This window comes from Mercenaria mercenaria, chromosome 6 (genome assembly GCF_021730395.1).
Source record: "Mercenaria mercenaria strain notata chromosome 6, MADL_Memer_1, whole genome shotgun sequence".
In the NCBI taxonomy this organism is placed as follows: domain Eukaryota; kingdom Metazoa; phylum Mollusca; class Bivalvia; order Venerida; family Veneridae; genus Mercenaria; species Mercenaria mercenaria.
Window position 1 is genome coordinate 75,030,767 of NC_069366.1, and position 72,089 is coordinate 75,102,855.

Consider the following 72,089-nt stretch of genomic DNA (forward strand, 5'->3'; position numbering starts at 1 on the left):
AAATGCATTTAATGTTGCATGTTTGTCAAATGTTGACTGCAAGTTCAGACTCACTATTGCTAAAATGACCAAATCCTTCACAACAATGGAGACTAAAACAAGCGGTCATGCAGACTTGACAGTAACATTTTGGCATCTCTAAATTAAAAACTAGCATTTTTATAATGGTCTGAAGTATAAAGTATGTTTCCCTAAAGCTTTTCAAAGAACAAAAAAATGTGCATTTCCTTTCATCTTTATTTTCTACATCAATGTTTACATTTCAATACATAATTAATATTTTTCTAGAAACGCACCCTAAATTCAGATCTTGCATCATCTGTCAAGCTGAAGCTTTAAGGCATTTCTAACTATTCATGTCATTATGTAAACACCTACATTTATCTACAGTGAGTAATGTCATTTCATTGAAAGATTTCGAACTATTCGCAGTCTGAATAGTAGACAAATGACAGCGAAACTCTGTCAATTCTTCCATAATTTCTATTATGTAATTTTGAAAGCTGAAATTAATTAAGCAGTCAGTATGTCCAATATGTAACCATAAAAAATATATATTTAACCAGGGTGACTGAGCTGACCAGTCTTTTACCTTGACAATGGTCAATTTCAAGACTGAGAACTGAACTGACCAATCAGATTTTTTTATTTTAATACTGTTTTTCAAACTTTATTTTATAACCTAGGATCAAAGTTTTATGGGGACTCTGAGGAAGGAGATACTGAAATATTCAGTATGTTTCTAGATAAAAAGATCATATTACATAAACTAATCCTAAATAAAACACTATCACAGTTGACAGGTAAAGTTGTGTAAAATTGTATAAATAAATAAATATTCATTAAATGTACATGTACAGTAAAACCGTAATAGGACGGACATTTTAGATACAAAGTATTCAGAGAGTTCTTCAAAATGTTCACTAAAGGCATGTAAAGGCACAATTAATCCACTACATAGTCATGGCAACCTTTGAACTGATTTAACCATCAGAACTGAACATACAACAGTCTAGTCAAAAATATTACACAAAGGTTGACAAGAAAAAGTCTATAACCCCTCTTTATAATTTTCTTGAAAAACTACTATACGTTTCAAGACATCCGCCTTCCAATTTTGGTACTTAACAACTTAAAATGTCTTAGTGGGAGACAGTATAATCTGTTACATGCAGTCAGTTTTCGAAATACAGTCATCAATATGTGCCTTCAACTTTCATTTCTTTCTCCACAGAATCTAATGCAGCGAGACATTGTACTGTGAGGTTCATACTACCAATCACAGTCTCCTCGTCACCAACGTCCAAAACTGAAATTGTAAAATATTAAACTTTGTATGTATTCGAGTGCAAATATTCCTTGACTGTACATGTATTATGGAAAACAAATCTTTCAAACAAATTAATATAATTCTGTGCAAGTTCGAACGTAACTTTAAATAGAACTAGGTGAATTGGTGAAAAAAAAATCTTAGAGTTCTCACATGTATGGGAAACATCTGGGATATCATTTTTTATTAAAGTCAAAGAAATTTAAATCAGTCGGGGAAATTTTGAAAATTGGTGTAGGGGTGTGGTATTCCTTCTGGCCATCAATGGTTAGGTTTCTATAATGATTAGGATTAATTTTTTTATTTTATTTTTAGTAAAGGTATTAATGACAGAATTAATAACATCAAAATGCATTAATTTTCATTTCATAAAATGTCCAACAGTCATTATGTCTTTGCTTTAAATTCAAGCATAACTAGAAATGTGTCCATGGGACACAGATGCCCCCACTACATGACACTAAAATGACAATTTTTTCCCAGGTCAGGGGCCAGAACTCCTACAATACTGAATGAATCTGGATGCGAAACCCCAGGTGCACAACTGCACATGCTGACCAACATTCCTGTAAACTTTGGTGACTCTAGGTCAAATACTTTTGGAGCTACGCACGACACAACATTAAAATGACCAATTTTTTGCTAAGTCAGGGGCCATAACTCCTACATGACTGGATGAATCCGGACGCGAAACCCCAGGTGCACAACTACACATGCTGACCAACATGCCTGTAAAGTTTTGTGACTCTCGGTCATATACTTTTGGAGCTAGGCGCGACACAACATTAAAATGACCAATTTTTATAAAGTCAGGGGCCATAACTTCTACATGACTGAATGAATCCGGACGCAAAACCCCAGGTGCACAACTACACATGCTGACCAACATTCCTGTAAAGTTTTGTGACTCTACGTCATATACTTTCAGAGCTACGCGCGACACAACATTTAAATGACCAATTTTTACAAAGTCAGGGGCCATAACTTCTACATGACTGAATGAATCCGGATGCGAAACCCCAGGTGCACAACTACACATGCTGACCAACATTCCTGTACAGTTTTGTGACTCTATGTCAAATACTTTCAGAGCTACGCGCGACACAACATTTTCGGAAGGACGGACGGACGGACAGAAGGACGGAAGGACAAGAGCAAATCTATATGCCCCCCCCCCCAAAGTGGTGGGGGCATAAAAAAAGCATTTATTTGTGAACAATCTGAATTGTCAAGGAACACTGCCCTGGGAAATTTGTGTCTGGTATTTTGTGGTAACACTACAAAAATGAAATAGAAGGGGAAAAGGAGTAATGTCAACAATGTATGACACATGTCCTCTGAAAATGCTTCATATTCATCAAGTCAAAAACGGTATATAACTTAAGTACAAATAAAATGAAACATGAAAATCAAAGCAATATGTGCATGTGTACTTAATGTTGATGCTGTACACCAAGTTTCATTTGAATTGGATAGAAACTGCAGATGTTAAGTACACAAGAAAGACTGACATACTGACAGAGAGTTCAAACACTGTATGACTCCTGGGTCTTCAACACAAGGGGACATAAACAATTTTGTCCTATCTGATTTAAATATGTTTTGTAGTAACAGGGTATGAACATTTTGCAGGTTTGTGTTTAAAATCAGTAGTGACTAGTATATGTATACTACATGTGATCAAATTCTATGACCTAATTTAAAAAGAAATTAAAAAGGAACATACTATCAATATCTTCCTCAACAACATCTTTTCTGTTAACAAGAATGTCTCGTACATTAACGAGAGCAACACCAACGTCCTCGCAGTCACCTTCTTGATCATCCTCTGGTGGCTCACTAACCAATGTAAATCTGATCCTGTAAAATATATAACATCATTTTAAGGTAGTTGTATACCAGTATCTGACAATCAAATATTTTCCAATCACACAGAATTTAAGGTTGTTGTACTCCATCATATCAAAACCAAATATTGTCATAGAAATTTTACTTTAAACAAAAAGGTTATACTGAGAAATTCAGTAAATATAAACAAGAGCTGTCACTAATGGTGACAAATGCCCCCGCAGCGCCTTGACCTTTGACCTGGTGACCCCAAAGTCAGTAGAGGTCGTGTACTCAATAAGTACTATCAGCATGTGAAGTTTGAAGGTCCTGGGTGCAGCGGTTCGCGAGTAAAGTGCCTTCATGCAAAAAGTTAACGCTGGCCCCTGTGACCTTGACCTTTGACCTGGTGACCCCAAAGTCAGTAGGGGTCGTGTACTCAATAAGTACTATCAGCATGTGAAGTTTGAAGGTCCTAGGTGCAGTGGTGCGCGAGTAAAGTGCCTTCATGCAAAAAGTTAACATTGTGACTAACGAACGGACTGACAGTTGAAACTAATATGCCTCCCTTCGGGGGCATAAAAAGACAACAAAACGTATTTGATCTTTAACTGATTTGAAGAAGTCAGACCTTCAACATTTTTCAATATTGGCAACCTCTGGGAAAGTCTCAATTTGAAAGACAATTTCAAATGTAGAAAAGATTTGGATTAAGATAATAACTAGAATATCATTTTTTCATCATCTTGTTTTGTTTATTTGTAAAGACAAACCGAGATGGAAAATAGTTTAAGCATTTAATATAATGTTAATTTGTTTATAAAAAGTGGTTTGGAAATTCATTATAATTACCCTATCAATTAAACCTGATCATTGGTAAAGCATGAAAAAAATAAGATAAGTCAATTATGGCCAAATTAAGAATAAAATACATTTTTTCTATACAATAACACTATGTCTTTCCTGTAATTTTGAACACAAAGCCAGGATCTTGCCAACTGTCATAATTTTATCTATTAGTTATCAGAAATTTTGCATGCCAGTTTTCAAGAACACTGATTTTGCTAGATTTAGCGCATTTTGTGGTCTTGTTAGGATTAAAAAATTCATAATCCATGATGAAGTTTTGTCATTGATTATATCATTGACCTTTTACTCATGATTGGTTGATGCAATTAGAAATTAGGATGTAGAAGTTGACTGACAGCCAGATTAACTGGATGATGCATTTTTCAATTTTTTTATCAATAGTCTGTAAAGATGAAGACTTTCAAGTTGTAGGTAATATTTCAATGGCCCAAGTCACAAAAATGCAACTAATAAAATCTTCAAACAACTGAAAAGAGGCAAAGTCATTCTATTTTACAATTAACAAATTTTACACAGAAATCCATTTATTTGAACTAGCTTGTACCTTTTATATCTATTCACTAAATACCTTGGGGGAAATTGAAAAATGCATCTCCAATAAACCATCAGTGTAAGTGAAAAAAGTCAGTAATAGCATATTAAAATGTATTAACTGTATTTAGTAGACACACTTACAGATTGTGGTCACCATAACTGAAAATATGTGAATATAATCAAACTTACACTAAAATTGGTCAAAATCTGTCTGGGAGAAGATAGAACAAACTTTCCTACTCTAATTGTATGTATTTAGGTATTTCAATATTAAGTCTAAAATTTACAATGCTGCAGCAATTATGTTATATGGGCTGGTATATTCCTGTGTAAGAATAAAGGCCTCAGTCCCGAGGATATTCTAAGGTAGTGGACCCGTAATGATGCTCAGCAATTTTTGTGTAATTACTTAATATCCGAATTCTACTTTGGTTTTCTGTAGGCCGTTATTGCAGCTCAAACACACACTGGCTTTCTGTATCTGACAGAAAATCCAATATAGAGAATATGGAAACTGTTGATTATGGGTATACTACATTAATTCATGAAAATTCAGTCAAACTGGTGACATCAGTGCTATATAGAGAGATTGACAATCACTGGAAAGTGAAGTTCAATAAACACTGATCCCTCAAAGTTCCAAGGAAATGAACAAAATACTCAAGTTATCCAGTGTTTCTAGCATCCGAAACATAGAAATTATAAACAGAATGGCTGGTGACTGCATGAACTGCTTGAGTCATACTTGATGCTCAGGATTTTTGTGTTTCACTGTATTCTCACTATTTCATGGAAGTATAAAAATATTTAATATAACACTATATATCTGAAAATGAAGTCTTATCTCAAGAAAGTGAATTACACTTTCAGCAAAGTGAGGTACTATTTATGGAGATGAAGTACTATTTTATGCAAGTGAAGTACTGTTTTACAAAACTGAGTTATTGCTTTACCTTCCATCATCCGGATCAGACGGCAACAACATGCTGGCTAGATACTGCCTTCTCTGATAGTTGTTCTCAAAATCTACATGGAATGCTGAAACATACACATTTAAACATCATTACTGTTCTCCTGTAATTTCAATTTAATCAGGACATATGAAATAGTAAGGACACAAACTGGCATTGACTGCAGCGTAATGTTCCTTTCTGTAGCTGAAATCAGAAAGTTTGTCCTTGAATGACATCACGGTGTATAAGAGGCATTTTCAGGTACAGGATAATGGGTAGAACCATGATCATTCACAAGCCAGTTTTGTCACATCCCCACAAGAAATCAATCAATCAATCCCAGATGGCAAAAAAGCCTTAATTTGCTTTGTGCACTCTTCTTCAGTGGGTTACAACTATAGCTGATTTACTGTAAATCTACCACAGACAAACCTGTCATAAACCAGTGAAAAACATGACATGCTTGATAATCATATTATTTCAAATTTAAACTGGTAAAATAATCACATGAAAGAGTCCAAAGCTTCTATACAGTAAATGATTCTGAGAAGGGTCTATGCTGTGAAAAACTCCTGAACATTAAATAAATTACTCTCGGGTCCACTGCCTGGATTACCAAAGTACTGTGACCTTATTTGTAGGCTGTGATTCCAGTAGGGATTCAAACCTAAAACATACGGGTCAACTGGCTAAACACACTGCACCAGATTGCATGACCTTATATACAATCAAACCTGTATTATGCAGCCAGCCAAGGGAGTGGTACAATCTGGCTGTTTCAGGCAGGAGGCTGCTTAAGACATCTTGAAATTAGTGTGTGTGTGTTCGGGTTTAACGTCTTTTTCAACAATTTTTCAGTCATATAAACGACGGTGTCTACTTGTAGCAGTGAGCACAATGCCCATCTTTATAGTGCTGCCTCACTAGAATATCACGCCGTAAACACGTGGCATGATACCCCACCCAGTCACATTATACTGACACCGGGCTGACCAGTCCTAGCACTATCCCCTTAATGCTGAGCGCCAAGCGAGGAAGCTGCTAGTACCATTTTTTACGTCTTTGGTATGACGCGGCCAGGGATCGAACCCACGACCTCCCGCACTCCCAGCGGACGCTCTACCACTAGGCTACCAAGGCGGTGTTTCTTGAAATTAGAACACAATGTTAGTTTGGGAAGTAATCTTACTCGCTGCTTAATACAGGTGATTGTATAAGCTAGGTGACTGTTAAAGACAGGTTCAGCTATATTACAAAAACAATGTACCTTCAACAAAACCCTAGAACTTGTACATAATTTCTAGACTTACTTTTAATGAACTGTATATTATGGTAGGGTATAGACTTACTTTTACTGAAGCTGAACTGTATTATTATGGTAGGGTATACTTACTTTTACTGAAGCTGAACAGTATAATTTGGATCAAAGAGTCCATTCAACATATGTGTAAAAGAGTTCCGCTTATAGAGTTCCACTTAAGCCAGTGCTAGGGGGCATGAAAGTTGTTGCACATTTCATTACCTCTCATGAACAGACTCAATCAAACCGAGTCTGCTATTATTCTTCTTGGTTGCATTCTTTGCTTCCAAAGGGCTTTTTACAGATTTAATTATTTTTACTGAAGCTGAACTGTTTATTTTGGTAGGGTATAGACTTACTTTTACTGAAGTTGAACTATGTATTATGGTAGGGTATAGACTTACTTTTACAGAAGTTGAACTGTATACTATGGTAGGGTATAGACTTACTTTTACTGAAGTTGAACTGTATACTATGGTAGGGTATAGACTTACTCTTACTGAAGTTGAACTGTATACTATGGTAGGGTATAGACTTACTTTTACAGAAGTTGAACTGTGTATTATGGTAGGGTATAGACTTACTTTTACTGAAGTTGAACTGTATACTTTGGTATGGTATAGACTTACTTTTACAGAAGTTGAACTGTATACTATGGTAGGGTATAGACTTACTTTTACAGAAGTTGAACTGTATACTATGGTATGGTATAGACTTACTTTTACAGAAGTTGAACTGTATACTACGGTAGGGTATAGACTTACTTTTACAGAAGTTGAACTGTATACTAGGTAGGGTATAGACTTACTTTTACTGAAGTTGAACTGTTATTATGGTAGGGTATAGACTTACTCTTTAAATGAAATTAAACTGTGTATTATGGAGGGTATAGACTTACTTTTACTGAAATGAACTGTATTATGGTAGGGTATAGACTTACTTTTACTGAAGTTGAACTGTATACTATGGTAGGGTATAGACTTACTTTTACTGAAGTTAACTGTATATATGGTAGGTTTAGGATTTGCATATGAGTGAACTGTATACTATGGTAGGGTATAGACTTACTTTTACAGAAGTTGAACTGTGTATTATGGTAGGGTATAGACTTACTTTTACTGAAGTTGAACTGTATACTTTGGTATGGTATAGACTTACTTTTACAGAAGTTGAACTGTATACTTTGGTATGGTATAGACTTACTTTTACAGAAGTTGAACTGTATACTATGGTATGGTATAGACTTACTTTTACAGAAGTTGAACTGTATACTATGGTAGGGTATAGACTTACTTTTACTGAAGTTGAACTGTGTATTATGGTAGGGTATAGACTTACTCTTACTGAAGTTAAACTGTATATTATGGAAGGGTATAGACTTACTTTTAATGAAATTGAACTGTGTATTATGGTAGGGTATAGACTTACTTTTACTGAAGCTGAACTGTATATTATGGTAGGGTATAGACTTACTTTTACTGAAGTTGAACTGTATATTATGGTAGGGTAGAGACTTACTTTTACTGAAGTTAAACTGTATATTATGGTATGGTTTAGGTTTTGGCAATGAGAATGGTGTCTCAGTCTCCTGAGGGTCGATACCGAGGAACTTGTACTCGACAAACAACTGTCGTATATCCTGGTTGTTCATTACATCGGCACTTTCTTCTAGAGACACATGATTAATAGCTACTGTCACAGAGTTACCCTGTAAATACAAAATACTGTTTTTACTTTTCAGTATATTATCTAAATGTTGTAATATTTCATACTAATTTATTTTTAATACTAAAACTGTGAATAAAGTTTTAAACTTATTTGAATCATTCTTGCATACACTTCTAGTAAAAACAGTTCTAGTATTATGAGGCAGTAAACTAGTCAAGTAGGGTTCAACCTCACGAGCTCCGTCTAAACTGTACTAAACTTTATGTTGTGTAAACTTAATACTTCGATAATAATTTAGATCCACTCAGATTTTGATTTTTTTTATATTGAAAAACAACAAATGGAGTACCTGCTAACATAGGTATAAATATTGCAATACTGTAACAATATTTTTGTAAACTCTTCTAAAAACAAAGCAATTGGATCTTATATAGATATTAACTTTTTTTTTATTTACATAAAATACTTCTGTCAGAGTTTTCAAACCTTTTTATCAACTCATACTCTGCACAATATTGGCAATAAGTCTGAAATTGCCACTTCTAGCTAGCAGCTTTCCTACAAAAAGTATAATTATAAATGCTTTAAATGTGATATACCGGTTTAGACTCTGGTTTCTGTTTCCGTTTTGAAGGTCTTGGAGCCATAACAAGTCCCTCACTGTCCGATTCTATGGGCGGAGTCTCAGACTCCTCCTCTTCTGTCTCTGGCCGCGCCTCCTCTTCCCGCCATGTGCTCCGCTGGCTTGGTTCAGGTGAGATATCCTCACTTATCTCCTCTGAAAACAAACACATATTTAACATTGTTCTCCACATTATCATAGTACACAATACATAAAGTTTTATGTCAATACACAAGTAGCAGAACATACACTTTAGTTACAGGAATGCTTAAATTTCATCACACCTGAGCCCATCAGGTTTGCTTATTTGGTAGAGCACAAGATTATTAATTGAGAGATCACAAGTTCAATTTGCAAGTCACGTATAAGTTCTTAGTGATAATCCGACAGAAGACAACACTGGGTCGGAAGTCATATGTTCTCCACCACTTATTCACATAAGGAAGTTGTCAGTTACTTATGCAGAGCGAGTTAGAACTGGTCCAGAATCCAGAAACTGAGTCCAACAGCATTTCTTTAAACATAACCCCAGGAATTACATCCCTTCAACATGGGGGCTATAGAAAAGTTCTGTGGGTAGTAAAATATGAGAAATTTTACCTGTAACAGATTCCCTAGAAGCCTCATCACCAAACATTGTATCTGACTTTAGAGTGGATTTCAATGTCTCGTCCTGTAATATATCATTGCCATAATATAACAACTTTATATCTGATGTTTCCAATAGCTGACTGTGTAATTATTTAATTTTCATGACATTTCGCGGTTTGGGTCAAAATGGCTACTTCATAGAGATATGTATGAATTCATGGATTTCAACTTCTGAAGACAAAATAAATTGGAATTTTACTTGTTCATTAAGATATCTCATGAAGAAAATTAATCATAAATTCCACCAAAATTAGTCCTCCACCAATATTAATGATTTCACTGTATCTGAATTGTTGTGTTTCACAAATTATATACCCACCAATTTGTTATTCAGAAACATAACTTACCAGTGGTCTCTTCTGGTCCCTAGAACCTGAAATATCAAACAAAAACTTGTTACATTATTGTATAACACTTTACATTGTACCACACTATAGTCACTGGGTTACAAAAATAGTGTTCTAGCAAGTCCACTAATTTCATCTATTGTATATTCACACTGAATTTCTATATATTCTATGTATTACCAAATTAAATTCAACTATGAAACTATAAGTAACTTTTCTAAACATTTATATTATATCAATGAAAAAAAAACATAATGGACTTGACAGTTAAAACTAAAGATAAACAGTTGTAATAAAGTGAATCCCCTAAAAGCTATTAACTGTTATTCTACTAGAGTAAAAATTAGAAAATCTGTTTTCTTTCAGATGAAAAAATAGAACACATACTAATATTACACCACCAGAAAGTATATATACTTGCAATACCCTCAATGGAAGTATAGCTAAATGCCACTTTAATGTAAATGCAATACCCTAATTGGAAATATACCTTTATATAAAATAATAAAGTACATACAATATCCTCACTCAGTGAAAATATAGCTGCATGCCCCTTTAACATAAATAATAATAAAGTACATACAATATTCTCAGACAGTAAAAATATAGCTACCGGTACATGCCCCTTTACCACAAATAATAATAAAGTACATACAATATCCCCAGACAGTGAAAATATAGCTACATTCCCCTTTAACACAAATAATAATAAAGTACATACAATATCCTCAACGGTAACATAGTACATGCCCCTTTAACGTAACCAATAAAAAAAGTACATGCAATCCTTAGTGGAACTATAGCAACAAACCCCTTCTTTAGAAAAATAATAATGTATATGCAATATCCTAAGAGAAAATATTGCTACATAATAAATCATAAAGTAAATGCAATATCCTCACTGGAAATATGGCTACATGCCCCTTTAATACAAACATTAGAAAATTAAATAGAATATTTTTAATCAACTGCACAAGGAGGTCAAAGCTGGAACAAAGGAACACATAAGTAAAGGTGCTTGGAATTAAAGGGTAGCTAGATATTAACACAGAATAATGTCAGATGACAGCTATCATGATGAAATACATTGTAATAGAAAATATGCAGACAAAAGAGAAAAGTTTTTAAATTTGGTTATGAGTACATGCAGCTCTCTTCTAAAACATATTTTTGGTGCGAAAGAACTGAAATGTATGTACATTTAATTTAATCAAAATTAGTACATCTCAAGTCAAATGCTTCTGTATCAATATTTTTATGAAATTGGCACTATATAACGGTTATAACCTACATAAAAATGTAAAAGTAAAAAGCTCTCCTTTATGACAGATACAAGATCTGACACAGGGTATTGGTACATTTGTAACAAATAAGGGACAATAATTCAAATATTTGCAGTCTTAAGGGGATATAGCCTAAACAAACATTTTATATAAAGGATTCATTATTCCAGGCCATATACTTTTTGAGCTATGAGCATCACAGCAAAAAATCCACTATTTTGGCAATTTCAAGGGCCGTAACTATGTAATAACCACTTAAATCTCAAGAAGAATGCCAAGTGTGCAAAGTCATATCATGATAAAGACTCATGCAAGGTTTCATGAATTAACATAAAATACTTTTTGAGACAGGCACGTCAATAGGTGAAAATGTACACTTTTTACTATTTCGGGGGCCATAACTTAAGAAATAGGGAGTGGAGCCAAGCGAAAAATAGGAGGTGCACAAGTTTATATCATGGTAAGACTCATGTGAGGTTTTATCAATTTATATGAAATATTTTTTTAGATAAGGCCGTCACAAGGTGAAAATGTGCATTTTTTACTATTTCAGGGGTCATTACTCTTGAAATAGTGGGCAGAGACAGATAAAAAATAAAAGGTACACAAGTTCATATCATGATTAAGACTCGTGCAAAGTTTCATCAATCTATATCAAATACTTTTTGAGCCAGGTGCGTCACAAACTTTGGTCGGGTGGATGCATGGACAAGACCAAATCTATATGCATGCCCCCACATTCCTGAGGTGGCACAAAAATAGTATGTGAAGCTTCACATGAACGTTCCACATCTTCTGCAAGGGAGTGTAGGGTGTGTGTGTGTAGGGATGAAGTGAAGTGTGACATGATCTGTGTGTGTGTGGGGGGGGGGGGGGGGGAGGGGGTCATGGGATGTGAGTGGGTAAAGTGTGACATGAACTTGCCCCATTTTGTAGCACCCTACCATTTTAACACAAGGGTGAGAGTGGAAAGCAATGGATGGCTACAATAATCCCTCAATACATGAAGTTTACAGCACCCCTTATGGTAATAAATGTATAATACATTCATGCTGGATAAATATATTTATATCTAGTCATGCAAGGTACAGCACTGGTATGGATGCATTCATGTATTCCCATTATATATACATGCCAGCTTTACCTGACCAATGGAATGTGTTTCTCTTTCTAGGCTTGGGTTTAGGAGACTGACACACATCTAAAGCAGTTTTGACATTATATTAAATATTCAATGTCACTATAAAGCTATGAGAGTATAAGTTTCCCTGCAAAATCTTAAAAATTAAATAGGACAGAAGTATATGAGAATTATAGAACATGTATTAAAACAAAACAAATATGTTAGTAAAAGACCAACAGTTACAGTGATTTTTGAGTGGTTTGCCTTAAAGAGATAAATGTTAGTAAGGAGACAAAATGGTTTAGTTAGCACACCAAGTTGCGCAACAGTAAACCAACAGGATACCATCAGCCCTCTCATTTTTTCATAGACTGACAAGATCCTCCTACCTTTCATTCCAATTATTGCCAAATTTCCAATAGGGATAATGCAAGCATAACTTATGCCATTAGTTCATTTACAATGTATCATTTCGTGTTTTTCAAGTTTTTACTAGAAAATTAAAAGTGGGTATATTGCCAGTCTATGCTAAAATTAGCAGGATGATTTTATTGTGTAGTCACGGCAACAAAAAGACATGTTAATGAAGTCATAGTAAAGTCAGGTAATACACGGAGAGATGCTGGCATATCAAATCATAAAAATTATTACTACGAAAATAAAATTATATTCTGATTATCAGATACAATGTACCGTTATGTCTGAAAATTCCAGTATTAAACAATAGAGGAAAGTAATAATAAAATTTTACTCATATGGTAACAAGCCATCATATAATTATACACCATAAATGCAAAATAGACTAAAATGACACTAGCATCTCTTTAATGAAATGTTAGTTTTTGTAATCGCATACAAATTGTTAAACTTTTAAAACATCAATGAGGCTACCTTGTTAAATCTTTTCTTACCTTAAATTTAGTCAAAGATAATACCATAAATCTTTTAATTTTGTGGGCATGATATTTTGTGGTTCTGTCCAAAATGGCTATATCATGGATTTTGACCTTTTCATATAAAATTAATGGAATTTTTCCTTGTTTGTTGAGATTCAATTTCATTGACTGTCCACTAAAATTAGTCCTCCATAAATATGAATTCACACCCGAGTTTAGTTAAGATCTACTCACTAGCTTTTGTAGGATGCAATTTCAAATATTTGAAAAGTAAAGAAACCACCTGTCTAAGGTACAAATTTGAATTTCTTATAAGAGGACTTCCTACCTAATAAAATACTACAGAAAATTCCTGGTATACCACACATGTTTGTAGTCAATGGTGATAATTGTGTTATATTATCAACTTAATCCACATTTCTTTGGCTGCTCATTCAGCCAACTTATCAATCATGAAAGACAGTGTAATATTATTGCAGATAAAGTTGTGAAACAAGAAGACATAGGTGGGATAGGTGCTGAGTGTGAGTGTACCTCTCCGCAGTCTATCACTGGTCTTGCTGGCCTGACTACTGGCACGACTACTGGCCCGGCTGCTGGCTCGGCTCCGCACGGAGCCACGATCGGACTGAACCTCTTCCTCAATCTCTTCCACAATATCTTCACTATATAGAGGGCCAGGGGGAGCTTAAAATGTGTTACAATTCACAATAATGAGTTCCTACTGAGACGTTTGCATAAATGATCATTGACAAAAATTATCCCTGTTTAAATCTACATAAAACTAGAGATGCTTTTGAGAAAAGCGCATGTCTCCCACAACTGCCCCTATGAAAAATGTCTAGTTTCTCTAGATGGTTTAGACGAGTTGATCCAATTAGATGGTCTGGATGAGTGGATCCAATCAGTAATTCAAGGGCCATAAATCAAAAGTGCCTGGGCGGATTTGGCTAGTTATTGAACTTGGCTAAGGTCTTATGGCCAAACACATTTTGTTCAAGTTTGGTAAAGATCGGATGAGAAATGTTCGATTTAGAGAGCGGACAATTGTATAAAGGCAGATTTTTCGGTAATTCAAGGGAAGTAACTCCAAAATGCCTAGACTGATTTGGCTAGTTATCAAACCTGGCCGAGGTCTCATGGTCAAACACATTTTGTTAAAGTTTGGTGAAGATCGGATGAGAAATGTTTGACTTAGAGTGCGGAAAAGAGTAAAAAGGCCGATTTTTCGATAATTCAAGGGCTGTAACTCCAAAATGCCTGGACCGGTTTGGCTAGTTATCGAACTTGGCCGAGGTCTTATAGTTAAACACATTTTGTTCAAGTTTGGTGAAGATCGGATGAGAAATGTTTGAATTAGAGTGCGGACAAGAGTAAAAAGGCCGATTTTTGGTAATTCAAGGGCCATAACTCCAAGACGCCTGGACCGATTTGGCTAGTTATCGAACTTGGCCGAGGTCTTATGCTCAAACATATTTTGTTTAAGTTTGGTGAAAATCGGATGAGAAATGTTCGACTTAGAGTGCGGACAAGCTTTGTGACAGACACACACACACACAGACTGGAGTAAATCAATATGTCTCCCACACCACTGTGTGGTGGGAGACATAATTACCTTGACAGGTATACATAAATTTCTTAGCTTCTTGTAAGCTATTCTAAATCAATCCAAATCTTTCATCTTCCAAGTCATTTTCGATCATATCCCATGTAGTAACAAGAGTACCGCCTTGCGGGTTCAGGAGCTCATCTGAGTTTTTTGTCTCTGTATAGTAAGTCCAAAAGGGGCCATAATTCTTGCAAAAAGCAGGATGGAGTTATGTTTCTTGCTCTACAGAGTCAGCTTTTGAGGGTGAACAAGTGTTGCAAGTTTTAAAGCAATAGCTTTGATAGTTTAGGAGAAAAGCTGACCTAAACACAAAACTTAACCAAGAAATCTGAATTTCTAAATCCAAAAGGGGCCATAATTTTTGCAAGAAGCAATGTAGAGTTACGGTACTTGCTGTGCAGAGTCCAATTTTAATGGCAAATAACTGATCCAAGTTTTAAAGCAATAGCTTTGACCGTTAAGGAGAAAAGTTGACCTAAACGCAAAACTTAACCAAGAAATCTGATATTTTCTAAGTCCAAAAGGGGCCATAATTCTTGCAAAAAGCAAGATGGAGTTATGTTTCTTGCTGTACAGAGTCAGCTATTGATGGTGAACAAGTGTTGCAAGTTTTAAAGCAATAGCTTTGATAGTTTAGTAGAAAAGCTGACCTAAACACAAAACTTAACCAGGCAACGCCAACGCCGATCAAGTGATGACAATAACTCATCCTTTTTTCTTTTTTTTTAAATCAGATGAGCTAAAAATTACATTTATTTTGGAAACCAGTTTCAGAATGTAACCTTGTCATTTGTCAATTTCAAGACTGTGGACAGAAACAACCAGCCATATATCAGAGTTAAGAGACAGGTATCCAATCTCAGATCTATAATCTAGGACTTGCAGATGAAGAATCTGTCAATTAACCTGGACTATGAAAGCTGTGAAGAAGTGTGATTAAATGTATGTTAAATTAATTTTTTCTAAAATATGTTTTAGACATTTTTTTTAACAAAGCACAGAGACCCTATAAACAATACAACCATTAACAATGAAAATCAAGTTGTGTGATATATATCTGACTTTTGCCTTACCTTCATCTTGTACTGGGGATGGGGATGGAGACTTGGACACACCCTCTTCTGATCTCCCTGAAACTTGGTTATGGTAACAAAAACAGTTGTTATAAAGCGGTATAAAAGCTGGCAAAATTATCTGTAAGCAAGTATCATCATGAATTTTTCTCTAACACTTTCAGCATTTTTACTGCTTGGAGCCAGCAGGCGAACTATTCTCAACAAAAAAATTAAAAGGTTAAGTAGTCAAGTTAAGGGTGCCGAACAAAGCCCAACCTGCTGATTTTTGATGGGGTGCACTAAACCCCTCCCTCTACTTTTATAGGCAAGATAAAGCCCCTCATTAACATTTTGAGACAGACAAAAACCTTTCCCGCTAAAATTTAAAAGCAGCCAGTTCTGAGCAGAAAGGATAACACCTATTCAAACAGTGATCGAGTATTGCAGTGGCAATACAGAAGTCCCCTACCTGTGGCAAACTTTCAATAGTTACCTTGACCTTTGACTGACAACCATGGGACACATAGTCTAATCATAGGGAACATTTCTTTGTAGTAATAAAAAATTCTTCAATGTAATTATAAGTAATGGAGTGGAAGCAAATCTTTACTTCGCCTTAAACAGTGACCTTGACCATTAACCAAAAGCATAAATCATGTGTTGACAAACTGTCTCATCATAGGGAACATTTTTGTGTAGCACTAAGATAATCCATCAATACATACAAAAGTTACAGAGTGAAAACAATTTTTACTTGACCTTCAATAATGATATTGCTCTACAAGCATAAGTCATGTTTGTGCATAATCTACATACTGCCCTCTATTCACATACCAGGTTTTACGAACCTGACTTGAATACTTTTTGAGTAAATGCAGGATCCAGATTTGCGGATGGATAGATCGATGGCACTCCTATGGTCCTCTCCGGTGTTCCACTGGTAGAAGACTAATAATACCATAAAATTGCTATTCCTACTGGGTGGGGTTTGGTGTTGTCCTACACTCAATCTATGTACTTACTACCATGTTAGAATAATTTTTTTATCAATTAGTGATATTCATTAAATAATGAATACACTGAACATGAATGATGGCTGAATTTCTCTTTCTTCTCCCCCATATCTTCTGCTGAGTATATTTCTAAATGCCTAGTTGCATCACTAGCTATCCCATTGCTTATATCAGATATAAATTTTAAAGCCAAAATAGTCCTGTCATTCTCACTTTAGCATTAAAAGTCAGCATTAAATTTAGCTAACTAAAACATTACTATACTGCATGAAAGTAAATACTTTCTCAATCTCCCACAAATAATAAACAAGAGCCATGTCAGACATGGCTAATCCCCCCACCGGGCATATCATAATTGAAGGATGTGGTCTGCATCAGGGGTTTTAAGATGTGGAAGAAAGAATAAGTCAGTAGTGAGGTGGTTTACTGCTAAATTTTATTAAGTTTCATGAAGAGTATAGCTATGATGTTTTTCTATATGGCTACTGTAAAAAGAAGGAATGGAAAGCTAACCGGGAACAAGAGTGCCAGAATGTCACAATATATGCCCGTCAAAGCAAATTTCTTTACTCTAGCAGCTGTATTTGCAAATGGAATGTTAATTTTGTGGTTGTTTAGTAATCATTGTAAGTCTTTTGTTTTTTAAAGTCCACAAAAAAAACTCCTTACTAGGTAGAGATACCTTATATATAATAAAATTAATAAAATACACCTAAAACTGGAGAGTAACATCTATGCTGTACCACAGAAAAGTGGTCTTGTTTTTTCCCTAGGGTCAATTATAAAAATGTTACAATATAAGTTATTTATAGTAACAACTAAGGGAAGTTAATCTTTATAAAAAAAAAAAAAAAAAAAAAAAAAAAATTGCAAGTCCACACAAAAATCTTTATCAGGAAGAGACTGGTCAAAATACACCTCAAAATTGGATTTAACATGTTTGTTGTACTACAGAAAAGTGGTCTCGCTTTTTCCCTACGACTAGTAATGAAAAAGTTACAATAAAAGCTATTTAAAGTAACAACAAAGGGAAGTAATTCTAAAGAAGGGAACTGCGCATGACACTTCGTCTCATGATGGTGTATAATTGTGCCAAGTTACATCAAAATCCCTCCATGCATGAAGAAGAAATGCTTCGGACAAAGTCATTCTTGTATCTGACCTTTGGCCTCTAAGTGTGACCTTGACCTTAGGCCTAGTGACCTGGATCTTGCGCATGACACTCCGTCTCATGGTGGTGAACATTTGTGCCAAGTTATATCAAAATCCCTCAATGCATGAAGAAGAAATGCTCCGGACAAGGTTTTTATTCTTGTATCCTTTGACCTCTAAGTGTGACCTTGACCTTAGACCTAGGGACCTGGTTCTTGCGTACGACACTCCGCCTCGTGGTGGTAAACATTTGTGCCAAGATATATCAAAATCCCTCCATGCATGAAGAAGATATGCTCCGGACAAATTTTTTTAAGAAAATATGATAAAGGGGAATAACTCAAAAAATAGGCAAGGTAGAGTTATTGTTCTTGCACACTGCACTTCCTCCCAATGTGTTCTATCACTGTATGAAGTTTGAAGAAAATCCCTCCAGTACTTTTGGGGTTATGCTCCGGACAAAATGTTTTAAGAAAATATGATAAAGGGGAATAACTCAAAAAATAGGCAAGGTAGAGTTATTGTTCTTGCACACTGCACTTCCTCCCAATGTGTTCTATCAGTGTATGAAGTTTGAAGAAAATCCCTCCAGTACTTTTGGAGTTATGCTCCGGACAAAATTTTTTAAGAAAATAAGATAAAGGGGAATAACTCAAAAAATAGGCAAGGTAGAGTTATTGTTCTTGCACACTGCACTTCCTCCCAATGTGTTCTATCAGTGTATGAAGTTTGAAGAAAATCCCTCAAGTACTTTTGGAGTTATGCTCCGGACAAAGATCGTTGCGGACGCACGGACGGACGGACGCACGGACGGACGGACGCACGGACGGAGAGCATTTCTAATATCCCCTTCACCTTTGGTGGGGGGATAAATGATGGTAAAAAAAGTTAGCCAGCTATACAAGCTTCAAAGAAGCATACAAATAAACTAGCCTCTACTAAGACAAGACTTTGCACATAAATCTCTGAAATGTTTTTACTCTCCTTAAATTTCAAATAAATGACTGTATGATTATCTAATAATATATGACATTGTATTTTGTCATGCTGAAAGTAACAGTTTTTCAGTACAAAATTATGTTAAGAAACAAAGTTATAAATTCTTCAATTTCTTGGATGTTAAACATTTTTTACCATTTACATTTAAATGTATTTTGGCACTGTGAATAGTGGTTGTTTCTTTTAAAAGAAAACAAAGTCTCATACTTCTTTACGATTTTGCAAAAGCCAATTTTTCAAAACAAACTAACCACACGGTCCTTTTAAACATGTAGACTCAAAAATGATGAAAAAATATATAAGACATCATATAGTACCTGGTGACTGAGTTTCATTAAGTGTTGTCATGGTGACCATTCCCGATGGCATAATGTTTGAAACGGCACGTGACACGGCCTCGTGCACAGTGGCATCCCGCTGGAATGTTGTAGGTTCAATACTTTCCTCCTCTGCCTCACTGCTTGATGGCTCCAACAATTGCCTCTGTGAACAAATTTTCATATTGTTCAATACTAGGATTCAAACTTGAAGTAATTTTAAACTCATTTCACTAAAACAAAATCTCAATAAATAGAGTTAATAGATGGTTTTCGGCTTTGCCCTTTTCATATGTGTGTGTTTGTGTGTTCGGTTTAATGTCTTTTTCAACATTTTTTCAGTCATATAAACAATGATGCCTACTTGTAGCAGTGAACACAAAGCCCAACTTATAGTGCTGCCTCACTGGAATATCACGCCGTAGACATGTGACATGATACCCCACCCGGTCACATTATACTGACAACGGGCTGACCAGTTCTAGCACTATCCTCTTAATGTTGAGCGCCAACCGAGGATGCTACTAGTATGATTTTTTACGTCTTTGGTATGACATGGCCGTGGATTGAACCCACGACCTCCCGCACTTGAAGTGGGCGCTCTATCACTAGGCTACCTAGGCATTTCCCTTTCAAATCAGTTCAAGTTAGTGATCCAAAACTATATTATATGTACTTTAAACTCTACATTATCTTTTAATAAAAATACAGATATTAAGATATTAAATTATCTTTCTGAAAGAAGAGCCCCTATTTTCTTTTGTTTGGTTTAATGTCACACTGACAAAATGACTGGTCCTATGGCAGCTTTCCAGCCTTTGATGATGGAAGACCCCACACATTTTTACAGGCACAAGCAGGCACCCGAGTTGAACCAACAACCTTAAATAAGCCAGCAGGATGGCTTCCTCAAATGAAATACTTTAAAACACCGATTCCGAACCCATAGCTGTGAAGAGTAGCAACCATAACAACTCAGCCACAGAAACCTCAAGAATAATGCAAAAGATACTAAATCTAAAACAGAAATCAATAATTATTATATTAATAATCATACTTTTGGTGGATGTCTGGGCTGCCTTGGAGGTGGTTCCTCTCGTGGTTTGGGCATTGGTGTTGAAGTGGCTGAGGGACCTGGGAACCGGGCTGCCAGTCTGGGAGCAGTCTGGGTTTGAACTTGGCTCTCATCTTTGAAGGCTACAAGTTTCTCAGGTGGTTCCTGTGGGGCTGCCTCCATCTGCTAAACAAAACAATAAACAACATTGCAGTTTATAACAGTTCATTTTAATTCGACTGTGAAGAAGTCTTAAAGCTTATCTGACCCAAAGTGTGAAGGAAGAATAAATTTTATTTTACTCATTCTCAAGTGTGAAGAAATGGTAAGTTTATTTGAATCACTCTGTTGAGTGTGAAGGAAGTGTAAATCTAATTCTATTTATTCATAAGTGTGAAGAAATATTGAAGTTTTTTGACTACCTCTTGCATAGAAAATTACTTGACTCAATATCAAGTGTGAGGAATGGGCTAAAGTTACATTACTCACTCTCAACTGTGTAGGAAGTGTAAATATTATTTTACTCATTTTCAAGTGTGAAGAACGGGTGATGTTTATTTGACTCTCTGACTCTTGAGTAAGAAGAAATGTTAAAGCTCCATTCTTATATGTGAAGTGAGGCTGAAGCTTATTTGAATCACTCTCAAGATACTTCCAGTAAAACTCTGCGCTGGTGTCAAAGAGAAAGCATGTACATCAACCAGTATGTTTAACCAATATGCTCAGAGTTGATCATTTACATCCAAACCAATTTTAATGCTTTATACGTAGCTAAAAAACATGACCACAAATATGAAAACAAACATGGGATATCCAAAAAGATTCTTTGGAACCAGTGATTTCATTAAGTGTCTAGTGGATGTGTAGGGGAGCAAACCCCCTCTGCATATTTAACATGGGGATGTGGTAGATGACCAGACACCATAATTTGCCCATTTACTTCCAGAAAGCTGATTGATGTACAAGATATAATCAAGAAAAAAATTCTCACCTCCTGCTTTTGAGTAGTTTTTAATGCTGATGGTGGCATGTATGTGAACTGCCAGCGTAGCTCTACCTCTATACTGCCGTTTATTCTGCCATTAGCTGCCTTCAGCTCAAATATACCTTGTACACCCTTATCATGAGCTAACGGTATCAGTGGAATATCTGCTATACCCAGGTAGGCTGTCTGTTCTGGGTCCGTATCATCAAACACAAATATTTTCAATGGCTGAAACACAACAATAATTCATTTACAGTTAAACCTGTGCCAACAGCCACCATTATTAGACATCTGATTGTCTTAAACATCTACTTGTCTTAAACAGTCATATTTTTCGAGTTTCCGTTACAAATATTCTAGATAAATGGTCTCTATTAAGCTGCTACCTACAGTAAGAAGGAATTTTACAAGCTCTTTAAATAGGATGAACTGTCTACTGTACAAACAGCATGTCGTATTTATTTCTTCAACCATTCATGTTATGATAAGGCATTTTAATTGTCGCAAAGAATATCTTAGCAAATATTTAGAAAATTAAGCAACATCAAAAATATAAAAGGAATATCAGTAACCATCAATCACATGTGTTAACAGTAATCTAGTCAAGAACTTATTATATCCACAGTCAATTTTGTAAAGTGTCTGATGGATATGTAACAATATGATATGTGTAAACTTACCATAGTTTTGAGGTACTGATCCAGATCGCCTGTCATCGGTACAGGATATGTCTTGTGGTCGTTAAACTCAGGATTATTGGAGCTGTTTATTATGACAGTATCATGATCGTTGTAGTCAAAGAACTGATACACACAGTATGGCGATGGCTGAACATCTACAATTACAGAAAACTAAACTGTCAGAAAGATCATAGAAGCAAAGTTGGTAACTTTAATATCCTATTAAAACTGAAATATAGTCAACCTGACCTTGCAATATCTTCGCTTAAGTAGTGAACCTGTAATAAAAATGGGCTTTTCGTTTGATCATGTTTTCTCCATACACTGTCAGGACTTCTCTGGCATTCTCTGGATGATACAGAAAGCCAGGTGCTCATATGTTATACATTAATTTAGTGTGCAATGAATGCTGGAACAGCATACCAGAAAATGTACTTGCATGGTAATTACCAATTGTCAGTACAGGTCCACTACCTTAATACATCTTACTATTCTACCTTACAGTCATTTCTGTTGTTAAAACATGCCTCATTCTCAGTAGCTAGCAAATAACAATGAATGCTTTACACTATGATGGATTTTTCAGACATATTAAAACTGAACTGGAGCATTTGTTTCATACTTTGATCCCAGACTGTCTCCTGACTCTTTTTGTATCACACATGGTATAAGTCATCAATAAAAACAAAGACAAAAGATGTGGTATCAAATGAATCCGAGATCAGAGTAAAATTCTTACTATCTCTCCTAGCTTTAAGTCCTGTGCAGCGTATAAGTTTGATATGTAACTCATTGACATTGTCTGGTGGTCTCTTGGCCGCTTCCTCGTCCAGGGCCTGCAGGGCCTCATTAGCTGCCCTTATATTTGTACTCATATATCCCAGTGCTTTTGTTCTCTCCTGAAAAAAAGAAACGTTAACAAATATGATGTGGACTCAAAGCAATTTTTAAACAATATTTCAACTTTAAAACAAGCAAATTCGATGAATTGGAATCCCCCGCCGAAAGGGTCAGAGTTAAGGAACGGCAAAAAAATATATCCAGCAAAAAGTTAAGAATGTAACCAAGAAGCAAATAATTTCATTAGTCAAAATCAAATTAAAAGAAAATGAATGGTTTGTTTGGGTGGGGGGTGGGGTGAGGATACAACAGTTTACATGTTGATTATTATAAATATTGACAGAAAACGAAAAATGGATAAAAAAAAAAAAAAATTGGGGGGGGGGGGGGGGGGGGCGGCGACCAAGGTAAGGTGGTGACCAGGTGTAGGTACACAACATCACATGTTTATAATAAATGTTCATGGAAAAGAATGAAAGAAGTTTAATGAAATTCTTCCAATTGGTTGGTTTGTTATGTACAGATCTGTGGATTTTTAAACAATCAAAGGGCAATAACTATATGGAAAATTGACCAATCGAAAAAAACTTGAAGGACATCGTCGCAGTATCTTGGTTCATGTCTATTTCAAGTTTGATGAAATTCTACCTGCTAGTTACTGAGAAATGGCTGAAGACTGACATTTTTCATTAAATCAAGGGCAATAACTCTGAGGGAAATTGACCTATTAAAAAAAAAACTTGACGGGCATCAGCGCAGTATCTTGGTTCATGTCTATTTCAAATATGATGAAATTCTACCTTTTAGTTACTGAGAAATGGCTGCAGACAGACATTTTTTAATAAATCAAGGGCAATAACTCTGAGGGAAATTGACCAATCAAATAAACAACTTGACGGGCATCATCGCAGTATGTTGGTTCATGTTTATTTCAAGTTTCATGAAATTCGTGTAGTTACTGAGAAATGGCTGCGGACGGACAACGCCATTTCAATACCCCCCTCCCGATTTCATCGGCGGGGGATAATAAAAGTAGATAATTTGACCACTGTTCCTGGATTCCATTTTAATTTATTTGCTTTCTCAGATTTCAAGTCACACCTTTCAGTTAAGATAATACAGGTTAAGATGGAGGAAGATACAAACTGCCTCCAGACATAATTAACAAGAGGGCCAAGATGGCCCTAGGTCGCTCACCTGAGAAACAGCCTATAATACAGCATATTAAACAGAGTAAACATGTTTGACCTAGTGATTTCATGGAAAAAAATATTCTGACCAATTATCATTAAAATTGGAGCAAAAATATTGAGTATAAGTACATATTTTCTTTGATTTGACCTAAAGACCTAGTTTTTGACTCCAGATGACCCATATTTGAACTTGACCTAGATTTCATCAAGGCTATCATTCTGACCAAATTTCATGAAGATCAATTGAAAAATACAGCCTCTATCGCATACACAAGGTTTTTCTTTGATTTGACCTAGTGACCTACTTTTTGACCCAAGATGACCCATTTTCAAATTTGGCCTAGATTTCATTAAGGTTATCATTTTGACCTAATTTCAGGAAGATCAATTGAAAAATACAGCCTCTTTCGCATATACAAGCTTTTCCTTTGATTTTACCTAGTGACCTAGTTTTTGACCCAAGATGACCCATATTCAAATCTGACCTTGATTTCATCAAGGCAATCATTCTGACCAAAATTCATGAAGATTAATTGAAAAATGCAGCCTCTATCACATACACAAGGTTTTTCTTTGATTTGACCTAGTGACCTAGTTTTTGACCCCAGATAACCCATTTTCAAACTCGGCCTAGATTTCATCAAGGTTATCATTCTGACCAAAATTCATGAAGATTAATTGAAAAATGCAGCCTCTATCACATACACAAGGTTTTTCTTTGATTTGACCTAGTGACCTAGTTTTTGACCCCAGATGACCCATTTTCGAACTTGGCCTAGGTTTCATCAAGGTAATCATTCTGACCACAATTCATGAAGATCAATTAAAAAATACAGCCTCTATCGCATACACAAGGTTTTACTTTGATTTGACCTAGTGACCTAGTTTTTGATCCCAGATGACCCATTTTCAAACTCGGCCTAGATTTCATCAAGGTAATCATTCTGACCAAAATTCATGAAGATCAATTGAAAAATACAGCCTCTATCGCGTACACAAGGTTTTTCTTTTATTTGACCTAGTGACCTAGTTTTTGACCCCAGATGACCCATATTTGAACTCGGCCTAGATTTCAACAAGGTTATCATTCTGACCAAAATTCAAGAAGATTAATTGAAAAATACAGCCTCTATTGCATACACAAGGTTTTTCTTTGATTTGACCTAGTGACCTAGTTTTTGACCCCAGACGACCCATTTTCGAACTTGGCCTAGATTTCATCAAGGTAATCATTCTGACCAAAATTCATGAAGATTAATTGAAAAATACAGCCTATATCGCATACACAAGGTTTTTCTTTGATTTGACCTAGTGACCTAGTTTTTGACCCCAGATGACCCAGTTTCGAACTTGGCCTAGATTTTATCAGGATAATCATTCTGACCAAATTTCATGAAGATCAGTTGAAAAATACAGCCTCTATCGCATACACAAGCTAAATGTTGACAGACAGACGACAGACAGACGACAGACAGACGCCGGACATCGAGCGATCACAAAAACTCACCTGAGCATTGCTCAGGTGAGCTAAAAATGGATGGAAACCATGGAAGAACAATCCATCATTTGCAAGCCAACTGAATGAATTCCTTTACTTACAGCTTGAACAGGGCTCAAACCCACAGAGACAGAAGAGAACTATGATTCAGAGTCAGAGACCTTAACCACTTTGCCATGAAGGCTCCATTACCATGAAAAGGAAATAGAATTCTGAAAAAGGAAAGAACAAAGAAGAAAGTACCTTATACAGTCTGAGAGCCTGATCCATGGGCACCCTCAGTCTCACCCAGTACTCTACCGTACCGAACCCGATACCTGTACCACTACCGGATACACCTGTCAATGTGGCTGTACCATGTATACGACCATATGTCTTGTCAAATATCTCCCGGAATACAAGCTGACAAGCTGCTATTGTGCTGAAATCTTGACCAAATGATTGATGAAGTTCCAAGGTACACGACTCCTGTAATAATCAATACATGTTTTCTTTATAAAGCATACTGGTAAACAATCTAAAGTCATTTTCATTACATTTCATGGTTTCTGCTAAAAAATTGTTCCATGGGGTCATGCATTCTAGGATTTCAAACTCAATGGAGAAAAGCTAAATCCAGCACCTTGCACTGGGTATGCAGTAGTATAAATTTGTGTTAACACAATGACTTTACCTTCTGAAGATGGTGCAAGAAGAAGTCATCAACCTTCACAATATACTGAGATGTGAAGTCAAATTCTGAGCTGAAAAATAAAATATAAACAAATGTGTTATACTGAGAATGACGTCAATTTAAGATCTAGCCTGAAAACTACAAAATATAATAGTTGTGTAATACTGAGGGTTGAAGTCACATTATAGATTGATTATTATGACATAAAACATATGTGTAAGACTTAGGAGTGATCAGGTTGTGGACTGTCTATATGACATACAACGTATGTGTAGTACTAGGGGTGGTCACATTATAGACTGAATATAGTGACATAACATATCTATAATGTTGTGGGCTGAAGTCACAATATGGACTAAATATTATGACATACAACATATGTGGAACACTGAGATATAAAATCAAATTATCAACTGAATATTACAACAGCTAACATATGTGTAACATTCAGATGTAAAATCACATTATGCATCGACTATTATGACATAAAACATATTTGTAAAACTGATTTCAGAATAGCAAACTAAAGAATAAAATATAATTTCACACTCATATTAATAGCTTATTCATGATATGTAAACTGAAGTTCCATTCCTTGTTACTAACCTCTATAACAAGAGGGCCAAGATGGCCCTAGGTCGCTCACCTGAGAAACACACCATAATACACCATAACAGTGTAAACATGTTTGACCTAGTGATTTCATAGAAAAAAAATATTCTGACCAATTATCATTAAAATTGGAGCAAAAACAAGTATTTTCTTTGATTTGACCTAGTGACCTAGTTTTCGACCCTAGATGACCCATATTCGAACTTGATCTAGACTTTATCAAGGCTATCATTCTGACAAAATTTCATGAAGGTCAGATGAAAAATACAGCCTCTATCACATACACAATGTTTTTCTATGATTTAACCTAGTGACCTACTTTTTGACTACAGATGACCCATTTTCGAACTCGGCCTAGATTTCATCAAGGTAATCATTCTGACCAAATTTCATGAAGATCAGTTGAAAAATATAGCATCTATCGCATACACAAGGTTTTTCTTTGATTTGACCTAGTGACCTAATTTTTGATCCCAGATGACCCATATTCAAATTTGACCTAGATTTCATCAAGGCAATCATTCTGACTTAAATTCATGAAGATCAATATTGAAAAATAGAGCCTCTATCGCATACACGAAGTTTTTCTTTGATTTGATCTAATGACCTATTTTTTGAAACCAGATGACCCATATTCGAACTTGATCTAGATTTCATCAAGGTAATCATTCTGACCAAAATTCAGGAAGATTAATTGAAAAATACAGCCTCATCGCATACACAAGGTTTTTCTTTGATTTGACCTAGTGACCTAGTTTTTGACCCCAGATGACCCATTTTCGAACTCGGCCTAGATTTTATCAAGGTAATCATTCTGACCAAAATTCATGAAGATTAATTGAAAAATACAGCCTCTATCACATACACAAGGTTTTTCTTTGATTTGACCTAGTGACCAAGTTTTTGTTCCCAGAGGACCCATTTTCGAACTCAGCCTAGATTTCATCAAGGTGATCATTCTGACCAAATTTCATGAAGATCAGTTGAAAAATACAGCCTCTATCGCATACACAAGGTTTTTCTTTGATTTGACCTAGTGACCTAGTTTTTGACCCCAGATGACCCATTTTCGAACTCGGCCTAGATTTCATCAAGGTGATCATTCTGACCAAATTTCATGAAGATCAGTTGAAAAATACAGCCTCTATCGCATACACAAGCTAAATGTTGACGGACAGACAGACGCCGGACATCGAGTGATCAGAAAAACTCACTGAGCACTGTTCAGGTGAGCTAAAAATTTAATTTTATGTGAATGGTGTTTGTCTTAACTTTTATATTAAAAGGCCATTTTATTAACAGACTATTTTCAATCATTTTCATTGGCCAATCTCTGAATTCAAGTTTGAATGCTTCAGAAGGTCCTAATGTCAATAAGTTTAAATGAAAAGTCTCTTATCATTAACAATGAATTGACAATTACCTGGTTCCTCTCATCACAGGTGTACTCTGTATCTCATACTCAAAGAATTCCCATGTACAGAACAATGACGGTTCCTCATCTCCAAGGAGACGTATAGCTTCAGGTGACAGCGTTACCTTGGTTACATGAATCTCAAACAAGTTCTGGCCACGTTCCAGGTGAATTGTTTCATCAAACTGTATAACATCTTCATCCTGTAATATACATGTGATAAAACTTTGTGTTAAATAGATGTATCTCCTAGACCAGTATAATAAGTTGACACTGGAACATTCAAATTTACTAAAAATAAAGCCATGGGGAATATTACTGAAAATAAACACATCAGGAATACTAGCAAAGGCAAAACCAATGTGAATATTTGTATACTTGCTATACATCAAAATCAAAAGTATTCAACAACTACTGCAAAATATGACAAATGATGAATATTTTTAACAAGACAAAATTAAACCAAATCTATGTTACAATTCTCAAAAACTGAATGGTAGTGTTTTATTTCCAGCTCTTCATACATACCATGTCTTCTGTTGGCGGTTGAATCTTGTACTGTTTGGTTCCATAAGCAACATCTCTCAACTGAGACTCCAGTTTCTGAAAAATAAACAACTTTCTTAATGGAAATTATCAATTACGGCAAATCCTATTACACAATTTTGACAGTCAAAATATGTAAACATTATGGCTGCAATGTGACTTTTAGAAAAACAATGTACTATCTTCTTTCAAATTCTATGAAAGAACATTCACTTCATACAAGAATCAAAGTAGCAACCTTAAAACAGGAGGTGACCGTAAGACAGCACGCTCGACTTTTCTCAGTGCTTGACTCTTAATTAGAGCTTTGCCAGTAAAAACTTTACAAAATTTTAACCAAACAATTTTAAGTTAAATAGGGGCATAATTCCGTCAAAATTCAAACCGGAGTTATAGGTACTGTTTCTCCTGGTGTAGACTTTGACAGTAAATAACTACATGTATTTTAAGTTTGAAGTCAAAAGCTTTGATAGTAACAGAGATATTTGACTTTATCAAAACCTTTAACCAACGGTGACAGCAACGGGGCAAGTGCAATAGCTCTACTTTTTCTTCAAAAAGTCGAGCTAATAGTCTTGTTTCTCTCCCAACTTAGCTTACTTACAAAGGGTACTTGTATCTGAAGATACTTTATTGTTTGTTTAACTGGATTAAACCCCATTTTTCAACAGTATGTCAGTCAGGCAACAGCTATTGGTTAACACAAGTGTTCCTAGATTCTACACAAGTACTCACTTGGTCTCCACAAGTAACTGACAACTTCTCCTACTAATTCAGTGGCAGAAGACAACTTCAGATACACTGTTTTTTATCAATAACCTCTGAAAATGACACCCCTAAAGAGCAAATTTCTGGCTACAAAGGTAGAATCTCATTCTCTGACCAACAACTTTGTCAGTAAATCAGCCCCCCTAAAACAAAAATCTATGTGCACCAATAGATCAATCTTCCCAGTGTCAACAATCCAGAGGTTACACAGCAGTTCAGTAGGGAGTCTGTGGTGTATAGGGAGTAAGTGGCACAGTGGTTAGCAGGTTGGACTACAATGCCAGCAATCTGGGTTTGATTCTCAGCCTAGACTAGATGCTGGAAAGGTAAATATGATATCTAGTGGAAATAAGTTGACAATCAATCAGTGAGTACCCACTCTTAACACGAAATCTTTACCTTTACCTTTAGGTAGTAAACAATATTACCTTGATCCTAGCCTGTCTCATATCCAGCATTCTAGCATACTCGTCCAGTCTCAACTCGTATTCCTTCTTTACTTCATCCATCTTACCAGTAGCAAGAGCAACCTGTCAAAATAAAATCAATATCAGAATTCATCTTTGTCCTGTTTTTTTTTTTGTTGGTTTCAAGTCATGCCTATACAAGTTAAACGATACAGCAACTTTCAGGCTTTTTAACTGTAGATCCCAGATGTACCTAAAGGCATAATGTCAGTCATGGGTAGGAACCTGTATAGAACCATTAACCTTCCAATAATCCTTGTCAGAAACAGAATTACTGTATACACTTCAATTTTCTCACAGTTTGCTAATACTCATATAAATGAAGTTTTATTTTTGCATTTTTCCATCTCTATCACAATCTTTTTATTGTTCGGATCCATGTCAAACCAACACAACAGGTCATATGGCATTTTTCCAGCATTAATAGCAAAAGAAGACCTAATAATTTCAGTTCTTGTGACAATCAAATTTATGAAATAAGAGTAACATGACAAATAAGTTTAAGCTAAGTGTACCTCTTGTTGATAATCTTTGTTAATCTTGTGTTGAACAACAAGCATGTTACGTGTCTTCTCAAGTTCATGTACAGTCTCTGCATACTCTGCTTGAAGATCTAACAATCTTCTCTGTGCATCTAAATGTAAAATACACAAGTGACATAAGCATTCTTAAACTTAAAGGGGCTCACAGAATTTTAGAAAGAAAGAGTGAATAATTCTCTAAAAACTACCTACAAAATATTGTTTCTAAAGGCAGAAACTAGCAAATCTGAGGGAACAAAAATTAAAAGGTTTTCTTTCTCTCTCTTCCATCTCCCTTTTTTTTAAACACTTCCCATTAAAGATAATAAAATAATACAAAACTGTTGTACTGAATTTTCAAATTTATTTTTAATTTCTAAATTCATGTGAGGAAACAATATGTTAAATCCAGAGAACAACATTGCAAAGACCACCTTTAACATAACTAACATGCCATTGAAAGATGGTGTGTGACCCAAATCAAACAAAACTGACAAATAAACGAACCTTTCTCTAACTCATCATCAACTCTCTGTAGGAACTCCGGATGAGCCTTCAGTTGTTGCTTCTTTTGTTTGACAAGCACCAGAGCTTCTTCTATCTCTGTGAAATCTACAGCACTCTCCTGTTATATAAAACACAGCAGTGTCAAACAAGGCTGAATCAGACATTACTATTCAATCTAAACTCCTTATCAGAGAACAAGTTTTTCACTTCAAGATAACCAGAACAAAGATCAGGCAACTGGATAAACATCTCTTTTGTTTACTTTTGTGACTCACAGGGAGTCAAGTAATGATTTTTATGTTGCTGTCTTGTACTTTTGTTTAGTATATCAGTTACCTATACTTAATGTCAAAACTTTTTGTTATGCTTAAAATTTTCATCCAGTGTGTAAAACCTTTTACTGTTATTCCAATTTAAGCACCTCATTAAAAGATCAAGAAAGCTGTCAAACAATATTCTTCATTTCATCTTCATTAAATTTATTGGAATAAAACAGCAAAATAAAAACTTTAGAATTATACTAAGCTTGTGTTTTTTACATCTCATTCCATAAATGGTGCTAAATCTTCTACATACCTTTGTAAAGAATTTCATCTTTTCCACGAGATCATCATAGTTCTCCTTCAGTTGATAATGATTGATCTGCATTTCCCTGTACTCTGCTGCCATCTTGTCATACTGGTCTGTAATACACAGCAATATATACAATTAGCATATCTGTTACTTTATATTGTACTTTCCATACATCTGAAAAAGCTAGTTTTTAAACAGGTTGAGATAACTCAAAATCTCTGAGAATATATGATACAGACATTCAAGCCAAAAAGCAGTAATCATCCCATATAGTTTTTAAAACATTTTTTGAATTTGATTAAGATTAAAGCTTTGCGTTTATCTGAACCACACTCTTGGCCACTTCCTGTAAAAACTAGCTGGGCTTGAAACTATGACCTCCTGGATGTTTGAAAAACACCTTCACCTCTAGACTAACAAGTGAATTAAGTATTGCCATGTAATACAAAGTCCCCTACTGGAAGGCACCTAATTGTTTCTACTGCAGTTTGACATAATAAATTGATATATGTCAATGATGTATACACAATATTGTACTATATATACAATATGTTATAACAAAACACTTGGATTAAAATTTGCATACATAAAAACCTACAGCTGTTTTCATATGGATTTATTTTGGCAAATTATAAAAAAGTTATCATAAAAGTTATCTAAAGTAACAACAAAGGGAAATTAATAATAATAATAAAAAAAAAATTTATTAGAAAAAAATATATTACAAGTCCTCACAAAACTCTTTACCAGGTAGAGATAGGTAAAAATACATCTAAAAATTCAATGTAACATGCATGTTGTACCACAGAAAAATTGGTCCTGATTTTTCCATACGGCCAGTAATAAAAAAGTTACAATATAATCTATTTATAGTAACAACAAAGGGAGGTAATTCTTAAAACACAGATGCCTCATGGCAACGAACATTTGTGCCAAGTTACATCAAAATCCCTTCATGCATGGAGAAGAAATGCTCTGGACAAAGTCATTCTTAAATCTAACCTTTGACCTCTAAGTATGACCTTGACCTTAGATCTAGGGACCTGGTTCTTGCGCATGACAAACCGTCTCATAGTGGTGAACATATGTGCCGAGTTTCATCAAAATCCCTCCATGTATGAAGACGAAATGCTTCCGACAGTCATTTTTGTATCTGACCTTGGGCCTCTAAGTGTGACCTTGACCTTAGACCTAGGGCCAAGGTTTTGTGCATGACATGTTGTCTCATCCAGGGAAATATTTTTGCTAACTGATATTTAAATCTTGTCTTGCATCACAAAGTTATAAACTGGGCAGGAAAAAATCCTATTGACCTTTGATCTCAAAGTGTGAACTTGACCTTTAAGCCAGGGTTCTGGGTGTTGCGCATGACATATCGTCTCATCATGGGGAACATTTGTGCCAAGTAATATTAAAATCCCTTCCTGGGATGGCAGAGTTATGGACCGGACAGGAAAAAAGCCCTGCTGACCTTTGACCCTCAATTGTGACCTTGACCTTTAACCAGAGGTCCGTCTTTTGAGCACGACACGTCGTCTAATCATGGGGAATATTTGTGCCAAGTGATATTAAAATCCCTTAATGTTTGACAGAGTTATGGACCAGACACGAAGCAGACCCTGTTCATGCTATGTTAACATTTGACTGCTAAGTGTGGCCGTGACCTTTGAGCTAGGGATCTGAAAGTTGAGCATGACACATCGTCTTGTTATGAGGTGCATTTGTGCCAAGTAATATAAAAATCCCTTCATGGATGGAAGAGTCATGGACCGGACAGGAATAAAGCCCTGTTGACCTTTGACCTCTAATTGTGACCTTGACCTTTGAGCTAGGGATCCAGGTCTTGCGCATGACATGTCGTCTTCTCATGGGGAACATTTGTGCCAAGTGATATTAAAATCCCTTAATGAATGACAGAGTTATGGACCGGACACTAAGCAGACCCTGTTCATGCCATGCTAACATTTGACTGCTAAATGTGACCTTGACCTCTGAGCTAGGGGTCTGAAAGTTGGGCATGACACATCGTCTTATTATGAGGTACATTTGTGCCAAGTAATATTAAAATCCCTTCATGGATGGGAGAGTTATGGACCATACAGGAAAAAAGCCCTGTTAACCTTTGACCTCCAATGGTGACCTTGACCTTTGTGGTAGGGATCCAGGTTCTGCGCAAGACATGTCGTCTCATCATGGGGAACATTTGTGCCAAGTAATATTAAAATCCCTTCATGGATGACAGAGTTATGGACCTGACACGAAGCAGACCCTGTTCATGCCATGCTAATATTTGACTGCAAAGTGTGATATCGACCTTTGAGCAAGAGGTCTAAGAGTTGTGCAGGACACATCGTCTTATCATGAGGTACATTTGTGCCAAGTAATATTAAAATCCCTTCATGGATGGGAGAGTTATGGACCACACAGGAAAAAAGCCCTGTTGACCTTTGACCTCCAATTGTGACCTTGACCTTTGAGGTAGGGGTCCGGGTCTTGCACATGACACATCGTCTCATCATGGGGAACATTTGTGCTAAGTAATATTAAAATCCTTCGCGGATGACAGAGTTATGAACCGGACAAGAAAGGGCAAGAAAGTTCGGACAGACGGACGTCCAGAAGGACGGAATGACAGAAAAACGCATTCCAATAGTCCCCGAAACTGGTTTTCAACCAGTAGGGGACTAATAATCTCCTGACATTTTTATTAATTCTTTAGTTTTTGTAGAACACTTCTTGTCATTGTAACAAAAGTTATATAACTTTTCCTCTATCATTATACCTTTTTCTATAGCTAGTTTGTCCAGTATTCCTCCCTTTTCTCCAAGATCAGCTTTAAGTGTAGCTTCAAGTTGAGCTATCTGAACTTTGAGAGCGTTCTCACGCTGTCTCCATTCTCTTTCTCTCTCCATATCAAATGCACTGGAACAAACACATTTCAAATCAAAATGTACTGACGCTTATTAACTAGTATCTTAAAGGCCCACTGCTTAGCTTTTTTTGTAAAACTCACATTATTCTACTTGGTGAGAAGAATCTTACTGACCTAAAAACATGTTAATAATTTTTTTATATTTTTTGTTTGTTGTGTTACAAGATATGAAACATTAGACCAGATCTGCATTCAGAGCTCTATCTACAAACCTGCTAACAAGCTTTTCATTTGCATCTTTCAGTACTGCAATCTCCTTATTCAAGCTGCTCACTTGTTCTTGCATCTGCAACAAAAACATATAAATCAATGCAATGCTGTTTTGTAGACTATAATTTGCAATAGTGAGTAATTTGGGCCAATACTGTTACTTTTAACACAGTTTGAAGTAATAAAAGTTTAAGACAGCCCCACTGGAACAACAAGCTTGCCAAAGCAGCATCACAATGCATAAGTTCCATTAACAAGATGTGATAAACTGCATGTGTAAATATATTATGAACATGTAAACTTGGATATGCTAGGCAAACTAGGTCAATGTAAATCATGTTAAATTGGGTTACAATCATCCAAGACTGGTTCACAACAGAAAACACATTTTGTACTGTAATATTTAGCACCCATATATAGTGATATGTTGGTTAATCAGAACACTTGACAAATCATGAATACATGGCCTATGATATGATCGCCATCAAATTTGTAACTCCCTGACAAATTCTAACATATGTAGCAAAGCCTTAACAATAATCTAAAGCTACTGGCACATAACTGCTTGGTTGTCCAAACTGCCACTCTTAACTAAAATACACATGTAAAATAATTTTCGATATGATAGAATAGGGAAAAATTTAACAGTCCTTGGCATTATGTATAATGTCAGTGAAATCTCAATGCCCAAAATCAAAGAATATTACGTTTTTGGTCTAACTTTGACACTGATTAAAAATAATGCTTTTTTTACTAGGAAATTTGACTAATTTACAAAACTGCCTATACCCATGAAACAGTTCATACCTCAATAAGTTTGTGTTGATTAGTTGAGCCAAGTTTGAGTTCATTTTGAAGTGCGAGATTTCTGTTTTGCTCCTCCTTGTACTGCATGTTTATGTTTTCCATTTCCATCAGAATCGTGTCATGGCTTCTCTTTACACTGCGTAAGTTCTGCAATATATGTACACATAATAAAATTGTGATTTCAACATGCATGTTTTAATTTTTATGTTTATGTTGAAATTTTGATAAAACTTCAAAATTCTGAAAATTGAAAAACAGAATGATGCTTATATGAATATTATAAATGTCCTTCATATACCTATACAAGAATAAAATATCAACCTTTGTTGTGTTCCTTTACTCAAAATTTGAAAAAAAAACAAACAATTAGAAACTAGAGCTATCACAGAAGGTGATGAATGTATTCCCCCGCATGCACTGACACGGTACATTGCAATTTGACGCACACAAGATTGCATAATTATGTGGACTGTATGTATATAGTATACCTGGTAGTAACAAAACCGAAGTCCCATAACCCTGCAGAATATTTTTCTGAAAGAACCTGACATGCACCATGCACAAGTAAGGTTGGTACTGATCACTTGTGTGAAGTTTCATTCAATTGTGTGTAATGGTTCGGAAGATTAGGTGCGCACAAGACTGCATATGCAGACTATTTATATAGCATAGCAACAAAAAACAAAGTCCCATAACTCTGCAGAATATTTATCTACAAGAACGTAACATGAACCATGCACAACTAGGGTTGGCACTGATCACTTGTGTTAAGTTTCATTAAATTGTGTGCAAGGGTTCGTGCGATTAGGCGTGCACAAGATTGCAGATGCAGACAAAAAACAAAGTCCCATAACTATGCAGAATTGTTTTTCTGAAGGAACCTAACATGCACCATGCACACCTAGGGTTACTACTGATCAGGTGTATTAAGTTTCATTAAATTGTGTGCATGGGTTCAGGAGATTAGGTGCACACCAGATTGCATATGCAGACTCTATGTATATAGAGTATAGTAACAAAAAACAAAGTCCCGTAACTCTGCAAAAAAATTTCTGAAAGAACCTAACATGCACCATGCACAACTACTGTTGTTACTGATCACTTGTGTGAAGTTTCATTAAATTGTGTAAAGGGGAGGGGGAGAGCTGGTGCGCACAAGATTGTGTCTACGGACAGACAGACAGACAACCTGAACTAGTATACCTCCCTTTAAACTTCGTTGTTCTGGGGGTACAAAAAAAAACCCAAAAAATTTTGCATTTCTAACCTTTAAAATTGGCTTATCATGGGCTATATTGGATACATGTTGAATATAAAAGACGACTGATAAAGGGGTCACAACAGCTCAGATTTTGTTTGAAACTTTTATAGGAAACTGATGGTAAAAGTATATCTTTTTGCAGTGAACCGGCAAAATTCTGTGTGACAATTTATCCTATATATATGATCTCATAGTAATAATGTGCAATATATACATTATCTTCATGGGTGTAATGAAAAAATAATTTACATGATTTTGTGCTTTTTTAAGCCAAATAATGAATACATATTGTAAACACATCAAGGGATTAACTGTATAAACAGAATAAACAGGACAGGTTATATGGAGAGAGAAAATAAATCAATAGCTATCTGGTCATTGTTGTAATATTGTTGCAGCTTAGAGAAAAAAATGTGAAAAAGCAGTTCTGTAAATTCTTCTCATGCTATGCAATCAAATCTAAAATTGGGATTATATATCAATATTGTGGAACTAGGACTCCCTTACTTGCCTCAGTAACAAACTCTTTCCAAGTCTTGACACAAGCTTGCAGAATTTCACATGATACATATTAAAATTTCAGTCACAGGCAATTATAGCATACAGTTATTATGGGTGGTAAAGGTAATTTCAAATCACGATTTAAAACAGAATTTTAAGAAAAACCCTTTTTGAAACTTATTGTACTTCATCTTATCAAAAATGACCAAACTCTTGTTTATATTTCCCTGAGGTATAATACGGAGACTGCACCCTGACAGTGCAATAAGAATCAAAATCTCGTGATAAACAATCTTAAAACATTCACAGAGGTGATGTAACAACTATTAAGCAAACTTATACATTCAATACAACACTGTACCAATATCAAAAAACTATCTGGTTCATGGTCGGGCCAATATCTACATGCTAACTGGGCACATACCTCTTCTAACATACTATATTTCTCCTGCAACATTAGGAACTTTGTAGACTTCTCTTTAACTTCTCTCTGTAACTTTATCATATCAATGTTTTCTTGAACATTGGTCCTGAAAAAGATATTATCCATCCAAATAAAATCTGTTACCCAAAATTTTAAAATGTTACCAAACAAGACAACAACTTCGCACATCAGACTTAACACTTGTCAGTTCTATAGGACATATGCATTTTTTACCCAAAATATATGACTTATAAAATTTTTTTTTTGTGAAACCTGAATCAAGCAGAGTGTGAAGGATGAAACAATTATATGGACCTTAATACCTTAAGGGTAAATGCCACAGTTGCTTGTATGTATATACGGCAAAAATTTTCCTATGGACAGAATTTCTTTAAACTTTGTGTACTGGCTGAGAATCAAGTTTAAAACGGAAATATGTATTAACAAGAGGGTCATGATGACCCTGAATCACTCACCTGAGTAATATGAGCCACATGTTTCAAATGGCAAACTGATGCTAAAATATTAGAAAGTAGGTCAGTAGGTCATATTCATGGTCGCTGAAAGTCAGTTTTAAGATCGGTGTGAAAAACTGTAATGTCATCCAAATTTCAAGGCTGTATCTTAAAAAACATGAAAGTAGGTCAGTAGGTCAAGGTCACAGTCAGGGGACCCCTAATCACTTGAGGTCATCAGGTAATTATAATTAAACAGTCTAGGAAATATGATCTGATAATTTTTGAAGTATTTATTCCTATATAATTCATATAACAAGTGACCCCCAGGGTGGGGCCTCTTTTCACCCCAGGGGAATAATTTGAACAATCTTGTTAGACATCCACTAGGTAATGCTACATACCAAATATCAAAGGCATAGGCCTTGAACTTTCAGACAAGAAGATTTTTTTTCCCTATATGTCTATGTTAAATTTGGGACCCCCAGGGCAGGGCCTCTTTTCACCCCAGGATTATAATTTGAACAATTTTGGTAGAGGACCTCAAGGCAATGCTACATACCAAATATCAATGGCCTAGGTCTTGTGGTTTTAGACAAGAAGATTTTTAAAGTTTTTTCCTATATGTCTATGTAACACTTGGGACCCCCGGGGCGGGGCCTCTTTTCATCCCAGGGGCATAATTTGAACATTCTTCATAGAGGACCATTAGATGATGTCACACGCCAAATATCAAGGCTCTACGCCTTGCAGTTTTGGACAAGAAGATTTTTAAAGTTTTTCCTTTCGGTTGCCATGGCAACTAGAGTTCTGCATGGAATTCAATTCTTTGAACAATTTTGAAAGGGGACCACCCAAGGATCATTCCTGTGAAGTTTGATGTAATTCTGTTCAGTGGTTTTCAAGAAGAAGATTTTTTTAGAAAATGTTGACAGATGGACGACACACGACGGACATTGAGCGGTCACAAAAGCTCACCATGAGCCTTTGGCTCATGTGAGCTAAAAATCATAGATACCCAGGCCTGATATTGAATTATCTGCCCTTGAAAATAGATTTTTTCAGTATTTTCAGACTTTCAAGGGCAGATAATTCATGACCAAGGCTGGATACGTATGATTTGTTTTGTTTCATATTTCTGTTTTTGATTTGATTCTTTGTCAGTAAACACAGTTTAAAGAAGAAATTCTGTCTGTAAGAAAATTTTGCCCCATGTCAACACAGACACTGTGGCAAATGTCCTTAACTACGAACAGGACAAAATAATACAGCAAAGTCCTGGTCTTTCCAATGGGCCGAATTTCTTTAAACCTTGAATACTTGCTGCAAATGAAGTCTGAAACAGAAATATAAATTAAAATGCACAGCTTCCTTGCCTTGATCTTGAATTATCTGCCCTTGCAAATGGGATTTTTTAGTATTTTCTGATTTTCAAGGGCAGATAATTCAAGATCAAGCCTGGGTACCTATAATTTTTAATACATATTTCCGTTTTAAACATGACTCTCAGTCAGTACACAAAGTTTAAAGAAATTCTGTCCGTAGGAAAATTTTTGCCTATATACGAGGCCTGCAAAATTCCAACGAAAACAGGGAAATCTGAAACAGCTGGCAATTATGGCATATGATAATGGTGGTGTATTGGCCACAGACTATGTTCCCCTTGGACAAACAGTTAACGGAACCTATTATGCAAAATTTTTGCAAGAGAAATTGAGGCCAGCTATACGTAAAAAGCGACCCGCACTCTTAAATGCTGGAGTAGAATTGATTCATGACAACGCGACGCCGCATAAATCAGACCCGGTGACGTCACTAATTAGGGAATATAAATGGGAAATATTATCGCATCGGCCGTATTCTCCAGACTTAAGTCCATGTGACTATCACCTGTTCCTCAAATTAAAAATGCCGCTACGGGGAGTTCGTTTCGATGATCTAGAAGACGTGAAAGTTGCCGAGGCCAAGGAACTGCGAAGCATCTCTGATGGTTGCCTAGCAACAAGAATCGCGGATCTTCCGAAGAGATGGAATGTGGTAATCCGAAGCAGGGGTCAATACTTTGAGGAATATAGTACAGGTATGACACTATTTGTTATAATTTGTTCGTTATAAGACCATTATCAGAACTTATTGGATGACCCTCGTACATATAAGCAACTGTGGCATTTACCCTTAACTATTGTTTTATCTACTTTATACAGGTTATGTCTAGATAGAATTCTGTTGCATTTGATCTTCATTAATAAATAATTTATAAACATGAAGGTCCAAAAGGTTTTATCCGTCCTATAGTGAAAACTGTACCTTCACCTAACAAACACACAATGTGTTCATGGTTATCATACTAGAGTTTTGAGACCAGTCTAAGAATACAAACTTACCATTGGTCAATTTTAAATTTGGCTTAGAAACAGCCAATTAGGTTTTAGAACCTTTAGACTGGTCTTTAAACTACAAGTCATTCTGGACCAAGATTGCTCCCAGGAAGTCAACTGAAGAGCTACTTAACCCTTAGCCTGCTGGCGGCAAGTGATTCTGCCTTTGTGACCAGTGCAGACCAAGACCAGCCTGCACATCTGTGCAGTCTGATCATGGTCTTCACTGTTCGCTATTCAGTCAGTATCTTTTTGGTAAGCACCCCTTTTAACTGTCCAAATTGAAAGATGGACAAGTTCATTATAGAAAGTTAGCAGGGTAAGGGTTAAATGATTTCAACTAGGAAACATTTATATTACCTCTGTTCAGCTGTGATCTGATGTTTGATCTTTGTGAGATCCTCTTCATATTCCTTTTCCTTTAGATGTACCTAAAATTTAATACAAGGATATGCAAAAGCTTCCACAAATACCCTGACTACACATATAATACCAGTATAACTTATTCTAAATACAATCAGAAATCCTAATTTGTTTGCTGTGTTTCCTTACACCAAAACATTTCAGGTCATATGGCAACATTCCAGATTTTAATGGTAGAGGAGGACCAAAGGCGTTTCATGTTTTTCTCAGGCACAAGTAAACACTTGGGCAGAACCACTGACCTTCTGCAAGCCAGCTGAATGGCTGCCTCACATAACAACCAGCACTGGGCTCAAACCCAGAGGTGAAAGTCAAGTGATTCAAGGTCAACAACCAGTAACCACTTGGACACATGCTACCAGAAATTTAAAAGGCTCTTAAATGGTGTTACATAAACGATTACACAAAATAAAACAAGGGCCTCAGAAGAGTTTACCGATGACAATTCATGAAATTTTCATGCTAAAAATGCATTTTCTCAAAAAGTGTGGAAAGAGTGATAATCACAACATTAGAATTTGAATTGATCTGAGCCAGTGTTTTAGAGGTATTTTACACAAGGACATATTAAAGCAAGTGACACAGATGAGATGAGTCAATGTAGCAGTATTTTAACAAACCTGTTCTCTGAGCTGTCTCATTTCTAACTCATACATGTTTAATTGTTCCTGCTGCTGGGCAACCAAATTCTCTCTGAAACAACAAAAGTGCTATAAAGTTTTAACTGTACAGCTAATGTACATACATGTATTAATAATTTTTTTAAACTTTTTGTTCAATGGCATTTTTACAAAACAACAGAACATACACTCACTATGTTTGATACTGTTAACTGTTACAGTCAATACATGAAGCTAGAGATATTCCACAAAAACAACAAACTTACAGCTTCTGGTTTTCAATTCTTGTGTCTTCAAAGGTACTCTGATTATGTCTATGCATGGTTGGACTTGGGTGACCTCCCCTGATTCAAAAAACAACAACAGCTATACATTGTAACAAAGCACAATACTACCTTCATGAAATAGTCAGAAATTGTTTACAGAACAGACTTAGGAGACCAGTACGAAACCTCAAACATTAGATTGGTTGTTTTTGAACAAACATTGGAAATTGACCAATGACATGGTTGCTTCCCGAGACTGGTCTTTAAACTCAAAGTTTATTTTAAACAATATTTTATTATTTTTTTAAGCAACATACTCATAACATGTACAACAAATTTTTACATGTCAAATACATGGCTTGGAAAACAAGCTGATAGCTTATGTAAATTCCTTTCAAAGTTTGTAACCCTGTATCCTGATTGGTTCATTTCTGAGTTCAATACTGAGACAGACTACTGACATGACTGCATTGTAAGACTTTTGCATTCAATATTCTAACACTGAAGACAGAAATCACATCTATAGGTTAGAAATATGAACCAAACAGTTCCTTGCAATGACTTCAATTTTGAAATTTGCAGTAAGTTTTTCACCTTTTTCAGTGACACAGTGGTCATTTTGGCAAGTAAATGACAACTTCTACACATATAAATCTGTGATGGAGGACATCTGACTTTTGACATATTGAGTTCAAACAAACATTATAGAAAACATCTGCCATCCCTGGGATTCAAACTTAGTACCTCCTGACAGAAATTCTTGTGCTCTACCTAACAAGTTTACTGGACGGGCTCTACTAAACAAAGGGAGCAACAAAATATAAACATGTTATACAAACCTAGTTCTTTGTTCATGTGGAGGTCCCATCACTCTCATGTTTTTGGTTAACCTAACATCTGGCATCGTTTTATGGATTCCCTGAAATGATATTTTAATGTCATTCAGCCAATTAGTACAACACCAACTAAATAAAATCTGGCAATACCCTACCATGCATAGAATTTGACCACATTTTTTCAGGTCAAACAGTTCTGTCAAAACAAAATCCAAATAAATACTTTATGCACAAAAACTCATGAACAATAATGTTGAGCAATACACATATGCTAATTTCAATCACAACGTCTTTGTATTTACAAAAGCTACAGTCTAACAGAAGCTGAAAACCTAAGTTCTTTTTGCAGATCTATTTGTTGTACAATATTTTCAAGGAATAACTTCCTACAGATCTGTCAGTGAAGACTCCTGTGCAAATAAATTCTTAGAAAACTGGTACAGCTTGGTTTATTACTGGATTATATACAGTAAACATAAATATTTGTGGAAGTTTACATTTGGAAATGTTTCAGAATGATGTATCAGTGAAGTTGGCTTACAGTGTTGATTCTGGAGGTAGCATGTGGGTACTGCTGAGGACGTTTATTTGTTGAAGCTAACTGCTGCTTGGCAAGTGCTAACTGTAATAACGAAAAAAAAAAACAACTAGAAATGATGATTCTAACTGGCACAGGTGTTTCTTCAGAATAAGAAGCCTGTACGTTAGAGCAAAAAATAACAAAGTGCATCAACTTTGAAATCAATGTCCATTCAAAAATTCCTTCCATCATAAAAATCACGAGTGTTGCTCTTTGAACATCTGAATCAATGACACCTGATAATGGTTGAACAGCTTCACACCCAAAATATATGAAAGACATATATGGTACACTCGCTTCATACAATGCATTTTTTATGTCAATCTAAGTTTTCAACTTGATCAACAACAATCATATTCTGCAACTAGTAACACATGTGGAGATAATGCTGCCTAATACTCATAAACATTTATGAATATTCAGGCATTTTTTCATAATTTTGGGAATACGACCAACACCCGTGGAATTGGGAAAATATGTTAGTAAATTGTCTTAAAGGCGTAACTATGCTAGAATTCCCTGTAAATGAGATGGGCAAAATTTTTCCCAATGATAGAATTTCTTCAAACTTTGGATATTGAAGGACAATCATCTAAGAAACAAAAATATGCAATAAAAATCATAGGTCACCGGTATTGAAAAAGAGTTATCTGCCCTTGAAAACGTCATTTTTGGGGGAAATGCTGTTTTCAAGGGCAGATAACTCTTTTTCGATACCAGTGACTATGATTTTTTTTGCATATTTTTGTTTCTTAGATGATTGTCCTTCAATATCCAAAGTTTGAGGAAATTCTGTTATTGGGAAAATTTTCGCCCCAAATTCTAGCATACGTCCTTAATTCAGAAGAAAATTATTTTTGGAATAACGTTGGCATTCTAGTAATTGTTTGACAGTAAATATTATACACTTTACTTAAATAAACAATTTAAAAACCAGCAAAACTATTGTAAAACAGAAAAAAAACAACAGAGATAATAATCATTTGGGAATTTCAAGTTTAGAATTTGGGGGATCCTTTTTTTCCTTTCATACTGCCTCTTTTTACCAAATGCAACTTTATATGAATAAAAAGCCCTGATATTATCAAATCTCAAGTACTCTTGTAAACACATGCTTTTTATTTTAGTTTCACTAAATTTAGTTTGTCCAGACTTTTGAACTCAGAACACACTTTACCTGAACCTATCTTTTCATCTGACACTAAGCTATGGATTTCACTTTGTTCACTTACTTTTTCTCTGTACTGGAGATTCTGTTTTTCCAGATCTCTGATCTTATCGTGTAGTTCCTCCAGTTTCTCTTCTGTCTCAATATCTCTGATACGCTTACCTGTCAAATATCAACAAGGGGTTACTGGTGATATAGACACAGTTCAAGCTATATCTGTTTTAGATAAGTCTGCTTTCCAACATATTAAATTTCAATTTTCACAGAAAATTAAACAGACCAATTTGCTCTTAAACAACACAAGCTGTCCAATGAGCAATTTTGTTCTAAATCTGTGTCTTTGAGCTACTACTTGTTTTAAACGAGAGGGCCATGAAGGCCCTGTATCGCTCACCTGACCTTTTGACCTAAAGATCATCAAGATTAACATTCTGACCAAGTTTCATTAAGATATGGTCATAAATGTGGCCTCTACAGTGTTAACTAGCTTTTCCTTTGATTTGACCTGGTGACCTAGTTTTTGACCCCACATGACCCAGATTCAAACTGGACCCTGAGATCATCAAGATTAACATTCTGACCAAGTTTCATGAAGATACAATCATAAATGTGGCCTCTACAGTGTTAACAAGCTTTTCCTTTGATGTGACCTGGTGACCTAAGTTTTGACCCCAGATGACCCAATATCAAACTTGTCCAAGATTTTATTATGGGTAACATTCTGACTAAGTTTCAATAAGATTGGGCCAAAATTGTGACCTCTAGAGTGTTAATAAGCTTTTCATTTGATTTGACCTGGTGACCTAGTTTTTGAACCCAGATGACCCAATATCGAACTGATCTAAGATTTTATTGAGGGTAACATTCTGACCAAGTTTCATTAAGATCGGGCCAAAATTGTGACCTCTAGAGTGTTAACAAGCTTTTCCTTTGATTTGACCTGGTGACCTAGTTTTTGACCCCATATGACCCAATATCGAACTCGTCCAAGATTTTATTGAGGGTAACATTTTGACCAAGTTTCATTAAGATTAGGCGAAAACTGTGACCTCTAGAGTGTTAACAGTCAAATTGGTGACGACGGACGGATGACTGATGGACGACTGACGACGGACACAGGGTGATCACAAAAGCTCACCTTGAGCACTTTGTGCTCAGGTGAGCTAAAAATACACCTGTTGGGCCTCAAAATATTCTATGTTCAGTAGTCTGTACAAAGACACAACAAATATGCTGAGATTACAAGATAAAACTTTTGGCAAACAATTTCTGAAACACAAAATAAAACAAACTATTATTTCAAAAACAAGCTATTCTTAAAAGCTATCATATGATGAAACTGACAATGAGGAAACTTACCACCTCCACCACCATGGTCTGTGTCTGCAGTCTTCTTTTTGTCATTGACAAGCCGCAATAATTTAGTTGCCATTCTAAAGTGTAAAAATATTGAAATAACTACACTGAATTGTATAAATTTGTACAGAACCACTAGGTTTTTGTTTTAAATTCAGTGACCACCTGCAATCAATTTGTCATTCTTAGTGCAAAAATTGTGAAATTAATATAATGTGAAGTAGACATGTAAAACTTAATGTTATAAATCTACATTGTACACCGAGTGTGGGATATAACTTTTAAAATCATTCATTTTTTATTCACTAGGATTGCGATTGTGACCTTTGTCGAATTTGGAAAAATATTCTTACTCCAGCTGCAATTTAACCTTTAGCTTGCTGGTGGCAAGTGATTTTGCTTTTGCGACGAGCGCAGACCAAGATCATAGCCTGCACTATTCGCTACTCAGTCAGTACATTTTTAGTGAAGTTGAACACCCCTTCAAATAATAAATGGTACTGCCCTAACTGAATGATGAATCAGTCTATTTTAGAAATTTAGCAGGCTGAAGGTTATAGTATAAATTACCGTTTGATCTTGTCCTCTTGTTTGCGTGCATGTTTCTTCAGGATGATATTTTCCTCTGAGAGACGTAGGTATTTATCTTCAAGCTCACTCCTATCCCATTTACTCACCATACGTCTCTGCTGGGCAGCTCTCTGTTCCAGACCTAAAAATAGCAGTCAAGTACTTTAAACCAGGGCCCATATTAATTAACGTTTCAGTAAGGGAACTTCTGAGTACACATAAAAATGGCAAACATTAATTTCCCATAACTTTACTTATTGTAAATTTATAACTCAAGAAATTTTACTGAACTGTCTGTAACTTCAGAGTGCACATTCATGCCAAGACTGGAAGTTTCATTACAACCCTTTCCTATAAAAACAATGACAGAGCAAAAATAAGGGGCATTCTTACCTCTAAATTTCAGACATAAAATGTTAACTATATGCCAAGGGCTCTCCCTGCAATTTTCAACAATCTATCTAGCTGAATTAATTTCATTTAACAAATCAATCTTTTTTATAATTTGGCCCAGAAATTTAAAACTTGACATACAATTGGCCAAAGTATGAGTAAAGAGTATATTTGGAAAAGAAAGCAAAGAAACTAAGTATGTTCCCTATATAGACCAGACCATAAGAAATATCTTATCAGTTTGCATTAAGTACAAATGCTAGCACTAAGAGGTGAAAAGCTTTTCTTGTTTCTGTTGGAACATAAATTTATTACAGTTATAAATTGTATGACTATTTTCCAGATTTTCAAGGCAGAGAAAGACCCAAGGTGCCCCTCTGAGCATTGTTTCTGGCACAGACTAACACCTGGGTAGAACTAGCGGCCTACCACAAGCCAGCTCGATAGCCTCCTCACATGAAAGAATCCTACACACCTAGCAAGGTTTTAAACCCACAGTGGTGATGGGCAAGTGATCTGAACTCATTACCCTCAACCATTAACCATAGAGGCCCCCTTGAAAAAGCTTAGACTGAAGAATTTCTTGCTGACTCAAAATAAACTTTTATTCTATGTAATTACCACCGATATTGGTGTCCTTCACAGGTATATGATCAACATCTGTCATACTGATGCCAGGTTCATCTACCCTTCAAGTGCTGTAAAAGCAAAAAATCATCAATAACACTAATACATCTATTATCAAATCTATATCTATAATGCCTTCCCATTGTTGCAAACAGTGTTGCATGATTAACTAGGCCTGAAATAAAATATTGTTTGTTTCCAGTGACATGCTCAAAAAAATTAGGGTAGGTAGGTCAGTAAATTTTTTTTGGATTTTTTTATTAAGTGGGACTTTTCGGAAATTATTTTTGTACTGTATCAAAAAATGTATTACAAATAAGGCGGTTATGCCTTTAGGGCATCAGAAAGTTGATTTCTAACATCACTGACCAAGTTTAAAGCACAAAAAGTGCAGTTTTGCATCTTTCTGTTAAAGAGTTGAAAAAAAAATCTCCAAGGCCATAAAAACATGAGTCGGGCCAAAAATTTAGGTCGGTTGGGATACCAGAAACAAACAATTTTTTTAGGCCCTAGAACTGTCACAGTAGTGTCGAATAATACCTCTACAATACAGCCTTGTCACAGAAGTTTGGCAAATTTTAAGTTGGAAAGGGGTCAAAACTACGTCAAAAAAATTAGAGGTCATGATTAGGGTTGGATACAGGTAACCAGTATCGGTACAGTACCGAATAATCACTTCAAAAAGTATCGGTATATACCGTTTCGAAAAGAACCAGTTCTGATATTTCCACAAAAATATAAACAAAATTCTAACCAAAACTGCGGCAAAATAAAGCAGAAAATAAGCAAATATTGCAATAACACGATCAACATTGTTTACTGTGACACCGCTCTGTGTTACCTCCCTTGAATTAACATGGAGAGCTAGCCCACCTGATCTTGCGATTAGTTTTGTATGCTAAATATTATTTGAAAAACTTGTTTTTCTGTCATTTTAAACTATGTAAACCAATACATACTTGCAAAATATACATCACTTTGCTCTTTGTCATATTCTATCAAAACAAGTAAAACAAGGAGCTGCGTTCAATAAATGCTTGATGCACCCAGTGGCATCCTTGTCCATAGATTTTGCACCTAAGTCCAAAACGAGGTCAAGGTCAAAGTGAGGTCAGGTGATGTTTGAAGATGAGGAATGGTCACAGTTTACATCTGTATTAGTATTAATTCATTCTTGTAAGGGGTACTGATCAGCGATTTTTTTCCTTCTTTATAAAGTACCCCTAAAAGGACCTTTTCCCAATTGAAAAATGCAATCTTTTTTCCCAATTATCATCAAAAAATTCCCCAAATGACCAAATTAAGTTTTCATTTCAATGATTGCAGAAGGAAAACTTAGTTACATTGACATTCACCATGATTTAACCATTTAAACAGTTTGTTTGATGCTATTTACATGGAATTAAAGGAAGAAGCATTCTAAATGATGTTATTAATTAACTATAAAAATTCCCAATCTGAGTAAAAACCCCGCTATTTTTCCCAATTTATCTGGTACCGGACCTTTTCCCAAAAGGGAAAAAAAAAATCACTGCTGATGCTAGACAAAACAGTCCCATTTGGTTAACCAAGAGATGGCCCGTATAAAGCAACCTAAGTCCAAAATGAGGTCAAGGTCAAACTGAGGTCAGGTGATGTCTGAAGATGAGGAATGGTCACAGGTTACATCTGCATTAGTATCAAGTCATTTTAGTAAGGGGTATTGATGCTAGACGAAACGGTCCCATTTGGTTAACCTCGTACGGACGGACGAACGAACGAACAGATGGGACAATTACTATGTGCCTCCCACATCAGTAGATGCTGGGGGCATAAAAAAATGATAAAATAAAAAAGTTACGACACTAAGACGTCACCTACGTAAACATGTCATCGGTTTTCGCGAACCATAAGAAATGTGTTATTATTGGTTGTTTCAAGTGTTTTGAAGATCAGTGTTCAATTTAAAATGTGTTAAAAAAGTGTTGCACTTTAATAACATTACTAGTCAACTTGGTCGAAGATTTATCATGAGTGACAATGAGTCCGACTTGTTAAAGGGGTTGTTTTGGAACATGTAGTGTTCAATTTTACAGTTCTAGGCAGTGCTGAGCTTTAAAAAACATTACTCCTAGATTTAAATTGCAAAATGAGCGGTATATGTGCTCTAGTTTCTTATTTTGTAGAATGTGTTTACTTTTTTAATCTTTCATAATTCTAATACTAATTCTAACAGTCTTAAAATGTTTATATATCACAGCAAATTTTCCCATATAAACTGCTTAAAATAGGTGTATCAAATATACTAAGCAAATCCTTGCTGTGAAGTACTACAAAGCTTAGTATCCTTATCGCTGAAAATACCATATCGTTTCATTGGTTACAGTATCGGTATCAGACCGGTTCATCCATAACAATATCCAACCCTAGTTATGATGTTACACCCGTGTACCAAAAATTATTTAAATCTGTCAAGCCTTTCATGAGTTATTGTCCAGAAACCAGAAGTTTGGCAAATTTTAAGTTGGAAAGGGGCCATAACTACGAGATTAAACGATATGAAGACCGTGTACAATATTAGCGATTATTTTTGCCAGAAGATAAGGATTTAGGAAAGTTCTTACTTTCTCACAATGGAAATACTACCGGTATTCTACGACCTCGGCAACATTTTTTTTTCAAAAATAATCTGTTTACCTTGAAAAATGTGAATAATTTCACACCTTCGGTATCGAGCCACGGAAGCGGCAGTGTAGAATAAAAGATAAAATTTCAAAAATAAAGTAAACTTTGAGGATATTTTTGCTACATCTTAATTACAACAATGTTAAATGATAATCTGCAATACTTTTTTATTCATTTTCTTTGTTTAAAACTTGAAAAAAGTATTTATAATCTAAACACTACCGCCATGTAGCATAATGGCCGACACCCCCTCACCGTAAAACCGGGAACGGGCGTTTATTGTTGGTTAATACATGAAAACGGGATTTATCCTATAATGTCAATATCGAGAATATAATGTTACACATGTGTACGGGTACGCCTATAGTGCGAAATGGAGATAAAGTGCGCAATGGTGCGAAATGGAAGTAAAGTGCGCAATGGAGTCAATTTTTTTAGGAATGATTAATTATTTAAAAGAAATATCATTGGAAGGGTAATTAAATAATAATAATTAAAAAGGAAACACAAGCATCAAATAATTATAGATTTTTACATGTTATTTTTTATATATTTATACTAAGTTTAAACGTATTTGAATGATATATATATGATGTTAAAAATATAAAAAACTTATGAATTTAATATATTTGAAAGTAATCATTTACAACATGCTGCAAATCGTAAATGCAGTTTAATTTCATTTTTTTACTTAAACAGAAATAATATATTTAAAACAAACAATGCGATGAAAACAGTAAAAACATTTAGATTTCATACATTTTTAAACATATAATACATGTCATATATGCGCAGCTCTAAGTCTTTTTTAAACTTAATAACAATCATAAAATAATTTTTCTATATCAATATTTCCTGAAGTACAGACAAAGTTCAGAACAACAAACAACTGAACTTAAACAAATAAATTACGTTAGAACAATATACACAGACATTTGATTCTAGAAAGATTCGAACCCATAATTTAACATTTTGAAAAAAAATATAGAATGACAGTCAGACAGACATACAGATAACTTTATTTCACCTATGGTATTATACAATACTACGTTAATAGTTTTATTTCTCTAAACAATTTTCCCAAAAAGGTTATAAATTATATGTTAAACATACAAACACGCGAATTTGAAACTCACTATAAAAACATGCTAAAAGTCTACTAGTTTAATATCAATTGTAAAAAGGAAGAATCATATTTAAAAGGAAAAAATGGCAAAAACATGTAAATCTTAATACATCTTTATACAGATAAGATAAGAAATATAAAATGATATGTTTAATAACAATAGTATGGTACATATAAACAAAAAAAATATAATATTTACACACTGCTCAGTAAACCAATGACTCTTTATTTATAATGTGTTAACATTTTTCAGAATAATTTGTACTTGTATATCTATGAAAGGCAATAATACAACTTGGAACAATCGTAGCATTAGGATATTTAATCTCAAAGCTTACTTAATTACTCTTTTATACATTAAAAGGCAATATACAGCGATAATTAGATCAATAAACACGTGCGCTCTTTCTTGATGTAACCAATTAAAATAGCGTGAAGTACTTACCAGATGCGTGATTTAATCAGTTAGCATAGGCGTGATAATCCTGATAATTCAATTATACACCTTAATCAGTCGGCAGTTTATTTTTAGACAAAGTAATAAAAGGGTTATTAAAATTCGTTAAAGTTATAATTATGATATATCTATCATTTTATTGCAATATTATTTACCGATAATAAATTAAGTAAAACTATTTTAAACAGAAAATCTGTAGCTGGGAGTATTTTTTTTTTAATCAAGTTATCGCTCCTAATAGAATGTTTCCATTGCGCACTTTGCCTCCTTTGCGTGCCTGCACAAATATTTGTTATGTGCCTATTTTTTAATAAGATTTTTCACGACAATTCCATTATTTCAAACAAGTTTACACAATAATAATCGTTCCTATACAACGATTTTACAATAGAATTGATTTATTTTTTTTAAGTCGGCAGTTATATAAGGGTTATTATTAATGATAGATATAATTATAATTATGATACATCTATTATTTTATTGCAACAGCATTTACCGAGAGCAGGGTTTTCCCGGACGCAGGTTTTCTGCGTCCCTGACGCGCTTTGACTGCTTTGAACTCTCATTTTGTAGTGCCTCTGCGTCCACTGGACCCGCAAAATCGGTCACGAAACTCCTTTGCACTGAAGCCTCCTTTACCCACGTAAAATGCGCAGTTTTTTACCACCGGGACCATCCCCGAATCGTGGGTGCTCATTATACACAGGTATAGACGATTTTCCAACTTCAAAACAAGTTTTGTTACCGATGTTCGCCATTTTGGTAAAGGGAAACTACTCTCCGCGCTAACTGACACCGCTAAAATCTAAGATTGCCGTTACGTTCCGTAAAAGATCGAATGGTTTATTTTTCTATTAAACAAAATTAATTTCATATAAATTTAAAGTATTTTGATGAAAAAATATTAATAAATCACAAAAATTATTATACTAATTAAGGATCGAGTATTATCTTTAACCGAGATCAAACTGTGAACAACATAACTGACACGAGGTGACACTTAATTGCCGGTAATTACTGGCTATTTGATCATAACAAAAAGACTGTCACACCTTTTGTTATCGGTCTGGATTGAGAAGCTCATGCCATTTTGAAAGATACCATTCCGAAATATTGAATCAGCTGCTATCTAAATTAAAATGATACAAGTTCATTCGGTTTTAGGATATTTTTTTTTAGTAATAATGTCCATTTTCAAGATCAATAATTTGTGGACCCCCAAAAATTATTAGGGACCCTTAAATTAGCAGCCATGGGAGTCCATGGACTCCCAAATAAAAAACCCGAGGGAAAACCCTGTGAGAGTAAATAAAATCTTTCAACTGTGAGTATTTTCTAAATATTTGAACATCCAATTATCGCTCCTAAAAAGGTTCTTTGTGCACTTCACCTCCATTGCGCACAATTTGAATTAGCACAAATATATGCTGCTTGTGTGCCATTTTCATTTCTTGGCATTTAACAACGTTTCCATTAACTATAGCCAGCAAGTTTACCCAATAATCGACGCTATAAAAAAATAGACTCCATTGCGCACTTTACCTCCATTTCGCACCATTGCGCACTTTACTTCCATTGCGCACTATAGGCGTACCACATGTGTACCAAAAATTATTTAAATCTGTTAATACTTTCAAGAGTTATTTTCTAGAAACCATGAAAACCATTGTACCGACCGACAAGCTCACTCCTATGTAGCCACCTGTGGGCTATTTCACTATTCGTTACAGGAGAGCGGTATGTATGGGACCAAAAGATAGCCACTTCCTTTCAGTTTTTTATTTTACCAATTTTCTATCAGCTCGATCAAGGACTAGAAAACGCGGCAGACCAATAAAGTTCCGTTGTAAACAATGGAAGACATCATATATATAAGAACAATAGCTTATGTCCACAAAATATTTCCTTGTCTACCCCATTCAAGTATTGCCATAAACTTTCAATTTATTCATTGTTTAAAACTGACTTTTAATTTTCAAATTGAACATGTTCGAACCTGTTGTTGAGGGAACAAATTAATAAAACAGAAGAGATCTCAGAACTAAATGTTTCCAATGCAGTGTTGCTCTTTAACAAACATTGATTAATTTATTCAACATCCAACTTTATTAAAGTGACACCTTACATCATTTTGATTTTTCAACAAAAACAAAATATTTGACAACCGGAAGTTGCTGCTGCTAATGTAAACTGAAATATTTCCAAGTGTTTCCTGCATATGCAATAGCTTTTCAAATTCTCCCTTGAAGGAATATCATCGTAGTTGAGTAAATAAAAGCAGGTAAAACATTTTTCCTTCATAAACATATTAAGTTTCTCAAAAAAATCGCTTACTTTCTCGATTGTTTTGGAATGATGCATTTATGATGAAATAGAAGCCAAAGCAACTAAACTAACACAAAGACACCATTACGCCAAAAGTGCGAAAAGAACCGGTCCCACTAAAAAGCGACAAGAAGAAAAAAAACGACATCTATATGAAGCGACGAAGGTTAATTTTTATTTTCTATTTATTTCTTCTTTAATAAAATATGATTTAAGATGGATTCAATCAGAGACGCTCTTTCAAATATTCTTGTTCTTTGTAGAAGTGTATTCCCCGGAAAATTTTGGTATATATTTAATCTAGAGCCTCTATACTCCCATATATGTAAAAATAAAGAGAATAAAATAAAATTTAATAATAATGTTCCAAATTGATGATTTCACGGCCAAACATCAGGTTTGCTTGGCAGTCGCTTATTATTTCAATATAGCATTTTTGCTTTAACTTTTTCTCATTCTATCCCAAGCTTAGATACTCAGAAATGATATTATATAAACATATTAAGATTTAAACAAAGAATAAGAAACTTATGGCCAAGTACATGATTTCTGGAAATTAGCCATAAAATTTCCAGGGTTTCCGGGGAATTCTTTCTGTTAATCAAGTAGAATATAATGTGAAATGGCCCACAGGGTGAGCCCATTGTTGATAAAAACAAAAACAAAATCAAAAAACAGAAAATTACGTTACTAGTTTCTAAGCACCCCAGCCTAGGTCTGGAAGGTGAGCCCACGACTGAAATACGTCGTGGGGTCCTCACTTCTGGACATGTGCAAAAGCATTGAGCAACACATGTAGAGAACATCGAGCAGCTCAATGTTTTCCAATGGGACATTGAGCCAACACCATCAACATGTGCATATGTCTCATTCCCATTCAACACTCTTTAAATTTGTTCAAGGCAGCGCTGGTACATTTAACACAAGACATTCAACTAACTAGCACACTGTCACTGAGCAGCATCTGTCTATGGGGCACTGAACAACATTGAGCAGCATAGTGTCTAACATGTGCACTTGTTCAACAGTAAGACTTGTGCATTGAGCCTGTGAAATGAGCAGGTCACTTCCACTGTCCTGGTATTCAATACTGAATCAAATGAAGTATTTTGTGCTGCAAGGCCTTTACTCAAATTTATTAGAGCAATTAATTCGTTATCCTTAACACTTGAGTTGAACAAGAAGTCTGGGTTCTGGTGTGTGACTTGTGCTGGTGACTAGTCTGTACCTGTGCAAGAGCTAGGTATCGCATGCGGCTGAAATATGCCGTAATCGGTCATATAGACTCAGTGCAGTGTTGACCTGTCATCGGCACATTTGCTCCCATTTCATGGGTGACTGTTCTTGTCTTCATGTGTTATTATTCTACAGGTTGTTTCCCAATTAACACAAGGTATTTCAAGTGATATTTGCTGAGCACTTGACTAAGCCGGTGTAAGGGCCAGAAGCCTGTTGCAACTACCTGAGCTGGTTAGGACTAGGCTCTTGCACTGTGTACTGTATCAACGTCATATTCGTGTATGCGCTGTAAAGACCGAATTTGAGATGTATTTTTCATTTTATTTTTGAACTGAATTAATTAGTTTTTATATGAAACTATAGAATATATCATTAAAATATCTCGGGCGAAATTTGGGTTCATATGAAGACTCTGTAGGGTATTTAATAGAAATAATTCTGACGAGTAGTTAGAATCTCATTTTCGTGACCGAATATGAGATGTAATATTTCTTATTTATCAATTAATTGAATTATTTTGCATCAAACAATAAAACATATCATTAGAATATTTATGGCGAAACTTTGGATTATTTGAAGCACTACTACTGTTTGCAGATCAAATTGCCCCTTCATCTTTTTTCAGATCGATTAATTTGCAAGGTAGATCTAAACGAATAATTTATTGCGGATGAGGCGGGGTTAACCTGTCAGGGTTACTCCAAAAATAGCTTCAGTTTCACAGTTTTTGTGACGTAAACGTGCAACTCTATCGATCTGAAAAAAGTTGAAGGGGCAATTTGATCTGCAAACAGTAGTATGAATGCTTCGGGTATAATTCCGCATACAGGCAATTCACAATGTAATAATAATAATTTAGCGACGGGGTGTGGCGTCACTAACCGGAATGGAAATTCATCAGTTCTACCCTCTTTGGTTAGTGATTTATCGGCGACAAGGTCGAATGGCCACGTAGCAAGTAATTTCAATTCGGCGCCTTTTATGTGTCTAGCAGACGATGATTTAGCCGCTCATGTTCCTACCTCCATCAAGCGGCAAATTTGCAGGGACGAATTCATTAATCTTGCGCTATTGTTGAAGGGGGCGGTAGAATTGTCAGAATTTTGTAATGGTTCTGTGTTCGGATTAGACGCCGATTTTCATATTGTGTCGTCCCAAAAGTGTGCAAAGATCAAATAACCTGTATTGAAAAGTGGACCAACGCATTTATTATTTACTCTTCCATATATTTGTCTAACCACGCGGACAAAGTGTATGAAATGTTACACTACATGTATAATATTCGGGAGTGTGCTTTGCATCAAAGGGGGTGGCACCATGGTCACAAATCAAGAACGAGTTATGGTGGCGTTGTATGATGCAGGTGAAACAATCCCCAAAAGTTCAATCAGTTGCAAAATCGAGATATTCGTGTCTAGATTTTAATAATGGAGGATGTACTTGGCCCAATTGTAGGTTCCCGCACATATGCACGAAATGCAATGGGCCTCATCCAGAGATTACTTGTCCTACATCGATCTGTATCTGCCGGTAATGTACAAACAGATCAAACGCCAGCCTTTCAGAGATTATCTCGAGGCAGGAATTTTCGAGGCCCCCACAGAGGTCGTAGTTTCAATAGAGGCCAAATCGGTAAATAAATTTAAACGGCTTAACACTAAGGAGTCTTGCAAGCTCGACACTGTTAGTCTGGCTTGTTCCCCAGTGGCAAAGTTGAAATATTATCTACAATTTTATAATAAAACAGAGGCGGCATTTCTTTTAAATGGTTTTAGAAATGGTTTTCCGATTCAGTATTCGGGCCCACGTTCCCCACGTGATTCGAATAATCTCCGCTCCATTTTACTGAATCCGGAGATAATTCAGAGTCAAATAAAAAAGAAAAAAAGAAATAGAGGCAGGTAGGGTAGCTGGCCCTTTCATTGAACGCCCACTTCCAAATTTAATTGTCTCCCCTATTGGCTTGGTCGAAAAGAAAACCCCTGGGGAGCACAGAATGATCCATCATTTGTCATATCCGCCAGGCGAATCCGTCAATGATTACTAGTATATAGACCCAGCTTTGTTTACAGTACAATATACCAGTTTTGATGAGACAGAAAAAAGGAAAAATAATATAAGATTTGGGGCGTCACTGCAAATTTTTTAAGTCGGATATCAAAAGTGCATATCGTTTGATACCTATCACACCTTCAGATTTTGAGCTGCTTGGATTCTGCATTAATGATAAATTCTATTTTATTTGGGTCTTCTATTACTTGTATAACTTTTGAACGGTGTATCAGATTTCTAGAATTTTGTGTTAAGTTAAATCTCAATTCTGGAAAATTACTATACTATTTGGATGATTTCCTGTGACAGGTCGTTAAATGTTTTTCGAGATACAATGTCCGAAATAGGTGTGCCTTTGAGGTAATATATCTCTATATTACCTCCATGATAAAACAGAAGGTCCAACAGAATGTCTGGTATTCCTTGGCATTGAGCTAGATTCAAACCATATGTTAGTCAGGATTCCTAATTAAACAAGGCAGTCTGAAAGACAGCTATATCCCCCGCCACTGCTATGGATAGTGAAAGGGTAAACCTTTGATTTTAGCTGTGACCTTGACCTTGAACTGACATGGCTGACTCATGAATTCTGCACAACGTCTTGATGAGGTGATCATTTGACCCAAGTTTCATGAAAATCCTTCAAGGGGTTTAGGAGATACAGAGCTGAAACCTTTGACCTTCAGTTGTGACCTTGACCTTGAGTTGACATGGCTGACTCATGAGTTCTTGATGAGGTGATCATTTGACCTAAGTTTGATGAAAATCATTCAAGGGGTTTAGGAGATACAGAGTGGACACAAAATGGAAGGCTCAAACCTTCGACCCTTAGTTGTGACCTTGACCTTGAGCTGGCATGGTTGACTCATAATTTCTGCACATCGTTCTGATGAGGTATTCATTTTACCCAAGTTTTATAAAATTCCTTCAAGGGGTTTAGGAGATATAGAGCGGACACGAAATGGAGGGCTCAAACCTTTGACCCTAAGCTGTGACCTTGACCTTGAGCCGGCATGACTGACTCATGGGTTCTGCATATCGTCTAGATGAGGTGATCATTTGACCCAAGTTTGATAAAATTCCTTCAAGGGGTTTAGGAGATATAGAGCGGACAGAAAATGGAAGGCTCAAACCTTTGACCTTGAGTTGTGACCTTGACCTTGAGCAGACAAGGCTGACCCATGGGTTCTGCACATCGTCTTGATGAGGTGATCATTTGACCCAAGTTTCATGAAAATCCTTCAAGGAGTTTAGAAGATATAGAGCGGACACAAAATGGAAGGCTCAAAACCTTTGACCCTAAGTTGTGACCTTGACCTTGAGCCGGCATGGCTGACTCATGGGTTCTGCACATCGTCTTGATGAGGTGATCATTTGACCCAAGTTTTATAAAATTCCTTCAAGGGGTTTATGAGATATAGAGCGGACACAAAATGGCAGGCTCAAACCTTTGACCTTGAGTTGTGACCTTGACCTTGAACTGACAAGGCTGACTCATGGGTTCTGCACATCGTCTTGATGAGGTGATCATTTGACCCAAGTTTCATGAAAATCCTTCAAGGGGTTTAGGAGATATGGACCGGACACGATTTTGTTACGGACGGAAGGACGGACGGACGGAAGGACGGAAAGGAAAGACGGAAGGACGGAAGGACGGACGGACGCAGACCATTCCTATAATCCCTCCGCCACGGCGGGGGATTAAAAAATACAAGCGGTAATTCAAAAAATAAAGGACATGTTGGCTCGTCCAAAATCTACGTTAAAAATGTTAAGTTTACCATTGTTTTAAGAGTACAGGCTGCAATTGTAGCTTTTGCCAAAATGAATATTTTGTTACATCTGTTACCTGCGCGGGATGTCGGTCCTGTGCTATTATAATAGCTAATCCTGAAATGACGCCGATATTTCAAACATATTTCAATTCTAAAAGATTATTTATGAAACTTCTTAAAAATTGTTTTCAGAGTAGAAAATATTCAGAAAGAAAAGTGATTTTCATCAGAACGAGAACGAATTATTACATATAAATTTTGTTATCTGCGCAAGATGGATGCCCTGCACTAATAAAAAATAAATTACTTGAATATATTTCATGAATCATGCTAACTTTAACTTTGTTTTATGGTTACAGACTTAAGTCATAGCTTTTGCAAAGACGAATGTAATGTTAAATCTGTAACCCGCGCGGGATGTCAGTTCTGCGCTAATAGCAAATCCTGAATTCAAATATGTTTCATCTATAAAATATATTATTTATGTACTTTTTAAAAATGTAGTAGAAAATAAAATAGAAAAAAGAGCGACTTCTGTCATAACGAGAACGAAATATTATGTTTTATCTGTGCAAGATGTATGTCCTGCGCTAAGAAAATTTAAACATTACTCCGATAATTTCATATGCTATGTCAACTTTAATTTTGTTATACCATTACAGACTAAAATTGTAGCTAGAATGTAAAGTTACTGTGGGATGACGGTCCTGCACTAATTGCAATTTCTGAAATGACAACGATATTTCAAATACCGGTATATGTCATTTCTTACAAATCTAATTGATATTATTTTTTCATGCTTTTATAATACAAAATTAGTAGCAGATTTGTAATACCTCTACATTTAATTAAACAATCAATCTTTCTATTTTAGGAAAGTATAAAACCATGCCACACATATATATATATAAACTGTTAGCCAAAAATGACAAGTATAATATTTTGTTATTGTTTATAGATATGGGGGGATATCGTTTAAATTAATAAATATTGAAGAGAAATACCTAAAATATCAGCGTAATTTTGCTTTTAGCGCAGGCCAGGTAATCCTTGGAAATAACCAGCGTAATTAGGGAAATGTATACGAGATTCATGTTATTAAAAGTTTGGTGAGGATTTCTTAAGTTATTTCTTGATCTTGCTTGCAAAATAAAGGCATATTGCAATAACAAATTGTAATATCATATTCTTTCTACTAAAAGAAGTCGATTCTGTGCTAATGTCAATATAGACCTTTTTACACAGAGCTATTTGCTTAGCAACGGGAACCAATTTTCGCGCATGCGCACTCTACGTATGGCAAAAAGACATGACTGCACAATATAAATTAGTATTCCTGTAATGAAGACGATATTTCAATCATCCTATTGATATTATTTTTTCGCGATTTGATATTTATGCAGGCCAGGCAAGCAGCGAAATTAACCAATGTAATAAATGATTAAACAAATACATGATTATAAGATTTATGAACAGGCTCAATCAAATCGAGCCTGCAACATTTTCGTTTTTGTCGTGTTGAACGACCTAGCTGTGGAGTTTCCACTTTTTCTATTTTATGTATTTTTTTAAGTTGGCGCTTATTTCTAAAGTTGTTCGTTGAATTGTTTGTAACAATAAAGACATATTACAATCAAAATAATATAAAATGGTAAATATTGAACTAATAACTTTTTAGTTATACTATGATTGTTGAAGAGAATTGAGCCGCGCCATTAGAATACCAACATCGTGCGTTTGCGACCAGCATGGATCCATTTGCGACCGGCATGGATCCAGAAGAGCCTGCACATCCGTGCAGTCTGGTCAGGATCCATTCTGTTCGCTAATTTAAGGCTTTGAAAGCGAACAACATGGATCCTGACCAGACTGCATGGATGCACATGCAGGCTGGTCTGGATCGATGCTGGTCGCAAACGCGCTATGTTAGTTTTCTCATGGCGTGGCTCAATCTAATTTAATCACTCAATCAAGAAAGAAACCAGCCTGAGAAATATTCAATGTTATCATTTCCTTTGTTGTTTTGATCGAAGTATTAGCGCAGGACAAGCATAACAAATGTAATATTTCATTCTCGTTATGACGGAAATATTTTTTCAAATTTATTTTCTGCTCTTAATTTTTTTTTAAAGTTACATAGATGGTATGTTTTAGAAATAAAATATATTTGAAATATCGGCGTCATTTCAGGATTTGCTATTAGCGCAGGACTGACATCCCGCGCATGTTACAAATTTAACAAATTTTGCAAAAGCTACAATTTTAGTCTGTAATCATAAAACAGAGTTAAACTTAACCTGGTTTATCAGAGACATTCAAGTTATCGGAGTAATTACCAGATTTACTATTAGCGCAGGACACATCTTGCGCAGATAACAAATGTAAAATTTTCGTTCTCGTTACGACGGAAATGACTTTTTTTTCTATTTATTTTCTACTCTTAAACATATTTTTAATTTGCAGAGATACATAAATAGTATGTTTAAGAAGTGAAGTTTTTTTGTTTTTTTTTGGAAATATCGGCGTCATTTCAGGAATTGCTATTAGTGCAGGACCGACATCCCACATTATATTCAGATTTGCAAAAGTTACAATTTTATATAGTCTGTTATCATAAAAAAGAGTTTAAGTTAACATAGTTTATGAGAGACATTCAAGTTATCGGAGTAGTTTCCAGATTTACTATTAGCGCAGGACGCACATTTTGTGCAGATAAAAAATGTAATATTTCGTTCTCGTTATGACAGAAATCACTCTTTTTTCTATTCCTTTTTTACAATACTTAAGTTTCATAAATAGTATGTTTTATGAATGAAATTTATTTGAAATATCAGTGTCATTTCAAACTTCGCTTTAAGCGCAGGACTGACCTCCCGTGCAAGTTACAGATGTAACATTAGAGAGTTTGAGATTTCAACCTTCGCCTTCCCCTTCAACTTCTCTTGCGAAGTTAACGTATGAAGTTGAAGTTCGATTAAAATTCCTTGAGATTTCAAACTTTAGAATGAACCTTACTTCTTTTAATCCGCCCATTCAATTTATCTGTAATTATGATCGTTTTTCTCGTGCATTTTGATATCAATTGTCCGAAAGTGCAGGACTTTTACAAGAGGTTTTGGAAATGAAAATTTAAAAAAAAAAACATTTCAATTAACATAATCATCGAATGGATATTAGTGCGATTACAAAAATAATAATAATAATAAAAAACAAAAAAAAAAAACATTTTATATAACATGAGAGGAAATAAAAATGATAATCATATCAACGTATTCTATTGTTGATGGTGTTCTTGAAAGATATTACAGTTAATATTTATTAAACAAAAACATGAGACATCAACTACAATAAATGCATTCCTCGATATACTTTGAAGTTAAATATATGAGATAAAGCACACACAAAATGCTGTTGACTAGTATTTCATAGTTTTTCTTAAAGTTTTGTTTTTTTTACTTTGAATTGGTACTTTCTACATCGAATTCCTTAAAAGACGCGTTTTACTTGTAGACTGTTCCTGTTGAAAATCTAACCTTTTAAAAGATATGTTGATAACATGAGCAACTGTAAGATACTCTCGTGATATCATACGTTTTGGCATCATGACACTCAGTTTGACTCTGTATAATGCCAGACTCTCAGACAGCACAATATAATCGTGCCAAGTCACCATGTGTCTAGCGAAACAGTCAAGAACTGTTAGGTGGAGACGAAAATTGTCGCACAAAATAAGATGTGGGCATATACACGTATTTGTTTGAATATACTATTTCATAAGTAAAGCATGTGCAGATGAACGAATTTTAGTTAGAGTGACACCAAGTTTCAAGACGTTTTTCTTAGTAAAATGTAAGAATCAAAGGGGGATTGACCCAAATGCCCCTCTGCCATGTTCTGGCTCCGTGCATGTAAAAAATGGAGCTATCCCATACGGCTAACAGGAAACCTCTCGCATCATGATATCATAGATCTAAAATTGTCTGAAACTTCAAACAAAAACTCGTCTTACTAGTACCATTTTATGTTTATAATTAAAACGCAATTGTCTTATTAAGTGTCCGGCAGAAACGGGTTGATTCTATTTGGAAGTTAAAATAAAATGTTCCACCAAATGATAATCGCGCGTTATCATTCATTTTTTAAGTAAAATGACTGTCATGCCATGTGCCTCCATCCAGATTTCTGTCTTTGATGCCGTGTATGTGGACAGAGTAGATGTACAAAGACTGAAGTTTTGACTTTCGTGATATCACAACTTCGGACGTTCAAAACTTCACTTCTTACGACAAAAAGACCCATCTGGTATAATCAATACCGCCTGAGGACACAAATATGCCGTAGAAGTTAAAGCTTGAACAAAATCTCAAAGTTTTTCAAAATCAGTTGATAACTTCATACTTCCAGGTTCAATTCAATATATTTAGTTAAAATCATTAGCCAAACAAAACTTCAATACTCTTATACGTATTGATAGTGTTTCGCATCAAATTTAGTCCAATTATACATATGGATAATCGAATAACTTAATAAGCAGAAATCCTGAAACTAAGCTTTTTATTTCACATAGTAATAAAACGAAGTCTTAGGTTTACTTGAAATCACATGGAAAACTTTAGTAGCAACGTCTGATATAAATAAAATACACGCATATTGGTGACGTTTTACCCCAAATATATATGAGAGACGTTGAAGGGAAAGGCGAATGTTGAAATCACAACTCTCTATTATATATCTCATATTTGCATAAAAACTATAATTTTAGTCTTTAATCGTAAATCAAAGTAAAAGTTAATATGATTTATAAAAGATATTCAAGTTATCAGAGTATATTCCAGATTTTCTTTTAGCACAGGGCAACGAACACGTATCTTGCGCAGCTACAAAATGTAAAATTTTGTTCACATTTTGACGAGAACTACTCTTTATTCTATCGATTTTGTACTATAAAAAAATAATAATATCAATTGGATTTGTAAGAATTTTCTTTTAATTCTGTCACCTATTTATTTCATCTTTTATCTTAGCCATGTTGAGAGATACGCTCCCGTTGGTAAAAAGAATATCAATTGTGAAATTTCAATATAATAATCAAAGCCTTTAGATGTTTGGTGGTTGCGGGTTTTGCTAGAGTATATTTCATTTTGAATGCCAGTCTATAAATATACATGTATAAGAGACAAATACTAACGGTGCCTCATATCTAAGATAAACTCTGCCTGACCTTAAAGGAACAGCTGGAAGTCAGTGATGTAACCATGGGCTAGAATACCTAATCATTGACAGATCTTATATAATCTAAATGGTCAGTGTGAATGGATAGAGGATGAATAAGCACTGCTTGATCATTGATAATTCATCCGCATTGTTTATGAATGGGACTACTTTGTGTAGCACATGAACAAATTCCTTTGGATGTGATTTGGAATCAAATAAAGATGCTACATGATTGTCAGAAATACACTTAACTTTGGTAGCGGGATAAACCCGCAACCTATAAACCCGCAACCAAAAACGATATTTTGCGAAGTGTGTGCTCGGGTGAAGTACAAGATTGATCTATTGATCTTTATTATTATTGTTATTTATTAGAATGTGAATCTCATGTTTATGCTATATGTACATACTGAGAATTTAATAATAAACTTGGAAACTTGGAGATTATAGAAATAGCCTAAAAAACAAAGACAAATATCAAACAGGGAATGCCACGTACCAAAATCAGAGGCCGACGTGTGCAAGCTGGAGGAAATCAAACCTTCGCGCATGTTTGAGTTTTATTGCATCAGATCGGAGGTATTGAAACCTGCATGGTGACCGACTGCTGTGAATTTACTGATGTAGAAACAAATTTATGACACATAATATAAGTACCAAGATATTCAGCATTTGACATTTATATTTATTAATAAATTGAACAACTGCATGATTTATCAAACATGAAATGCAGATTACTGATATATAAAGTTACATTTGTTATTTGCGCTGCGCATTTGGTAAATCATGCAGGTTAAGGTTATAATGAAGTAATCCGGTCAAAAATGTGCTTCTGTGGTTCCGAAAGAAGTCCCTAATAAATAGATCCTAATTTTTCCATTTTTCGCGCATTTGCGCGTAAATTGGGGGCCAAATGGGCATTATTTCACTCGTGGAATGAATTTTACATAAAATAGGACACTTTTCACGCTAATATTCGCAGGTTTCCGAGTTGTTTACTTGAACACGAAAGTAGGGTGTTTATTTTGCGGACCGCTTTCTGAAATGCGGTAATATGAGGGTACCTGACTTCAGTTGACTTGCATTTCACTGCATACTATTCAACACCCGCTTTTCTTTTCGTTTTCTTGAAGCAAATGTATGGATATCTTGTGGAAAATATGTCTACGACGGAGTGAAAATCTAGAAACTGTAAAAAAATTGTTCTGATGTAGCTGAATTTTATATGAAACAAAAAACAGATTCTTTTATTGGTATATAGCCTTTAAATTTATCCTGCGCAACGATTGGTAAATTGTTGCGCATATAACCAACGTACAAAAATTTGTTATATGCGCTGCGCATTTGGTAAATAGCGCAGATAGGTTATTTGCGCTCAATATGATATATAAGGAACAGTTTCCAACAACTGTGACAATTCGCAGGTCAAGTGATGCGATAAATTTGCGACTTCAGTAATCGCCCAGAAGACAATTTCGAACTCCCCACCAAATAAATTTTCAGCTTCAGGCCGATCTGCAAATATTCCCCGTGTTCATCAGCAATCAGATAACCTACATAATAATAATAAAAAAACATTCAAAACAAAGATCAGAATTTCGAGAAAAACAAATATATTGGAAACTGACAATTTTCTCAATGTTGTGAAGCCAAATGACTCGAACAGCTATTAATCAACACTTTCGGTCACATTTTTATGCCCCCGAAGGGAGGCATATTAGTTTTCAACTGTCCGTCCGTTCGTTAGTTAGTTAGTTAGTTAGTTAGTCAATTCGTCACAACGTTAACTTTTTGCATGAAGGCACTTTACTCGCGAACCACTGCACCAAGGACCTTCAAACTTCACTTGCTGATAGTACTTATTGAGTACACCATCCTTACTGACTTTGGGGTCACCAGGTCAAAGGTCAAGGTCACAGGGGACAACGTTAACTTTCTGCATGAAGGCACTTTACTCGCGAACCACTGCACCCAGGACCTTCAAACTTCACCTGCTGATAGTACTTATCGATTACACCACCCCTACTGACTTTGGGGTCACCAGGTCAAAGGTCAAGGTCACAGGGGCCAACGTTAACTTTTTGCATGAAGGCACTTTACTCGCGAACCACTTCACCCAGGACCTTCAAACTTCACATGCTGATAGTACTTATTGAGTACACCACCCCAACTGACTTTGGGGTCACCAGGTCAAAGTTCAAGGTCACAGGGGCCAACATTAACTTTTTGCATGAAGGCACTTTACTCACGAACCACTTCACCCAGGACCTTCAAACTACATGCTGATAGTATTTTATGAGTACACCAACCCTACTGACTTTGGGGTCACCAGGTCAAAGGTCAAGGTCACAGGGGCCAACGTTAACTTTTTGCATGAAGGCACTTTACATGCGAACCACTGCACCCAGGACCTTCAAACTTCACAATCATGCTGATAGTACTTATTGAGTACACCACCCCTACTGACTTTGGGGTCACCAGGTCAAAGGTCAAGGTGCTGCGGGGGGCATTTGTCACCATTAGTGACAGCTCTTGTTTACTAAAATTTTTATTTATAGCCTAACGCTTGAGGTTGCTTTTGGAACGGCATTGTTTGTTTTTTGTTTTTTCCCTACACATTTAATTGTTTATAAACTTCAATAGAGTTATTTTGTTGACAAAAAATATTCCACGATGGAAGATCAAAGATAATAATATTATTGGTGTATTACTTAAGTAAATTTTAAGATACGTAAAGTTTTTATTTTTCAAACTTGGCCGCCAATTTGATGACGTCATAGATGGGCCCAGTCGCGGAACTTGGACTAGATCTAACTACAACGCTCCTTGCTACTCCATGCTCCGACAGGTGTGTGGGGCGTGTAGGATCGGAACTGCACTGTTTTTGTTTTTTGTTTTTTTTTAAATAGCTTGTGTTTAAAATACATTTATTTTGTTCATAAATTGTATACTGCTACTAAACAGTCGTGCACATCCGTCTTGCTGATGAAGATATACCACAAACAGGACGTGTTGAAGTGTCTCCAAACGGCAGTTTAGGGCACAGAGTAGGCAATGGTTTTGAAAACAGTGCTGCTAAAATTTAGTGTTGCTAAAAACGAGATAGGTAAATAATACAATAATTTATGTCATGATACAAGCATGAAAATGTATTAAACTGGTCAAAAATCATTACAGTGTCGTTTCTTGGCGTTGCACGTTAGGCAACATTACGTTAGACTAATATATTTTTTTTTGAGATTTTAAAAGGTGATAATATCGGCAAAAGTCATTTATAAAAATGCATATGCAGGTAGCCTGTCATTTTTGCGGAAGTTTTTTGAAAATAGCATATTTTCTAGAGAGATCTTAGTACATATGCAATATTTTCAGAAAAGACGCACACTTTTTAGTCGGTGTCAGTGCTGGTACTGGACTTCTTTCCTGGTACGAAATCAAATGTACGGGGCCAGAAGATTCCTTGAGGTCGGGATTTTCACCTCCTCACTTGGTGTTACAGATTGTAACCATGACTTGGATGTTACAGTAGAATGTTCTTGAAAAGTATGCGGCCTGTTTAAATTAAGTTCATTTGTTTACAAAACGTTCTTAAATAATGTGTTGTTAATACCACTGACATGATATCAGGCGAGAATAATATTTTGGCAGTAGAATGCACCTTAGATTATATACTAAGTCTGATAGTGATAAATCTGAACAATTTTTCCATATTATTTCATATAGATCTACTTTATAGTTTAGCATATACGTTTGAGCCATTTTAACAACATGCACATTGAAGACGCGTACCTCTCTCTGCCATGCGCAGTTTTTAACCCTCTCCATTCGATGTCCACAGAAACGTTGGAGAGTTGTTTTATGAATTTAAACAACTTCCCACATTCCGTTGCATGTACATCCAGGAAATGTCCGCGCGAACGATTTCTAGACTTGCCTTCTGCATGTTTTCTACCGTCTATTTAATATATAGGATATGGAAGTCATTTAAAAATATTTTATTATTTCAAGTTACTGTATAATGTTTTATATATAAGATATTCTAATGCAATATTTTTTGACATATTTCAACATGAATATTAGAGACCATGTTATATGTATACTTTCAAAAAGTGGATAGCTTTTGTGTATCTGTGGCGCAGGACCAATTACGGAATCGGACACCGGGGGGTGGGGAGGGGGGTGCTAGTAATATCGGAGGGCCGGCTTAAAGCCCTGAACTGTCTTTGCGCACATTATATAATCTTCCAGATGGCGTTTTCACAAAGAAAGAGTTTCTTAACTGCTCAGTTTTACAGTTTCTTACTAATGAACCACGTGAATTATTAACCACTTGATTTTCAAGAACGTTTGTCGTATCACAGTCTGTGAATTTCCTGATTTTAATGGGCCTCCTCTGCTTCGCCGGTGGCAGGTATTGCGATGGAGGTAGTGCTTTTGGTCTGCAACCCCTTCAGTATTTATAAATACTACTGAAATAAAGTTTTGCGAGCGAACGAAAAGTTTGACTAAAATGTCTAAAATCTCAGTTTTAGTCTATAAAACGTGTATGCTCGCCAGATAGAAGGAGGAGCACACAACTTGCAATCTTAATAAAGTAATTATTTAACTGTTTGCATGCATCCAATTTGCATATGCGACAACTTACAAAGTAATTTATGTAAGTATATGCAAATTGGCGAGCGAAGCGGGCCGGAAGAAATACAGAAAACATATAGAAATTGCTTTAAAGGTATATTAATGGAATGCAGTTTGCAAACTTTGCCCGAACGAAAAGGCGCCAATCGCACCCCCTCTGAAGACGCCCTTGTCCTCCACCCTCCTGTCGGGTTTTGGCTGTTTTACATTTGTATCATGTATAGGTATATGTACTTACAGTCATCCCATCAAAATTTCGTGCAACACGCTCGTGTCCAGTCATGCGTTTATCCGTGAAGAATCTAGATCTAACTAAAGTTGTTTTGTAAGAGAGAATACATTTTGATTGGTCACATAGGCCTAGGTCTATGCTTTCTGCACGAATAACAAGTTTTTTGGGGTTTTTTGGCGCGAAATAGAAATCTAACATATTCTTAGACGTAGATCTATCTGGTGAGTTTTTTTTATTATTTGTACAATTGTTCATTTAGATCTTACTACAGCAGGCTATTTAGATATATAACAGCGAGAAATGTACATTTTCCACGTTTGCTGTTCATATATAGGCCCTAATTTTATCAGGTTCCTGACTTTTTTTGTTTGTGTTCTTAGGTTTTCTTCCTACGTAGATCTACCTAGATCTTGGTTCTCTGTTCAATAAAAATAAACGTAGATCTACAGTAGTTGTTTCGCTCCACAAACCACTACGAGTTCACATTGAGAAAAAAGTGTAGACAGACTGTGCCATTTTATAGTCAAAAGTTTTCGCACTGTCCCGAAACACGTGCCTAGCCGCTCATATTCCACGTGACATGACCTTTGCAAACATTATCTTTAGTTAATAGGCCTATCTTTATTTTTCCGTAATGGATGCCTAAGCATAATCTCTGAAAAATACTCAAACTATTTTAGCCTAATTTGTTTAACTGAGTCACAGCCAAAACTGAACTGTAAGGGGAGATAACTGATAACTGAAAGGGGAGTTTTTGAAAAGGCCGCCATTTTCTTGTAAACAAGAGCAAATGTGATAAATTTTACAGGTGTTTGTCTCGGTAAGTAAACTAGATCTACCGTAAACAGAGATATTTTAACGATTCTGATGCCTAAATTAGAATAGCACTAGATATTTATAAACACATTGTGTTTTAAGAATTTTCAGAAAAAAAGTAGATTATGTTTATGTATAGGGCGGCTTGACACATAAAGTATGTGCTCTTCACCACTGTACCTATGAGTCGTGCAACATCAAGTTGTAAAAATGAAATGAATGAACTGGCACGCAGAAAAGTGCCATTCAAATATTCCACATGACATTGCAAACACAGTTGACTGTTGCAGCTTTTTGGGGAAAGTTTAAATATAACACTACAAAGAAAATTTTTAAATGACAAAGTGTTCGAATTTATCATCAGTCAACTTGCTTACAGTTCCCATTTTACCAGGTCTAGGAAAGTGGAGTATTTACAGATTATCTGTAAATTTACAGATAATCTATAAATTTACAGATTTTTCAGTCTGTAAATTTACAGATTGTGTGTATGAAAACTGATGAAATTACATTTATCCTCAAAACCGCAGCTTGGAATTAATTGGTTTATTTACAGCATGCATAAATTAAGGTCATTTGTGGGTTTCAGCCATTTTTGTTGACTTTGAGTTTTTGGCATTTTAAGAAAAATCAAAGTCAACAGAAATGACTGAAAGTTACAATTGACCTTTATTTATACATACCATAAGTAAATCAATTAATTTCAAGCTGCGATTTTGTGTCTAAATATAATTTTAGCAGTTTTCAAACACTTGATCTGTAAATTTACAGATTGAAAAATCTGTAAATTTATAGATTATCTGTAAATACTCCACTTTCCTAGACCTGTTTACTAACCCCTTTCAGGGCCTCACTTTGTGTGAGTTTGCTAAATAAATATAAATCTGAATTACGGTATGTAAAGTTTTCAGCAAATTATTTTGATACCAACAAATTGCAGAAATAAAAAACTTACAGCTAAAAAGAACTCATTTTCTGTTGGGGTTTATCATCAGTACCAGTAATGCTCCTTCTGAAAAATTTTACATATTATGGACATGGTGTTTATGCACGTCCGTCTGTCCATCCATCCATCCATCATTTGTGTCCAGAGCATAACTTCATCAGGTCATAGATATCCCCTGGATTTAGAGACATTCTCTCTTTCTAAACATTGTCTTAATCTAAAGACTCAAATTAGCTTAAGCAATGAAAATCATTGAAAGAGTAATTAAAACTGTTTTTAGAATGCGCAAATTTATTTCAAATAATTATAGAAAATTATCTTTTTTTATCAGATTTTCAAAATCAAAATTATTTTGGGAATTTTGTTTAAGCATTATAATGCTGATAATGTTTTTCTTGTAAAGTTTACTTGAAATAACAAATTGTTTCAATGAATAAATAATGCGACTGTAATGTAATGATTGTTTTGATAATGATTTCCTGTTTTTTCAAACGAGAAACAGTGTTTAGATCTAGAGACTGTCTCTCAACCCAGGGGAAGTCTCCGACCTGTTCATAGTATGACATCACTTTAAACTTGGCAGAATGGCAGATCATCATCACCATGCAATGAGACGATGTGCAGAGAGCTTAAACCCTGTAAGTCAAAGGTCAAGGTCACAAATGAAGCTCAGAGGTCTAAATTGCCCATCATATTGTGTCCAGTGCATAACTTAGCTGCAGAATTATGGCCATTGAATAGGTCAAAACTGCCAAAATTGACAGTGGCCGCTTGATAACTAAAAACAAGTTATAAATGCAGAATATACATTTGTATATCATTTGGGCACCTGGTCAGTCTTTACAGCAAAAGCCTGTAGCAATTATTGAAATGGGTAAACAATTTGTTGCTTCAAAAACGGGCCAATCTTACAGTGATTGT

General features: G+C 35.4%; 1 protein-coding gene across 10 annotated transcripts; it reads right to left on the reverse strand.

Moving 5' to 3' along the window:
* Window positions 1–223: 223 nt before the first annotated feature.
* On the reverse strand, window positions 224–54,341 carry LOC123550373 (protein fantom-like). Of its 10 annotated transcripts, none has more exons than XM_053546343.1 (38): window positions 54,269–54,341; window positions 47,682–47,758; window positions 46,668–46,809; window positions 46,101–46,174; window positions 44,806–44,903; window positions 43,535–43,615; window positions 42,997–43,076; window positions 42,158–42,235; window positions 41,892–41,964; window positions 41,209–41,279; window positions 38,016–38,121; window positions 35,830–35,976; window positions 35,025–35,098; window positions 34,663–34,802; window positions 31,884–31,990; window positions 31,308–31,425; window positions 30,795–30,913; window positions 30,241–30,342; window positions 29,027–29,101; window positions 28,508–28,701; window positions 26,473–26,542; window positions 26,043–26,267; window positions 23,008–23,167; window positions 22,269–22,423; window positions 21,595–21,816; window positions 20,607–20,786; window positions 19,550–19,715; window positions 16,087–16,149; window positions 13,939–14,091; window positions 12,530–12,586; window positions 10,103–10,128; window positions 9,705–9,777; window positions 9,082–9,260; window positions 8,333–8,522; window positions 5,515–5,599; window positions 4,703–4,720; window positions 3,057–3,190; window positions 224–1,309 (listed from the first exon to the last, which is right to left on the reverse strand). In XM_053546343.1, the coding sequence occupies exons 2-38, from the start codon at window positions 47,725–47,727 to the stop codon at window positions 1,197–1,199; spliced, it is 4,194 nt and encodes a 1,397-aa protein (XP_053402318.1). In that variant the 5' UTR covers window positions 47,728–47,758; window positions 54,269–54,341; the 3' UTR covers window positions 224–1,196. The 10 variants fall into 10 exon arrangements, with proteins under 10 accessions (XP_053402318.1, XP_053402319.1, XP_053402317.1 ...); XM_053546344.1 differs by having other exon boundaries at window positions 16,087–16,143; window positions 20,607–20,789; XM_053546342.1 differs by having other exon boundaries at window positions 20,607–20,789.
* Window positions 54,342–72,089: the final 17,748 nt, after the last annotated feature.

What these genes read in the sequence shown, in the direction of transcription:
- LOC123550373 (XM_053546342.1), bottom strand. Translation starts at nt 47,727, where the DNA reads ATGACAGATGTTGATCATATACCTGTGAAGGACACCAATATCGGTG. An exon ending in CAAGAGGACAAGATCAAACG is followed by an intron (nt 46,175 to 46,667) that starts GTAATTTATACT and finishes TTTACACTTTAG; the next exon opens with AATGGCAACTAAATTATTGC. An exon ending in TTCTAGGGAATCTGTTACAG is followed by an intron (nt 9,261 to 9,704) that starts GTAAAATTTCTC and finishes GTTTGTTTTCAG; the next exon opens with AGGAGATAAGTGAGGATATC.